Raw genomic sequence first — 62,028 nt, 5'->3', positions numbered from 1 at the left:
TACGTAACTTTATGGTTACAAAACACAGAAGAAAAAATCGGAGTAATAATTCACAAACTACAATTTCACGCTGTGCTCTTGGTGAATCCGAAAAACATCTCTGAACTCTGGAGCAGTGATCTCCTTGAAATGCATGGGTGCGTCCCAAATGTCACCCTATTCACTAAATAGTGCACTACTGTTGGACTGAGAACTATGGGTACCCTGGTCAAAAGTAGTGCACTATTTAGGCAAAAGGGTGCCATTTGATACAGAACCCATGTGTTCCTGCCAGGTATTCAGAACCCCTGGGCCACTGGCAGAGGTAACTCACAATAACAACTTCAAGATCAACAAAACTATTTGGGCACACAGTGGGCATCCAAAATAGAATATTTCTCATATGACATAAGAAACTAGGCCACCATAAAGAGAAAACAACACTGCTGTATTTAGAATGCCCAAAATAGGGCATTCCACACTTCAAGAATTCAGACAAACTTTGAGATTACATTGAATATCTGGGATACAGTCATTTAAAATAATAATAATAATAATACTAATAAAGAAAGAATGTAAACATTACAGGTGAATAGGCCTACGGTGTTTCTAAAAATAGAAACAAAAAAGAGGTGGGGGTAGGCCTAATTGGGCACGGTTTAATCCCAATGTTAACAGATAATTCCATCTTTCTTGACTCACACTGACTCATCTCATCATACATTTGATATAGTGAGTATCCCATCTGTCCGACATGGAAAGTTGGGTTAACTGCCAATAGAACAGGAATAGCCTGAGGGAACATGGACATGGTGTAACAAGGACATGCTGTATCCAAATATATGTGTATATATTTTTTACTTGATCTGATTTGACTTGTATACTGTAACTTATACAAAAACACAACCACAAGGAACCAAGCTTGTCTGCCAAGTTACTGCACATCCACTGTGACGCCTACCTCACATGGACCAACATCCAAGCAGAGATGTCGTCCAAGGTCAAAACAAGGTTATTTTCAGTCTGGGAGGTTGACACAAATGGAGTTGTCAACCATGATGGAGGGGTCTTGGAGCTGGCTGGCCTTCCCAAGGATGGAATAACAATGCTGCTGGACCAACATCCAAGGAGAGATGTCTGCCAGACACACAGAGATCACATGTTTCAGGGGGGTTGGGGGAATAATAGTTTACTTCCATCAGCATAACAGTAATAAGAGAAACCATGTGAAGATGTGACAGAACCAAGTGACTTTGTGTACAGAGAGAACCAACACCAGGGAGGGGATACGGTGCAGACACTGACACTTTCCATAAGAGAGTGCAGAGCCTGAGACGTATTTGGAATAATATGAATATTATAGGTAGAACTTATCTGTGATTCGGCATGTGTTGCATTACCAGCTCTCTCTGCATCGGTCCCATGCCACTCCAGAACTACCAACACAGTGAGGGAGAGCAGAGCAAGGGTTAAAGAGTAGATCATTCTGCCTAAAATTATTCAAACAATCGCCCAGGTCAGGAATCAGCATATGCTTTAACCATTCTTAGTTTGAGGCTAATATATAGGGTTTGTTTACAATAACATTCTTGACAAACAATGGATATTTTGGGTTCTGATGGGGTACGACAGGTGAACTAAGTTCATTAAGTATTTATATATGTTATATTCTTCAAGAATCAATAGGCCTAGCTATATCATAGATTTTAAAATAAAAAAAAGTAATCACAGATTTGACAATTTTTTTATATATATTTTGAATGTCTTAAATTTTACCCCCCTTTTTCCAATTGCGATCTTGTCTCATCGCTGCAACTCCCCAGCGGGCTCGGAAGAGGCAAAGGTCGAGCCATGCGTCCTCTGAAACATGACCCGCCAAGCCGCGCTTCTTAACCCGGAAGCCAGCTGCACCAATGGGTCGGCGGAAACACCGTTCAACTGACGACCGAAGTAAGCTTGCAGGCACCCGGCCCACCACAAGTAGTCACTAGAGCACGATGAGCCAAGTAAAGCCCCCCCCGGCCAAACCCTCCCCTAACCCGGACGACGCTGGGCCAATTGTGTGCCGCCCTTTGGGACTCCCAGTCACGGTCAGTTGTGACACAGCCTGGGATCGAACCCCAGGCTTTAGTGACTCCACAACACTGCGATGCAGTGCCTTAGACCGCTGCGCCACTCGGGAGGCCCTTGTCAGTCTGTTCTAATGGCAACTGAAGAGGAACTATATTGCACTGTAGATGGAAGTTTAAATAACAAGTTATTTTTGCTTGCATGCTGTGTTTAACTGAAAATATGACGTGGATTAAATTATATTATGCTGTACTTCTGCAGATGCTCATTTAGAGCTTTTCCAGGTGCTCACAATGCTTTACATGCTTCGGGTACGAGTCAAAAGACAGGAAGAAACAACAGCGACCGCTGGCAGTCTCTCGAGGCTATGATGTCCACTGACCAGGGGTAGAGTAAGTCTGTTTTGAGGGTAAAGTTGTCACGAATTCAGCCGAGGCTGCCCCTCCTCCTTGCTCGGGCAGGCTTCGGCGTTCGTCGTCACCGGAGTACTAGCTACTACCGATCCATGCGTCTATGTTCGACTTGTTTTGTCTTCATTGGTCACACCTGTTTCCCATCATGTAGTTATGTCTTCCCTATTTAACCCTCTGTCTCACACTGTGTGTTGTGTGTGTTTGTTCATGTTTTGGTTGTCGTTAGTGTGCGGGTTTGTTCCTCCCTGTGTGGAGGTTTTGTTCCTCCCTGCGTGGAGGTTTTGTTCATTCATTAACCATACGAGTAAAGTACGCTTTTTCGATTAGCTCTGTGTCCTGCGCCTGACTTCGTCTACCGCATTACACTGACGCCTTGACAAAAGTAAACAAGACCAAGCAGTAGAAATGAAGCTACTAGCTGTGTCATTCCTACTTACGGTGCCTTTTCTGTCCCCAGGAAATATCACATTTACATTTACATTTTAGTCATTTAGCAGACGCTCTTATCCAGAGCGACTTACAGTTACCTCTTATTTAGTGTAAAATGTGTATTCCAAAGGGCTTTAAATATAAAATTAGGTGTTGTTTACCAGAAAAACACAGAGATATGGATCTCAAAGTGAATTTTATGTATTTTGTTTTTAGTGGATATAAATAATACAATATTTTAAATCTTTCTTCATTATTTTATAATCCTACTTAAAGTCTCTCTTACCAAAATATTTTTTTCATGATTATTGTATTTATTATTATTGTATTAAAATGTTCTGTGTGTCCCTGATTTCACTTTCCACTCTATTGTTTGTAGTAATTCCCCTTTAAAAAAACAGCAACTTCCCACAATGACATCACATTCAGGAAGTGTCATTATTTTTGGGGTGGGAAAACAATGGTGCAAAGCTAAATAAATATAAACACTTCGTTTTATCAATTTTTTAATGTTTCAGTTTTTCATGATGTTAGTGTGTTTGACTCACTCATACATTTCCACCCTGTTGGGCTAAATTATAGAGAAAATGTATAACATTTTAAAATGTTAAAATATGTTTGATATAGAAGTTCAAATCCTCTTCAAGTGTTTACCATTATGCTAGCTCAATCATAATCATCCACAGAGCAATGGTTAATTTAGGGTCTAAATTTCCACCCTGTTAGGTTCCACCCTGTTAGGATTATGCACCTGACAGGGTGGGAAATGCACCTTAAAGGGTGGAAATCTAGTTCAAAAAGATAGTAAATAAATGACTAATGTCAATATTTATTCATATTTGCATAATATATTTATATTTTATGTATATTTAGATACATACAGTATTTGTTGCTAATTACATTACATATTACTAATTACATACATATATATAGAGTGGGGAGAACAAGTATTTGATACACTGCCGATTTTGCAGGTTTTCCTACTTACAAAGCATGTAGAGGTCTGTAATTCTTATCATAGGTACACTTCAACTGTGAGAGACAGAATCTAAAACAAAAATCCAGAAAATCACATTGTATGATTTTTAAGTAATTAATTTGCATTTTATTGCATGACATAAGTATTTGATCAACTACCAACCAGTAAGAATTTCGGCTCTCACAGACCTGTTAGTTTTTCTTTAAGTAGCACTCCTGTTCTCCACTCATTACCTGTATTAACTGCACCTGTTTGAACTCGTACCTGTATAAAAGACACCTGTCCACACACTCAAACATACTCCAACCTCTCCACAATGGCCAAGACCAGAGAGCTGTGTAAGGACATCAGGGATAAAATTGTAGACCTGCACAAGGCTGGGATGGGCTACAGGACAATAGGCAAGCAGCTTGGTGAGAAGGCAACAACTGTTGGCGAAATTATTAGAAAATGGAAGAAGTTCAAGATGACGGTCAATCACCCTCGGTCTGGGGCTCCATGCAAGATCTCACCTTGTGGGGCATCAATGATCATGAGGAAGGTGAGGGATCAGCCCAGAACTACACGGCAGGACCTGGTCAATGACCTGAAGAGAGCTGGGACCACAGTCTCAAAGAAAACCATTAGTAAGACATTACGCCGTCATGGATTAAAATCCTGCAGTGCACGCAAGGTCCCCCTGCTCAATGGGAGAAGGTCATGTGGTCTGATGAGACAAAAATATAGCTTTTTGGTCTAAACTCCACTCGCCGTGTTTGGAGGAAGAAGAAGGATGAGTACAACCCCAAGAACACCATCCCAACCGTGAAGCATGGAGGTGGAAACATCATTCTTTGGGGATGCTTTTCTGCAAAGGGGATGGATGGGGCCATGTATCGCGAAATCTTGGCCAACAACCTCCTTCCCTCAGTAAGAGCATTGAAGATGGGTCGTGGCTGGGTCTTCCAGCATGACAATGACCCGAAACACACAGCCAAGGCAACTAAGGAGTGGCTCCGTAAGAAGCATCTCAAGGTCCTGGAGTGGCCTAGCCAGTCTCCAGACCTGAACCCAATAGAAAATCTTTGGAGGGAGCTGAAAGTCCGTATTGCCCAGCGACAGCCCCGAAACCTGAAGGATCTGGAGAAGGTCTGTATGGAGGAGTGGGCCAAAATCCCTGCTGCAGTGTGTGCAAACCTGGTCAAGACCTACAGGAAACGTGTGATCTCTGTAATTGCAAACAAAGGTTTCTGTACCAAATATTAAGTTCTGCTTTTCTGATGTATCAAATACTTATGTCATGCAATAAAATGCAAATTCATTACTTAGAAATCATACAATGTGATTTTCTGGATTTTTGTTTTAGATTCAGTCTCTCACAGTTGAAGTGTACCTATGATAAAAATTACAGACCTCTACATGCTTTGTAAGTAGGAAAACCTGCAAAATCGGCAGTGTATCAAATACTTGTTCACCCCACTGTAGCCTAATATAAGTAATTGTAATGACATTTATATATAATTGTAATTAGTAATTGTAATGTAATTAGCTAGCAACAACATGTTAGCAACAACATGTATAATTATACAAATAGATTTAATGTTGTTTTACAAACTCAGGTTGACAATATTATTAAAAAGACATAAATAAATATTACAAATGAAATAAATAGAAAGTAATTTAAACTGATGCACAATATTCATTCTTATTATAGGTGTAATATTTTTCTACCATTTCACAGATGTAAAAGTTAATAAAATATATGTCATTGTTTTAATCTTGTATTCATTATTGGTTTTAGTTTCACTCTGCTGTTGCTTCATTCCACCCTGTTAGGTCGGTATTTTAAAATAATTTATCAATACCATCCAATTTTATGCATATTTTTGTGGTAACTTGTAGAGACAGAAGGGGTCAACTAAAGATGTAAAAATGTTGACCAAATTCTATTGGTTTTCACTCTTATTTGGAAAAATAAGGTGCAAATAAAGCGCTGGTTCTGAAAATGACACACATTTCACTCAATAATAATTATTTTATAATAATTTGAAGAAGAAAAATGTATGCAATAGAATACGGGACATCTGATGTCTTACAAAATCTAAATCTAGATATTTACATGCATTGTTAACACTTTCAGATAGTTATGTGTATGTCCCTAACAGGGTGGAAATATGTGTGAACAATCTGCCTATAATTATTAGAATTTAAGTGCCTGAGCTTGACCAGTACAGTGCTTTCAGAAAGTATTCACACGCCTTAATTTTTTCCACATTTTGTTGTGTTACAATGTAGAATTAAAATTGATTTATTTTTTGTCAACGATCTGCACAAAATACTGTGTAATGTCAAAGTGGAAAAAAAATTCTAACATTTGTAAAACAATTATGAAAAATAAAAGACTAATATATCTTGATTACATAAGTATTCAACCCCCTGAGTCAATAAATGTTAGGCAGTGATTACAGCTGTGAGTCTGTAAGAGCTTTGCACACCTGATTTGTACAATATTTGAACATTATTCTTTTTTAAATTCTTCAAGCTCTGTCAAGTTGGTTGTTGATCATTGCTATATCGCCATTTTCAAGTCTTGCCATAGATTTTCAAGCAACTCCAGCGTATATTTGGCCTTATGTTTTAGGTTATTGTCCTGCTGAAAGGATAATTTGTCTCCCAGCGTCTGTTGGAAAGCAGACTGAATCAGGTTTTCCTCTAGGATTTTGCCTGTGCTTATCTTTATTCCGTTTCTTTTTATCCTAAAAGACTCCCTAGTCCTTGCCGATGACAAGCATACCCATAACATGATGCAGCCACCACCATGCTTGAAAATATGAAGAGTGGTACTCAGTGATGTGTTGTGTTGGATTTGCCCTAAGCATAATACTTTGTATTCAGGACATAAAGTTAATTTCTTTGCCACATTCTTAGCAGTTTTACTTTAGTGCCTTATTGCAAACAGGATGCATGTTTTGGAATATTTTTATTCTGTACAGGCTTCCTACTTTTCACTCTGTCATTTAGGTTAGTATTGTGGGGTAACTAAAATGTTGTTGATCCATCCTCACTTTTCTTCTATGACAGCCATTAAATTCTGTAACTGTTTTAAAGTCACCATTGCCCTCATAGTGAAATCCATGAGCGGTTTCCTTCCTCTTCGGCAACTGTAGTGACTGGGTGTATTGATACACCATCCAAAGTGTAATTAATAACTTCACCATGCTCAAAGGGATATTCAATGTCTTCTTTTTTTATTTTTACCCATCTACCAATAGGTGCCCTTCTTTACGAGGCATTGGAAAACCTCCCTGGTCTTTGTGGTTGAATCTGTGTTTGAAATTCACTGATCGACTGAGGGACCTTACAGATAATTGTATGTGTGGGGTACAGAGATGAGGTAGTCATTCAATAATCATGTTAAACACTATAACTGCACACAGAGTGAGTCCATGCAACTTATTATGTGACTTAAGCAATTTGTACTCCTGAACTTACACTACATGACCAAAAATTATGTGGACACCTGCTCGTCGAACATCTCATTCCAAAATCATGGGCATTATTAATATGGAGTTGGTCCCGCCTTTGCTGCTATAAGAGCCTCTACTCTTCTGGGAAGGCTTTCCACTAGAACATTCCTATGGGGACTTGCTTCCATTCAGCCACAAGAGCATTAGGCACTGATGTTGGGCGATTAGGCCTGGCTCGCAGTCCGCGTTCCAATTCATCCCGAAGGTGTTTAATGGGGTTGAGGTCAGGGCTCTGTGCAGGCCAGTCAAGTTCTTCCACACCAATCTCGACAAACCTGTATGGACCTCGCGTTGTGCAGGGGGGCATTGTCATGCTGAAACAGGAAAGGGCCTTCCACAAACTGTTGCCACAAAGTTGGAAGAACAGAATTGCTGTAGTGTTAAGATTTCCACTTCACTGGAACTAAGGGGGCTAGTCCGAACCATGAAAAACAGCCCCAGACCATTATTCCTCCATTATTCCTCCTCCACCACACTTTACAGTTGGCACTATGTAGCGTTCTCCTGGCATCCGCCAAACCCAGATTCGTCCGTCGGACTGCCAGATGGTGAAGTGTGATTCATCACTCCAGAGAATGGCAGTGAGATTTACACCACGCCAGCCAACGCTTGGCATTGCGCATGGTGATCTTAGGCTTGTGTGCGGCTGCTCGGCCATGGAAACCCATTTCATGTAGCTCCTGACGAACAGTTATTGTGCTGACATTGCTTCCAGAGGCAGTTTGGAACTCGGTAGTGAGTGTTGCAACCGAGGACAGACGATTTTTTACGCGCTATGCACTTCAGTATTCGGCGGTCCCGTTCTGTGAGCTTGTGTGGCCTACCACTTTGAGGCTGAAACGTTGTTGCTCCTAGACATTTCCACTTTACAATAACAGCACCTACAATTGACCGGAGCAGCTCTAGCAGGACAGACCTTTCACAAACTGACTTGTTGGAAAGGTGGTATCCTATGAAGGCCATTCTACTGCCAATGTGTCTATGGAGATTGCATGGCTGTGTGCTCGATTTTATATACCTGTCAGCAATGGGTGTGGCTGAAATAGCCGAATCAACTAATTTGAAGAGGTGTCCACATACTTTTGTATATATAGTGTATTTAGGCTTGCCATAACAAAGGGGTTGAATACTTATTGACTCAAGACATTTCAGCTTTTCATTTTTTATTATTTAGTTAAAAAAATAATTCCACTTTGACATTATGGGGTATTGTGCGTAGGCCAGTGACACAAAATCTAAATGTAATCCATTTTAAATTCAGGCTGTAACACAATGTGGAAAAAGTCAAGGGGTGTGAATACTTTCTGAAGGCACTGTATGTTTTTCTGAATGTCAAACATGTCCTTTTCTGATAGAATACAAAAAATATAGACTTTATTTCACAAAACATCCCACTCTTTCAGTCACAGTTCAAATCCCATCCCTAAACAACTTAGGTGCCTGTGAAGTCGGAGCATTCATCGACAAGATTCTTTGTAATGCCTCTGCTGTAAAATCCCTGAGTCACAAAAAACGTTTAGCTGCACTCACAATGATGCCTATTTTCTCAGATTTCCTCTCTGTTTGCACTGTGCAGTTGATAACCAACGCAATAAACGCCACAAAGTCCACCTTTATAACATGCAACATGTCAGGATCCCTCTGTTGACAAGGAATATTCTCTGGTGTCTCTACTCCTACTACCATTACTTCTTCAACTTCACTCCTTTCTTCCACTCTTCTCACCGCCTCCGAATAGGAGACATGCTAGACAGCCCCATATTACTGCCCCCTCCGTCTCCTTCACCCTAACAGGACCCTTCAGAAATTCGGGTGCATGTTCACCACCAAAATTGCAGCATTTAGGCTCAGCTGGCATAGGATACCCCTCCCGTCTTCATACACTTTACAATTGACCAATACATTTGCATTTATCACACTGCATGGGTTTGGGCACGAAGGCTATCACAGGGTATCTCATAAAAGAGAGACTCTTCATCAAAAAACAATAGAATGGATGGAGTGGGCTTCCTCCATGGTCTGTCGGTGTGCACCAACCACTTGATCCAATTCTTCACATACTATATACCCTTTGCATTTACTTCTAGCGCCACCCCAGAGATAACATTCTAGATAGGCACCCTGCTTCGAAGAGCCACACATGACACATTCCAATCCGATATCTTCTTGAGGCGCAGAGCATGCTCCTTCTGTCCCATAGATACACTTAAAAACCTAAATAAGCCCACTTCTCGTTACTCTCATTGATGCCACCTCATCCAACGCTCCACCATTTTTATAGAGACTTCAATCGGATCTCCCAGGTAACAACATCGATCCAAAACACTTACTCTGACCAAAAGATCATCAGAACTAGACTTGGATTGACTAGATTCCACTACCACTTTACTTCTCCTATTTCCTTTTGCATTCACCACTGTAATACCATTCTTCTCACGCTCATCTCCACTTGACACGCCATCTGATTCAAACATAACATCCGCTTCTGCCAGTTTCCTCAGTGTTCACTGACTTGCTTTTCCCTTGACCATTTGTGTCCTGCCATCTTTCTCTTCCCTTTCAAATATCCCGCGATTGATGACGTTTCCCATTTCAACCAATCAAAATATCCAACGTTTATATATATTTTTCCTATCATACATCATTCACATTGGTCGCGTTCCCCTGCTCAGACATTGCATACATCAACAAATGGTTGCATGCCACTTCATTGACTGTGTCATCGACTGACAGATTGGGCTTGTTCGACACTGCAGCCGACAGTGCAGGCGACTGCCGACTGACTGGTCTACAAATCAACTTGCATCATAAATAACGACTCATTATTATTTGTATATCAGTCAGTCAGTCACAATTTACCTATGATGCTCTCGAACACGGCCATAGCTATAGGGGGCACACTCTTTTCACGCCACATCAATATAAAGTGATTTTCGTAGCAGGTTAGGAGAGCATTTTCCCAAACCCTAACCCTTTTCCTAACCTTAATCTCAGTCTCCTAACCTGCTACGTTAATTCTCCTAACCTGCTGCGAGAAAGTCACTTCAGTTTCGAAGTGGTGTGAAAAGCGTGTTTCCCATAGCTATAGAGCTCGCTAGCTTGTAGTCCAAAAACCCGGAATTTAGTTACCTCTGGTTCGTTCGGCCATTCCTAGGGGGCCAAATGAACAGGGAAAGAATGGGGTTAAGGTCTGAGGCTAACACAGGCTTAGGAGATCTTATAGGCTACGTTTTGTTCTATGAGATAATATCAGTCAGTTAAAGCTGCAATTTGTAACTTTTTGGGTGACCAGACAAATTCAAATAGAAATGTGTCTAAGAAGTGGTAGATATGTTCGATGTGTGCTATTTCTATGCTTCCCGTTCTTAAGTTTCATTTTTGTGTCTTTTCCTTTCGGTTTTGTACACCAGCTTCAAACAGCTGAAAATACAATATTTTTGGTTATGAAAAATATATTTCACAGCGGTTTAGATGGTACAATGATTCTCTACACTTTACTTGCTTGTGTTGTCACATAAACTGAAATTAGGGGTTACTAACATGACCTTTATGAATTTTGAAGCCCTTATGTGCTTTATGTACTTGTTTTGATTATGTAAATACCTCAAATTGACAAAAAGTGACATTAGCTGATGAAGATTATTTCATAGAACAAAATATGTAAGATCTCATAAGCCTGTGTTTACCACAGACCTTATTTTCGGCACCAGATTGCTATAACATATGATGTGGTTAGCTGATATGTAAAATACCTATCCAGGAATTGTACGATTTGGCATGCGTCCGCAATGCCTGGGCAGAGGAACGCGCCCAGAGGCTGGAGTCAAAAAGTGGCCATTTTAACCAGTTTGCTAGCTTCTTTGACTGTACCTTTTTTTGGACCATTTGGACAAAGCACCATAATAACGTCCTACATTATTATACCCAATCTCATTATTGTAAGAATCAAATGTAATATTCAGTCAAATGAAAATGTTTTGTTTTCAGTCAATTTACATAAACCCTCATAGCTGATTAATACATTCTGTATCTACTTTTTAAATAAATGACAACCAGCAGCAAGTTGGAATCTGCATTTCAAGGCCGCTTGAAGAACAGTCTCCCTAGGCCAGGGATCATCAACTAGATTCAGCCACTGGACGATTTTTTCTTGAGCGGATGATCAGGGTGGAATAACTCGACCCATTAGAATATGGAGATAGAGTGCTTATAGAGCCCCACAGTGGAGGTGTCATAATACCCATAAAACCTAGCGGTCAAACAGGGAAATTGTTCCAATCGTTTTCCCACCATTCATTTTTCCATTGGAAATTTTAGAAACACTTAAAATAAGGGCTGTGTTTCGTGTAGGCTGACCCTGGCGCGACATTTTGATAACCATGTAAATCTCTCTAGGACAAGGTGACTTTTATGGGTATTATGACTCATCCTGTGGTACTCTATTGCAGTTAATTTCTTTGACTTAATAAGTCAAATATCTTTGAGCAGTAAACAAGAAAACAAAGAGTCCCAGACAGTTTGCAATAAAACATACTAGAGAGGGGTATCATTTGCTAGGCTATCTACATTATTGGGATCATCTGGTTATCACCAGTGTTTGGAATACATTGAGTTCATTGACAAAACAGACCATGGGACGCCTTTTCACACGGAGATGTATTTGTCAAAGGTCCGCAGTGGGTCTGTGTAAACTATGCGATTATATTGGAGACAGGTTTATAACAGTGAATGTCATCTATTAATTTACTGTTATAGTATTTCTAAGTAGCAACGCAGCCATAACAGCCAGGGAAACAAATTGTTCTCATTTTAAGACAGAACATTCAGATTTTTCTGCCTGACTGTGGTGCTCTTTACCTGAATTGTTAGGAGTTTCTTGTTATCACAACAAAACAACTTATTTTGCTCGAATAGAGATATAATTCAACTGTGTTTTCTTTGAACAGAGGGGCATGGCTGAGAATGGAACATTCAGTTTTCTGCCTGAGTGTGGCGCTGTTTACAGCAATTTTCTGGATTCTCTTGTGACCAGAACAAAACTACTTATTTTACTCAACTAGAGATTTAAATAAATTGTGTTTCTTTGAAAAGGTGGGCCTGGCTGACATGAAAAATACATTAAGGGGAAAGGATCCACAGACACAGAGGCTGATTACAGAGGCTCTGATTAACCCTAATCTTTTCTCTTTCTCCCCTTCCAGAGGGCCTGAGGCTCTTGGACCACAGACCTTATTTTCGGCGTTTATCCTAAACCCTACAAAAATGGCATTCATTTCCTCGTAGGCTTTGTCCAACGAACCATGGCAGAGTTAGTGCCTATGTAGCACCTGGGGATGTGTGAAACGTACTCCTCCTCAGCCTGAAGTGTCCCCACTTGTGCCAGCGACTAGCTAGCTTTTGGTGTAGCGCCGACTGGTAAGACACTTCAGGAGTGATGCCGAATCGGGAGGAAGTGGTACTCGTTAAGCAAGAAGCGTGACACCTTTACAGTGGTGCCATGACCCGGATCCACAGTTGTGCTCAGCTGGGGTCGCTGTTGAGTAAGTTTGAAGGGTGACTGTAGAACATGGGGATGTGTGAAACTTCCTCCTCGGCCTTAAGTGTACCACTTGCGTTGCCTCATTAGCTAGCTTTTGAGGTGGCGCGATCGGTTAAGACGCTTGAGGGAGGACGGTCACGTGTGTTTGTGAGACAGAGTTCCCGAGTTCGAGACAGATATGGGCCGAATCGGGAGGAAGTGGTACTCGCTAAGCAAGCAGTCCTTTACACCTACAAAAAGACGGCATTTCTATTTTTTTATATTTACATTTACATCATTTAGCAGACGCTCTTATCCAGAGCGACTTACAAATTGGTGCATTCAACTTATGATAGCAAGTGGGACAACCACTTTTTTTCCCTTTTTTTTTTTTATGGGGGGGTGGGGGGGGGGGGGGGGGTAGAAGGATTGCTTTATACTATTCCAGGTATTCCTTAAAGAGGTAGGGTTTCAAGTGTCTCCGGAAGGTGGTCAGTGACTCCGCTGTCCTGGCGTCGTGGGGGAGCTTGTTCCACCATTGGGGTGCCAGAGCAGCAAATAGCTTTGACTGGGCTGAGCGGGAACTGTGCTTCTGTAGAGGTAGGGGAGCTAGCAGGCCAGAGGTGGATGAACGTAGTGCCCTCATTTGGGTGTAGGGTCTGATCAGAGCCTGAAGGTAAGGAGGTGCCGTTCCCCTCACAGCTCCGTAAGCAAGCACCATGGTCTTGTAGTAGATGCGAGCCTCAACTGGAAGCCAGTGGAGTGTGCGGAGGAGCGGGGTGACATGAGAGAACTTGGGAAGGTCGAACACCAGACGGGCTGCGGCGTTCTGGGTAAGTTATAGGGGTTTAATGGCACAGGCAGGGAGCCCAGCCAACAGCGAGTTGCAGTAATCCAGACGGGAGATGACAAGTGCCTGGATTAGGACCTGTGCCGCTTTCTGTGTAAGGTAGGGTCGTACTCTGCGAATGTTGTAGAGCATGAACCTGCAGGATCGGGTCACCGCTTTGATGTTAGCAGAGAACGGCAAGGCTCTTTGCACTCTGGGAGGAGGACACAATGGAGTTGTCAACCGTGATGGCGAGATCATGGAGCGGGCAGTCCTTCCCAGGGAGGAAGAGCAGCTCCGTCTTGCCGAGGTTAAGCTTGAGGTGGTGATCCGACATCCACACTGATATGTCTGCCAGACATGCAGAGATGCGATTCGCCACCTGGTTATCAGAAGGGGGAAAGGTTGTGTGTCGTCTGCGTAGCAATGATAGGAGAGACCATGTGAGGATATGACAGAGCCAAGTGACTTGGTGTATAGAGAGAATAGGAGAGGGCCTAGAACTGAGCCCTGGGGGACACCAGTGGTGAGAGCACATGGTGCGGAGACAGATTCTCGCCACGCCACCTGGTAGGAGCGACCTGTCAGGTAGGATGCAATCCAAGAGTGAGCAGCGCCGGAGATGCCCAACTCGGAGAGGGTGGAGAGGAGGATCTGATGGTTCACAGTATCAAAGGCAGCGGATAGGTCTAGAAGGATAAGAGCAGAGGAGAGAGATTTAGCTTTAGCAGTGCGGAGAGCCTCCGTGACATAGAGAAGAGCAGTCTCAGTTGAATGACCAGTCTTGAAACCTGACTGGTTTGGATCAAGAAGGTCATTCTGACAGAGATAGCAGGAGAGTTGGCTAGAGACGGCACGCTCAAGAGTTTTGGAGAGAAAAGAAAGAAGAGATACTGGTTTGTAGTTGTTGACATCGGAGGGATCGAGTGTAGGTTTTTTGAGGAGGGGTGCAACTCTCGCTCTCTTGAATACGGAAGGGACATGGCCAGCGGTCAAGGATGAGTTGATGAGCGAGGTGAGGTAAGGGAGAAGATCTCCGGAAATGGTCTGGAGAAGAGAGGAGGGGAAAGGGTCAAGCGGGCAGGTTGTTGGGCGGCCGGCCGTCACAAGTCGCAAGATTTCATCTGGAGAGAGATGGGAGAAAGAAGTCAAAGCATAGGGTAGGGCAGTGTGAGCAGGACCAGCGGTGTCATTTGACTTAATAAATGAGGATCGGATGTCGTCAACCTTCTTTTCAAAATGGTTGACGAAGTCATCCACAGAGAGGGAGGGGGGAGGGGGAGGAGGAGGAGGATTCAGCAGGGAGGATAAGGTGGCAAAGAGCTTCCTAGGGTTAGAGGCAGAGGCTTGAAATTTAGAGTGGTAGAAAGTGGCTTTAGCAGCGGAAACAGAGGAAGAGAATGTAGAGAGGAGGGAGTGAAAAGATGACAGGTCCGCAGGGAGTCTAGTTTTCCTCCATTTCCGCTCGGCTGCCCGGAGCCCTCTTCTGTGAGCTCACAATGAGTCGTCAAGCCACGGAGCAGGAGGGGAGGACCGAGCCGGCCTGGAGGATAGGGGACATAGAGAGTCAAAAGATGCAGAAAGGGAGGAGAGGAGGGTTGAGGAGGCAGAATCAGGAGATCGGAGGGAGAAGGATTTAGCAGAGGGAAGAGATGATAGGATGGAAGAGGAGAGAGTAGCGGGAGAGAGAGAGCGAAGGTTGCGACGGCACATTACCATCTGTGTAGGGGCAGAGTGAGTAGTGTTGGAGGAGAGCGAGAGAGAAAAGGATACAAAGTAGTGGTCGGAGACTTGGAGGGGAGTTGCAGTGAGATTAGTAGAACAGCATCTAGTAAAGATGAGGTCAAGCGTATTGCCTGCCTTGTGAGTAGGGGGGGACGGTGAGAGGGTGAGGTCAAAAGAGGAAAGGAGTGGAAAGAAGGAGGCAGAGAGAAATGAGTCAAAGGCAGACGTAGGGAGGTTAAAGTCACCCAGAACTGTGATGGGTGAGCCATCCTCAGGAAAGGAACTTATCAAGGCGTCAAGCTCATTGATGAACTCTCCAAGGGAACCTGGAGGGCGATAAATGACAAGGATGTTAAGCTTGAATGGGCTAGTGACTGTGACAGCATGGAATTCAAATGAGGAGATAGACAGATGGGTCAGGGGAAACAGAGAGAATGTCCACTTTGGAGAGATGAGGATTCCTGTGCCACCGCCGTGCTGACCAGATGCTCTCGGGGTATGCGAGAACACATGGTTAGACGCTCTATAGTAATGTTGTATTAACTAGGCTCTACTGTATGTCCCTGTTCTGTGTGTGTATGAACCAGTGATGATTTACTCACCCCCTACTGAACAGGAGATGAGCCAAGCCACCCTGCCTCGCTTCCTCCCAGGCTGTCTGGAGGGTAAGATACAGTATATACAGTGGGGAAAAAAAGTATTTAGTCAGCCACCAATTGTGCAAGTTCTCCCACTTAAAAAGATGAGAGAGGCCTGTAATTTTCATCATAGGTACACGTCAACTATGACAGACAAAATGAGAATTTTATTTCCAGAAAATCACATTGTAGGATTTTTAATGAATTTATTAGCAAATTATGGTGGAAAATAAGTATTTGGTCAATAACAAAAGTTTCTCAATACTTTGTAATATACCCTTTGTTGGCAATGACACAGGTCAAACGTTTTCTGTAAGTCTTCACAAGGTTTTCACACACTGTTGCTGGTATTTTGGCCCATTCCTCCATGCAGATCTCCTCTAAAGCAGTGATGTTTTGGGGCTGTCGCTGGGCAACACGGACTTTCAACTCCCTCCGAAGATTTTCTATGGGGTTGAGATCTGGAGACTGGCTAGGCCACTCCAGGACCTTGAAATGCTTCTTACGAAGCCACTCCTTCGTTGCCCGGGCGGTGTGTTTGGGATCATTGTCATGCTGAAAGACCCAGCCACGTTTCATCTTCAATGCCCTTGCTGATGGAAGGAGGTTTTCACTCAAAATCTCACGATACATGGCCCCATTCATTCTTTCCTTTACATGGATCAGTCGTCCTGGTCCCTTTGCAGAAAAACAGCCCCAAAGCATGATGTTTCCACCCCTATGCTTCACAGTAGGTATGGTGTTCTTTGGATGCAGCTCAGCATTCTTTGTCCTCCAAACACGACCAGTTGAGTTTTTACCAAAAAGTTATATTTTGGTTTCATCTGACCATATGACATTCTCCCAATCGTCTTCTGGATCATCCAAATGCACTCTAGCAAACTTCAGACGGGCCTGGACATGTACTGGCTTAAGCAGGGGGACACGTCTTGCACTGCAGGATTTGAGTCCCTGGCGGCGTAGTGTGTTACTGATGGTAGGCTTCGTTACTTTGGTTCCAGCTCTCTGCAGGTCATTCACTAGGTCCCCCTGTGTGGTCCTGGGATTTTTGCTCACCGTTCTTGTGATCATTTTGACCCCACAGGGTGAGATCTTGCGTGGAGCCCCAGATCGAGGGAGATTATCAGTGGTCTTGTACGTCTTCCATTTCTTAATAATTGCTCCCACAGTTGATTTCTTCAAACCAAGCTGCTTACCTATTGCAGATTCAGTCTTCCCAGCCTGGTGCAGGTCTACAATTTTGTTTCTGGTGTCCTTTGACAGCTCTTTGGTCTTGGCCATAGTGGAGTTTGGAGTGTGACTGTTTGAGGTTGTGGACAAGTGTCTTTTATACTGATAACAAGTTCAAACAGGTGCCATTAATACAGGTAACGAGTGGAGGACAGAGGAGCCTCTTAAAGAAGAAGTTACAGGTCTGTGAGAGCCAGAAATCTTGCTTGTTTGTAGGTGACCAAATACTTATTTTCCACCATAATTTGCAAATAAATTCATTAAAAATCCTACAATGTGATTTTCTGGAATTGTTTTTCCTCAATTTGTCTGTCATAGTTGACGTGTACCTATGATGAAAATTACAGGCCTCTCTCATCTTTTTAAGTGGGAGAACTTGCACAATTGGTGGCTGACTAAATACTTTTTTCCCCCACTGTAGGTCTCTCCATGGGTGGGAGATGGACATTTAAGCTTATCAACACTCTCTTTATTTTACTGACTTGTTGAATGATTGATCCATTCATCCCTCCATCTCTCCCCAGCCTTCCTCTCCTCTGAGGACCCAGTGAGGGTGGAGCTCAGTCAGAGAGCTGTTGAGGGACTGGTTAGGAAGAACACTTCTACAGCCAGTGAGGTGAGAGGTCACATGGTTTTGATGGTAAATATTTGTCACACAAGCTAAAGGAAATATGTTACATAATCTATGTTCATTTGCATTAGTGCAAATTGTCCACCGATATTCATGTCATTTCTCACCCCTTTTGGCTGTATGAAAGTTTATTTCCCCTCAGGCACACACATTTGTTTTCGTTATTATAAAAGTAATTTGTGTAGAATGTACTTTTTTTTTAAAGTTAGGGGCGTGAATCAGAAAACCAGTCAGTATCTGGTGTGATCACCTTTTGCCACATGCAGCGCGACACATCTCCTTCGCTTAGAGTTGATCAGGCTGTTGAATGTAGCGTTGGGACTGTTGTCCCACTCCTCTTCAATGGCTCAGCGAAGTTGCTGGATATTGGCGGGAACTGGAACACGCTGTCGGACACATCGATTCAGAGCATCCCAAACATGCTCAATGGGTGACATATCTGGTGAGTATGCAGGCCATGGAAGAACTGTAAAATGTTTAGCTTCCAGGAATTGTGTACAGATCCTTGCGACATGTGGCCGTACATTATCATGCTGAACCATGAGGTGATGGCGGTGGATGCATGGCATGACAATGGGCCTCAGGATCTCGTCACGGTATCTCTGTGCATTCAAATTGCCATCGATAAAATGCAATTGTGTTCGTTGTCTGTAGCTTATTCCTGCCCATACCATAACCCCACCTCCACGATGGGGCACTCTGTTCATAACGTTGACATCAGCAAACCGCTCGCCCACACAACGTCTTACATGCTGTCTGCCATCTGCCCGGTACAGTTGAAACCGGGATTCATCCGTGACAAGCACACTTCTCCAGTGTGCCAGTGACCATCGATGGTGAGCATTTGCCCACTGAAGTTGGTTACAATGCCGAACTGCAGTCAGGTCAAGATCCTGGTCAGGAACGATGAGCACGCAGATGAGCTTCCCTGAGACGGTTTCTGACAGTTTGTGCAGAGACTCTTCTCCTGTGCAAACCAACAGTTTCATCAGCTGTCCGGGTGGCTGGTCTCAGACGATCCTGCAAGTGAAGAAGCCGGATGTGGAGATCCTGGGCTGGCGTGGTTACACATGATCTGCGGTTGTGAGGCCGGTTGGATGTACTGCCAAATTCTCTAAAATGACATTGGAGGTGACTTATGGTGGAGAAATTAACACTCAATTCTCTGGCAAGAGCTCTGGTGGGCATTCCTGCAGTCAGCATGTCAATTGCACACTCCCTCAAAACTTGAGACATCTGTGGCATTGTGTTGTGTGACAAAACTGCACATTTTAGAGTGGCCTTGTATTGTCCCCAGCACAAGGTGCAGCTGTGTAATGATCCTGCTGTTAAATCAGCTTCTTGATGTGCACACCTGTCAGTTGAATGGATTATATTGGCAAAGGACAAATGCTCACTAACAGGGTTGTAAATACATTTGTGCATAAAATATGAGAGAAATAAGCTTTTTGTGCATATGGAACATTTCTGGGATCTTTTAGTTCAGCTCATGAAACAAGGGACCAACACTTTACATGTTGTGTTTATATTTTTTCAGTTCAGTGTAAATGTTACATGAAATGTAAATATCAAATCTGAATGGAAACCAATTTGTTAATATGTATTGGCAATAATTCACTTAATGGTGAGGCATGGAATAAATAAAAATGAATGTTGTAAATAAATACTGTGTGTAAATACTGGAGTGATGTATGATTGTTAATCAAATTGTTCATAGATCAATTTCTGATACTGTGTCCATGTGTATGCAAATACATTGAAATTACCTTGTTTTCAAGTACATATTTTCAACTTCAACTTTCAACCAAAACCGAACGTAGATTGAACGTCGGGCACAGTCGTCTTTTCAACGACATTTTGCTAGGTGGGATATCTCTCTATTATGCGGGGAATACTTTGGAACAGATTTCCAAAATTAAAATCACTTGGAGCTGATATCCTGGTGTTATAGTCTTTCACCGCATGCCCCTTCTTTGCTCAGAAAACTTTGGAGGGGGGGGGCAAATCCAATCAACCGCGGTACGCCAGTTAGGAAGCCTGCCCTAGGCAGACTTGTTGCGTCCTACAATGTATCAATGCTCTTGCCTAGTGTCGGGTTTAGGAGACTATTTGAAGAAAGGTGTCCATGTGCGCGCACGCAATTACATCTTTTTAGTCGCGCGCTGTCTATCGTAAGGTGAGAAAGCAGCAAGTGAAGACATTTACGAAGAGCAATTTGCTGCAACAAAGGTATGTAGGCTTTGTCCAATAATTTCTCAGGAATATAGCTATTAGGCTATATTTTATTTCTTAGGTTCTGCACCGTGTTGTATTTTCATCACGTTTAAATAGCTACAAACCTGCAACAAAGAAGAGTTTTGGACGCATGTCAGTCAACTAGCTACCGTTCGCATAGCTGGCAACATTAGCTAACTAGCTAACTAACATTCGCTAGATAATAAATTAGATGCAATGGCAATTGGATTAGCTAGCAAGTGCTTTGCATGCCCGATCAAGCAATCAAGTGCAAGACTGGCCACACACTTATGTAAATGAGTTTGATAAACCACCAGTCACATTGTTTTGTTTTCCCCTCTGCCCTCATTTACAGTAGCACCACCTTCAGCATCTAGCTATTTGCAGATATGGTAACAGCAGTGCAGTGTGTGATAGCCAAGTTGCTGGCCCCCCTATGGAGAAAGGTAGAGGAGGATGAAGAGGATGGGTTCGATGGGGCAGGTAAGTCTACAAATGAGCTCACCAAGCAGCCTGACAGCTTCTCAATGCACCTGTCCTGTTTCAGTCAACAGCAAATGAATGCTATAAATCCCAGAATGAGATAGATCCAACACTGCCAGTGCCTACGACCCGCCTGTTCTCAGGGGAATTTTAAGTACTTTTGTGTCAAAAACCTCCAAATGATTTGGTGAAAACCCTTAACATTTACGTTTTTCAATGCAATGATCAATGACCAGTCATAATCTTTTGTGTGTCAGCGATGGAGGAGATCCGCAACGTGCGCTGCGGCGTGGTGACCCTACTGTGTCAGGACTACGGCATGATCGACGACGAAGTCTACTTCACCACTGGAGAGGTGCTGGGAGGGGTGCCACTCAGGGTCGGGGATGCAGTCAACGGCCTTGCAGTACGAGACAGTGCCCAAGGAGGGTGGAAAGCACTGAGGGTGAGACACTTTGACCAAGGCTGCACTTTAACCAGTATGTTTTTGTTATGTATGAAGATGAGACCTTGGCTGGGTCTCACTACATTAAATTGGTTCCTTACTCCGTATCCTGGCCTACATTACAATTTCCAGGTGAAATGACTAGAGCCTGACTGATATGGGATTTTTTGGTCCGATTTTAGAGTGGAAATATTCACAGATAATCGATATCTGCTGATATTTTTATTATAGCTGGAATAATAAAATAAAAACGAATGTATGGATTGTGCTTAAAACAGCCCTACAAAGATACTCAAAGCTGATTTCTTAAATTTGAGGAAAGAACATTAATGTGAACTTCGTAAAATACTCTTCCACAGCTAGTTAGCTGGCTAGATAGCTAGCACTCGTCATGGAAACGGGGTTGGCGAAAAGTGAATTTGGACCAGTCCCTGAAAAGTGACAACACATGCATCAAAGCGTAGCTATGAAGCACTACTTTGTAACCTGCTATGTGTCTCTGAAATCATTTGAATGACGGAGCTTGAGGAATACCCTTCGCAAAGAACAAATATAACACACCAGATTTCGTGGGCTTCACTAAAGGGCTGTAACGTTAATGTTACCACAGAGTTGAACATTCTGCTTGCTTTACGTTTGGGCATAGCATCCATTGTTTGTCCCAACACCCTACCATGACACTTCACGTAACAGTATATGGCCAGTGCACATTTTTTGCACTTTATTGAGCTGGCAAGCGTATATCTACTCAGCACTCACTGTAGACGCAGTAACAGTTAGTTCACAGTAGTTCTCTCCTCTCCGACAGGTGTAGTTGGGTGATAGTGTCAAGTCTTGCTGTAGTGCCAAGGCACCATAGGCTTATAGCCATGTAAAGAGTGCCCTCTTCAGGAAGAATAATGAAAAAAAAAAAAAAAGTCAAATTCCATGAGGGGGGGGGGGGGGGGGGTTTGTGTGTGTTTTCTCCGCATGTTATATCGGTCCTTTTCGGTGGATAAAATGCAGATACAAATACATCCGTAAAAGGCTAATGTCAGCCGTTAATATTGGTCAACCGATTAATCGGTTGGGCTCTAGAAATGACTAGGTGTCAAGTCTTTTTTTATTTTATTTTATTTTTTAAATCAGTGGTTGTGAAGGAATGGGACACATCCCCCTTGTTTGTCATGAATGTTACAACCATAGCGATACATACATACATACATACATACATACTATGTTCTGTGGTTACAATTGTGGCCATTCCGTTCCTCAGGTGGAGAAGAACGCTGATGCCTGGGAGGATGGAGGGAGAGGAGCCTCCCTGGAGGCAGACTGCAACCAGCTCCGTCCTCTGATTGGCACCGTGACGTCATGTGACAGGGATGGTGGCTTCATCAATCAGACCACTTTTTTTCCAAGACATGCTCTTTGTGATGGTACTGTCAACGATAGAAATAGATTTACTTCTATTTATGTTCTACTATTCTATTTCTATGCTGCCAACCTGTCCCAGATGCTATACCCGTTTAGCCTTTAATTTCCTATTCTGTGCTTCCTTTTTTCAATTCCTTGCTCCTGTCCATCAGGTTTTGAACCCATGAAAGGGGACTGGGTCCAGGCCCAGTACTTTATTAGTCCCACCCAGTGGAGCAGCCAGGCCCGCTCTGTGTCCCCCTTACGCTACCGCCGCATGGACCAGGTCAGTCCCTCCTCTAGAACCCTGTTCATTTATTCATTAATGAATTCCTTGCAAATGGCATTCCAACTTTGTCTCACAGAAGACATGGCAACATACACTACCTAAATGTTTCCTGCCCATGGACTTTGATCTATAGTCCAATTATCAACCTCAAGTCCACATTAATGTGATGATACAAACTTCTAGACTCACCCCCTTCTCTGCACTCAACCTCCCTTACCCAGGTGCGAGTGTCCAGTGTGTTTGGCAGCAGTGGGGTGGTGGAGGACAGTGTGTTCTTCAGCCTGGACAACCTGCTGCTCCCGGCCGGGTACCGTCCCTCCCCTGGGGACATGGTCAGCCTGGTGGTGGTGGAGAGCAGCCAGTCCTTCTACTGCTGGAGGGCTCTGTGCATGGCTCCCAGCGAACACAGGTAAATAACAACAACAACAACAACAACAAACCCTATTGAGACTTATCAATGAAATGACCCATGATGGTCTCATGGCATTATCAGGAAGCCCACCATGTATGTTGTTGGGTGAAATCTCAGGAAGAATTCTCATGGTATTAAAGGCTGATAATGAATTAGGACTCGGGCCACTAACCTACACCATTACTCTCTGGTCTTTTTCCTCTTACAGTATGAATACTGCCAATACCAGGTCCATCCCAGAGGCGGAGATCAATAGTCTCCTGGAGGGCAAGGGGGGCCTGGTGGTTGGCGACAAGACCCACTTTGGGGCTCTGCTGTTGGGAGAGAGCCGGGAGCTGGTGGTCTGGATACAGTGAGTCAGCCATGGAGTGTCTACTTGTCTTAAATGAGAGAGCTCTACCCTGTACATCTGTAAATACCCTGATGAAGGCTTTTGTAGAAATGTTTATTTTACATTTCATTTACATTTCAGTCATTTAGCAGACGCTCTTATCCAGAGCGACTTACAGGAGCAATTAGGGTTAAGTGCCTTGCTCAAGGGCACATCGACAGATTTTTCACCTAGTCGGCTTGGGGATTAGAACCAGCGACCTTTCGGTTACTGGCACAACGCTCTTAACCACTAAGCTACCTGCTGCCATTTTACAGTGCATTCGGAAAGTATTCAGATCCCTTCCCTTTTCCACATTTTGTTACGCTACAGCCTTATTCTAAAATGTATTTGAAAAATGTTTTTCCTCATCAGTCTACACACAATACCCAATAAAGGTTTTTAGAAATGTTTGCTAATTTATTAAAAATAAAAAACAGAAACACCTTATTTACGTATGTATTCAGACCCTTTGCTATGAGACTCGAAAATGCGCTCAGGTGCATCCTGTTTCCATTGATCATCCTTGAGATGTTTCTACAACTTGATTGGAGTCCACCTGTGGGAAATTCAATTGATTGGACATGATTTGGAAAGGCACACACCTGTCTATATAAGGTTCCACAGTTGACAGTGCATGTCAGAGCAAAAACCAAGCCATGAAGTCGAATGAATTGTCCGTAGAGCTCCGAGACAGGATTGTGTCGCGGCACAGATCTGGGGAAGGGTACCAAAACATTTCTGCAGCATTAAAGGTCCCCAAGAACACAGTTGCCTCCGTCGTTCTTACATGGAAGAAGTTTGGAACCACCAAGACTCTTCCTAGATCTGGCTGCATGGCCAAACTGAGCAATCGGGAGAGAAGGGCCTTGGTCAGGGAGGTGACCTAGAACCCAGAGTTCCTCTGTGGAGATGGGAGAACCTTCCAGAAGGACAACCATCTCTGCAGCACTCCACCAATCAGGCCTTTATGGTAGAGTGGCAAGACGGAAGCCATTCCTCAGTAAAAGGCACATGACAGCCCGCTTGGAGTTTGCCAAAAGGCACCTAAAGGACTCTCAGACTATGAGAAACAAGATTCTCTGGTCTGATGAAACCAAGATTGAACTCTTTGGCCTGAATGCTAAGTGTCACGTCTGGAGGAAACCTGGCACCACCCCTACGGTGAAGCATGGTGGTGGCAGCATCATGCTGTGGGGATGTTTTTTAGCGGCAGGGACAGGGAGACTAGTCAGGATCGAGGGAAGGATGAACAGAGCAAAGTACAGAGAGATCCTTGATGAAAACCTGCCCCAGAGCGCTCAGGACCTCAGACTGGGGCGAAGGTTCACCTTCCAACAGGACAACGACCCTAAGCACACAGCCAAGACAACGCAGGAGAGGCTTCGGGACAAGTCTTTGAATGTCCTTGAGTGGCCCAGCCAGAGCTCGGACTTGAACCCGATCTATCATCTCTGGAGAGACCTGAAAATAGCTGTGCAGCGACGCTCCCCATCCAACCTGACAGAGCTTGAGAGGATCTGCAGAGAAGAATGGGAGAAACTCTCCAAATACAGGTGTGCCAAGCTTGTAGCGTCATGCTCGAGGCTGTAATCGCTGCCAAAGGTGCTTCAACAAAGTACTGAGTAAAGGGTCTGAATACTTATGTAAATGTAATATTTCTGTTTTTATTTTTTTTTATAAATGTGCAAACATTTCTAAAAACTAGTTTTTGCTTTGTCATTATGGAGTATTGTGTGTAGATTGAGGGTGTGGTAAACCATGGGGTGTTGGGTTTGAGTGCACAGAGATTGACAAGGGAGGTTCTAGTCAGAACACGCCTTTACTGGACAACATAAAATAAACGTAACAACAAAAAAACGTAGGGTTGGCTCGGTCCTTCTTCTGGGCCGCCTCCTCGCATTCGGTTCTGTCCCCTGGGAGCTTTGTTCCCGTCTGTAGGCTCACTCCCTGCCTCCCTTTTTCTCTACCACGGTGCTCCATTTATGTGGCCTGCATGGCTGGTTGGCACTCCCCCTAATTGTTGCCGTCGGGGTGCCCAGCCCGGGTACTCCCAGCAGAGGTCGCGGCACGTACCTCCCCTGTATCATTTTACATTTACATTTTTAGTCATTTAGCAGACGCTCTTATCCAGCGACTTACAGTTAGAGTGCATACATTATTTTTATATTTTTTCATACTGGCCCCACGGGGGAATCGAACCCACAACCCTGGCGTTGCAAGCGCCATGCTCTACCAACTGAGCTACACCAACCCCCGGGGTAGACCTCCCGGGATACCACGAGAAAAAAACAATTTAATCAATTTTAGAATAAGGCTATAACGTAACAAAATCTGGAAAAAGTAAAGGGGTCTGAATACTTTCCGAATGCACTGTAATAATATTTAAGCACAATTTTTAGCACCATTGTCCTACCAAGACTTGCTGAATATCATTTTATTGTGAGACTTATTTAACCTTTTATTTCATCAGGTGAGCCCAGAATTACATAAATCACAGAAATAAATGCATCCAAAATGCAAGCAGAAAGAAAACACGGTCATGAAAACAAACGTATTCATCAGTAATAAGGTCCTCAATGAGCTTTCTGAATTGACCTAGAGGCACCAAAACATTTAATTTAATAACATTTTAACGATTGTTCCACAAATACAATGCAAAAAAGCTAAAAGCTGATTTACCGAACTCTGTAGAGACTGAAGGAATTTCCAGAGTTGGCCATCCCTGAGACTGGGTTTGGTAACTCATATGTGTAAAGGTTAGTAATGATGTTAAATATGGTGGGAGTTTTGCTAAAAGGGCTTTATAAATGAAATCATAGCAATGTATCAACCTACGTGACATCAGGGGGCCAACCATGCAGTGATGAGTACTAAACCTGTTGCCCATAATAAAGCGTAGTACGCTGTTATAAACTGCATTTAACGGCTTTAATGAAGTGGCAGCTGCGTTCATATAGATGATGTCGCCATAGTCTAGGACCCGTAGGAACATCGATTGAATAATCTGCTTTCTACTATTTAGCAAGAGGCATGACCTATTTCTATAGAAGAAGCTTCTTAACTAAATCTATCTATACTGAACAACAATATAAATGCAACATGCAACAATTTAATAGATTTTTACTGAGTTGCAGTTCATATGAGGAAATCACTAAATTTAAATAAATAAATTAGACCATAATCTATGGATTTCACATGACTGGGAATACAGATATGCATCTGTTGGTCACAGATACCTTTTAAAAAAAGGACCTCACATTGGGCTTCAGGATCTCGTCACGTTTTTTTTCGCATTCAAATTGCCATCGATAAAATTCTATTGTGTTAGTTGTCCGTAGCTTATGCCTGCCCATACCATAACCCCACCGCCACCATGGGGCACTCTGTTCACAACGTTGACATCAGCAAACCGCTCGCCCACATGACGCCATACATGTGGTCTGTGGCCGGTTGGACGTACTGCTAAATTCTCTGAAACAACGTTGGAGGCGGCTTATGGTAGAGAAATGAACATTAATTTCTCTGGAAACAGCTCTGTTGGACATTCCTGCAGTCAGCATGCCAATTGCACGCTCCTTCAACTTGAGACATCTGTGGTGTTGTGTGACAAAACTGCACATTTTAGAGTGGCCTTTTATTGTCCCCAGCACAAGGTGCACCTGTGTAATGATCATGCTGTTTTCTTGATATTCCACAGCTGTCAGGTGGATGGATTGTCTTGGCAAAGGAGAAATGCTCACTAACAGGGATGTAAACAGATTTGGGCACAACATTTGTGAGAAGCTTTTTGTGCATATGGAACATTTCTTGGATCTTTTATTTCAGCTCATGAAACATGTGACCAACACTTTACATGTTGCGTTTATATTTTTGTATATTTATGCCCAGATATTTGTAAGCAGGGACACGATCAATATGGGCACCATTTAAAGTACATGTGCTTAAATCATCAGTTATTTGTATGCGCTCTAGAGAACAATATATACTTAGTTTTTCCTGCATTCAATACTAATTTCAGGTCAAGAAGGTTTTTCTGTAAAACAGTGAAGGCAGACTGTAGTTCAGATAGAGCCTGGTCAACCGTGGTGGCAATACCATACACAACAGTATCATCGGTATACAAGTGGTTACAATTTTTTCAATATTGCGAATGTAAAAAGTACAGGACTAGGGTTGGGCAATTATGGCCTAAAAATCATATCTAAAAATCATATTTCTTCAAACTTATGGGCGATTCAGGACATATCTCAATTAAAAAAACATAATAATAATGTTCTCTAAATAAGCGACGTTGTACAATTAAAGGTAAATTACACTGCATTTCAAACGGTCAGCAATAATCGAATGAATTCAGGGCTTGTGAAGTTATACCTAGGCTAAATGTAATCCTTCCACAACCAGAAGACCCACTAATAACTTTATTTTATCAAAATAGTTTAACCTGCTTTTTTTTGTTGTTGCTACAAATGGATCTAGAAACATGCAATAATGCACATTCACTAATAATGACTAACTTCTTGTAGCAGGCATTAGGCTATAGAAAATTAACACGGGTCTCATCAACATTCTCTCAAGCCTACATGCTAGTGATTAGCCAGCTAATCTTTATATTTCAAATTTAGCCAACTTGGATTTGTTTGCTAGCTTACAAGGCAGAACAGTTTTTAATTGTTATGAACACACCCTTAGGTCTGTCTCCAACTGTTTGAAAAGCATGTTAGTCTGTCCACTTTGTTCAGATGTTGAATTCAAGTGGCCTACGTTATTTCTCCGAAAAATAACGACTTGCCAATTCCTTATATAATTGTGTTTTTATGCTTATTGTACATTTATAAAACACAGACTAGACGGCTAGTATAAGTCTTTAGCTATAATGCTGCTAGCGGTACGTGGTCCACCAATGGCGCACGCGACAAACTGAGCATTCATTTTCCAGAATCAATGTTAATTGATACTCTCGTTTTAGTAGTGTCTGCTCTGCGTGCAATTGAGTAGTTGAGACATAAAAAGGGTATCGTTATAAAAGTTAACTTCTCCTCTATTACAGTAAAATCTCAGTGTTTTGGTGTCAATATGACTGATTCTGTTGGACCAAACCTCAAATGCAAATAGTGAGTTGAAACCGCTTGTCAGAGAGGAAGATGTGATCTCTCAACTTTATTGGCATGTGAGGCAGGGGGAGAGGCTTGGGGGGGTGTGTGTGTGTGTAAACCATAGAGGAAGAGGCGAAGCGAGAGGTTTCACTCAAGCTAAAATCTGTCCAAAATAAGCCTGACGCGTTTCTATGGGCTTGTTTTGGACCTAAGCTTGTCGCCTGCCTTCTTGCCTTTGTGACAACGACTCCCATTGTTAGGGTGGAGACGTGCATCTCGTCGTTATACAGTACCAGTCAAAAGTTTGGACACCTACTCATTCAAGGATTTTTCTTTATTTTTACTATGTTCTGCATTGTAGAATAATAGGGAAGACATCAAAACTAAGAAATAACACATATAGAATCATGTAGTAACCAGAAAAGTGTTAAACAAATCAAAATATATTTTAGATTCTTCAAAGTAGCCACCCTTTGTCTTTATGACAGCTTTGTTCAGTCTTGGCATTCTCTCAACCAGCTTCACCTGGAATGCTTTTCCAACAGTCTTGAAGGAGTTCCCACATATGCTGAGCACTTGTTGGTTGCTTTTCCTTCACTCTGCGGTCCAACTCATCCCAAACCATCTCAATTGGGTTGAGGTCGGGTGATTGTGGAGGCCAGGCCATCTGATGCAGCACATCACTCTCCTTCTTGGTAAAATAGCCCTTACACAGCCTGGAGGTGTATTGGGTCATTGTCCTGTTGAAAAACAAATGATAGTCCTACTAAGCACAAACCAGATGGGATGGCCTATCGCAGCAGAATGCTGTGGTAGCCATGCTGGTTAAGTGTGCCTTGAATTCTAAATAAATCACAGACCGTGTCACCAGCAAAGCACCATCACACCTCCTCCATGCTTCACGGTGGCAACCACACATGCGGAGATCATCCGTTCACCTACTCTGTGTCTCACAAAGACACAGCAGTTGGAACCAAAAATCATCAGACCAAAGTACAGAATTCCACCGGTCTAATGTCCATTGCTCGTGTTTCTTCTTATTGGTGTCCTTTAGTAGTGGTTTCTTTGCAGCAAAATTGACCATGAAGGCCTGATTCACGCAGTCTCCTCTGAACAGTTGATGTTGAGATGTGTCTGTTACTTGAACTCTGTGAAGCATTTATTTGGGCTGCGATTTCTGAGGCTGGTAACTCTAATGAACTTATCCTCTGCAGTAGAGGTAACTCTGGGACTTCCTTTCCTGTGGCGGTCCTCATGAGAGCCAGTTTCATCATAGCGCTTGATGGTTTTTGCGACTGCACTTGAAAGACCTTCATGTCTTAAAGTAATGATGTACTGTTGTTTCTCTTTGCATATTTGAGCTGTTCTTGCCATAATATAGACTTGGTATTTTACCAAATAGAGCTATCTTCTGTATACCACCCCTACCTTGTCACAACACAACTGATTGGCTCAAATGCATTAAGAAGGAAAGAAATTCCACAAATTAAGTCATACCTGTTAATTGAAATGCATTCCAGGTGACTACCTCATGAAGCTAGTTAAGAGTGTGCAAAGCTGTCATCAAGGCAAAGGGTGGCTACTTTGAAGAATCTCAAATATAAAATATATTTTGATTTGTTTAACACTTTTTTTTTGGTTACTACATGATTCCTAATGTGTTCTTTTATAGTTTTGATGTCTTCACTATTATTCTACAATGTAGACAATAGTAAAAATAAAGAAAAACCCTGTAATGAGTAGGTGTGTCCAAACTTTTGACTGTTACTGTATATACAGTGAGGGAAAAAAGTGTTTGATCCCCTGCTGATTTTGTACGTTTCCCACTGACAAAGACATGATCAGTCTATAATTTTTATGGTAGGTTTATTTGAACAGTGAGAGACAGAATAACAACAACAAAATCCAGAAAAATGCATGTCAAAAATGTTATAAATTGATTTGCATTTTAATGAGGGAAATAAGTATTTGACCCCTCTGCAAAACATGACTTAGTACTTGGTGGCAAAACGCTTGTTGGCAATCACAGAGGTCAGACGTTTCTTGTAGTTGGCCACCAGGTTTGCACACATCTCAGGAGGGATTTTGTCCCACTCTTCTTTGCAGATCTTCTCCAAGTCATTAAGGTTTCGAGGCTGACGTTTGGCAACTCGAACCTTCAGCTCCCTCCACAGATTTTCTATGGGATTAAGGTCTGGAGACTGGCTAGGCCACTCCAGGACCTTAATGTGCTTCTTCTTGAGCCACTCCTTTGTTGCCTTGGCCGTGTATTTTGGGTCATTGTCATGCTGGAATACCCATCCACGACCCATTTTCAATGCCCTGGCTGAGGGAAGGAGGTTCTCACCCAAGATTTGACGGTACATGGCCCCGTCCATAGTCCCGTTGATGCGGTGAAGTTGTCCTGTCCCCTTAGCCGAAAAACACCCCCAAAGCATAATGTTTCCACTTCCATGTTTGACGGTGGGGATGGTGTTCTTGGGGTCATAGGCAGCATTCCTCCTTCTCCAAACACACCCAGTTCTCCTCTGAATCATTCAGATGGTCATTGGCAAACTTCAGACGGACCTGTATATGTGATTTCTTGAGCAGGGGGACCTTGCGGGCGCTGCATGATTTCAGTCCTTCACGGCGTAGTGTGTTACCAATTGTTTTCTTGGTGACTATGGTCCCAGCTGCCTTGAGATCATTGACAAGATCCTCCCGTGTAGTACAAAATCAGCAGGGGATCAAATACTTGTTTTCCCTCACTGTATATACAGTTGAAGTCGGAAGTTTACATACACCTTAGCCAAATACATTTAAACTCAGTTTTTCACAATTCCTGACATTTAATCATAGTAAAAATTTACTGTCTTAGGTCAGGTAGGATCACCACTTTATTTTAAGAATGTGAAATGTCGGAATAATAATAGAGAGAATGATTGATTTATTTCATTTGGTAGCATTGCCTTTAAATTGTTTAACTTGGGTCAAACGTTTTGGGTAGCCTTCCACAAGCTTCCCACAATAAGTTGGGTGAATTTTGGCCCATTCCTCCTGACATAGCTGGTGTAACTGAGTCAGGTTTGTAGGCCTCCACGCTTTTTCAGTTCTGCCCACACTAGGAGACAGAACGCGTCTCCTTCCTGAGCGGTATGACGGCTGCGTGGTCGCATGGTGTTTATACTTGCGTACTATTGTTTGTACAGATGAACGTGGTACCTTCAGGTGTTTGGAAATTGCTCCCAAGGATGAACCAGACTTGTGGAGGTCTACAGTTTGGCTGATTTCTTTTGATTTCCCCATGATATCAAGCAAAGAGGCACTGAGTTTGAAGGTAGGCCTTGAAATACATCCACAGGTACACCTCCAATGGACTCAAATGATGACAATTAGCCTATCAGAAGCTAAAGCCATGACATCATTTTCTGGAATTGTCCAAGCAGTTTAAAGGCACAGTCAACTTAGTTTATGTAAACTTCTGACCCACTGGAATTGTGATACAGTGAAATAATCTGTCTGTAAACAATTGTTGGAACAATGACTTGTGTCATGCACAAAGTAGATGTCCTAACCAACTTGCCAAAACTATAGTTTGTTAACAAGACATTTGTGGAGTGGTTGAAAAATGATTTTTAATGACTAACCTAGTGTACGTAAACATCCAACTTCAACTGTGTATGTGTGTGTGTGTATATATATATATATATATATATATATATATATATATATATATATATATATATATATATATACACACACACACAGTGGGGAGAACAAGTATTTGATACACTGCCTGTTTTGCAGGTTTTCCTACTTACAAAGCATGTAGAGGTCTGTAATTTTTATCATAGGTACACTTCAACTGTGAGAGACGGAATCTAAAGCAAAAATCCAGAAAATCACATTGTATGATTTCTAAGTAATTAATTTGCATTTTATTGCATGACATAAGTATTTGATACATCAGAAAAGCAGAACTTAATATTTGGTACAGAAACCTTTGTTTGCAATTACAGAGATCATATGTTTCCTGTAGGTCTTGACCAGGTTTGCACACACTGCAGCAGGGATTCTGGCCCACTCCTCCATACAGACCTTCTCCAGATCCTTCAGGTTTCGGGGCTGTCGCTGGGCAATACAGACTTTTAGCTCCCTCCAAATATTTTCTATTGGGTTCAGGTCTGGAGACTGGCTAGGCCGCTCCAGGACCTTGAGATGCTTCTTACGGAGCCACTCCTTAGTTGCCCTGGCTGTGTGTTTCGGGTCGTTGTCATGCTGGAAGACCCAGCCACGACCCATCTTCAATGCTCTTACTGAGGGAAGGAGGTTGTTGGCCAAGATCTTGCGATACATGGCCCCATCCATCCTCCCCTCAATACGGTGCAGTCGTCCTGTCCCTTTTGCAGAAAAGCATCCCCAGAGAATGATGTTTCCACCTCCATGCTTCACGGTTGGGATGGTGTTCTTGGGGTTGTACTCATCCTTCTTCTTCCTCCAAACACGGCGAGTGGAGTTTAGACCAAAAAGCTCTATTTTTGTCTCATCAGACCACATGACCTTCTCCCATTCCTCCTCTGGATCATCCAGATGGTCATTGGCAAACTTCAGACGGGCCTGGACATACGCTGGCTTGAGCAGGGGGACCTTGCGTGCGCTGCAGGATTTTTATCCATGACGGCGTAGTGTGTTACTAATGGTTTTCTTTGAGACTGTGGTCCCAGCTCTCTTCAGGTCATTGACCAGGTCCTGCCGCACCTTCCTCATGATCATTGATGCCCCACAAGGTGAGATCCTGCATGGAGCCCCAGACCGAGGTTGATTGACCGTCATGTTGAACTTCTTCCATTTTTTCTAATAATTGTGCCAACAGTTGTTGCCTTCTCACCAAGCTGCTTGCCTATTGTCCTGTAGCCCATCCCAGCCTTGTGCAGGTCTACAATTTTATCCCTGATGTCCTTACACAGCTCTCTGGTCTTGGCCATTGTGGAGAGGTTGGAGTCTGTTTGAGTGTGTGGACAGGTGTCTTTTATACAGGTAACGAGTTCAAACAGGTGCAGTTAATACAGGTAATGAGTGGAGAACAGGAGGGCTTCTTAAAGAAAAACTAACAGGTCTGTGAGAGCTGGAATTCTTACTGGTTGGTAGTTGATCAAATACTTATGTCATGCAATAAAATGCAAATTAATTACCTAAAAATCATACAATGTGATTTTCTGGATTTTTGTTTTAGATTCTGTCTCTCACAGTTGAAGTGTACCTATGATAAAAATTACAGACCTCTACATGCTTTGTAAGTAGGAAAACCTGCAAAATCGGCAGTGTATCAAATACTTGTTCTCCCCACTGTGTGTGTGTGTGTAAATGGGGAGGTGCATGCAGCACAGAAGGAGTGAAAGAGACAAGACCAAAAATACATCACGAGAACAAGCGGACATAAACGCTCATTAAAAACAAAAAATAACAAACCTTGATTCTTGCGATACAGGCATTTCACCATGATTACTACACATTTAGATAGCTGGCTGCTGGACTAACTTACCAATCTATAAAATGTTAGCTGACATGGGCTAATTGAGTTACTGTCAGTGACTGACATGACAAGATAGAAACTGCTGATGCACAGCCAAATTTCGAAATTGCACCTTGTGCAATTGCCCATCCTTGAGCTGTAGATACTTGCAGCCTGGTCTAGGACAATTGAGGAAAGCCTATGAATTAGCAGTATGTGATCAACAGTATCAAAGGCCTTTGAAGAGGGCAGCACAATGTTACTTTTTATCCATTCAATTAACCACATTTATAACTAGGGATGCAGTTCAATGACCTGGTCTAAAACCTAACTGATGTACATTTAGAACACATTTCATAGCTAAGAAAGATCTGAGAATTAATCAAGAATTCTAATATTTTAGCTAGACAAGGAAGTTTTGAAATAGGGCGATTTTAGTTATTTAGGTTACAAGGGTCACCGCCTTTGTGAAAGGGGAGTACATGAGCCGCCTTCCAAACCTTGGGGATAGTACCAGACAGTGGAGGCTGCTGACGGGAGGACGACTCATAATAATGGCTGGAACTAAGCGAATGGAATGGCATCAAACACATGGAAACGATGTGTTTGATGTTGTTGATACCTTTCCTCCTGTGGTACCAGGAATAGTCATCAGGTTAAAAATATGGGTTAATGATTCTGCAATCGGGGGGCAGAGAGCTGCAGAAAAAATTGATCAAGCAAATACATATATTTTAAACAAGGCATCTAGCACATCACAGGTAGTAAATTGTTTAAATACATGTTTTAAAAACAACACTTAGTTGACAGGTTAAGCGCCAAGTCAGGTAGAGGTTGGGAGAGGGAAGAGCAGTCGATAAAATGCTTGAGTCAGACAGAACTTGCTCCAAAATTTAGAAGGATCACCAGCAGTAATAGAGAGGGCTTAAAATTGTGCTTGAATGGGCCTCCCGAGTGGCGCAGCGGTCTAAGACCCGTGTTCGGGTCACTACAGACCCGTGTTCGATCCCAGGCTGTGTCGCAGCCGGGCGCGACCTGCCGTTGTCTTGGCTGTGTGTTAGGGTCATTGTCCTGAGCGCTCTGGAGCAGGTTTTCATCAAGGATATCTCTGTACTTCGACTCCGTTCATCTTTCCCTCGATCCTGACTAGTCTCCCAGTACCTGCCACTGAAAAATATCCCCACAGCATGATGCTTCACCGTAGGGATGGTGCCAGGTTTTCTCCAGACGTGACGCTTGGCATTCAGGCCAAAGAGTTCCATCTTGGTTTCATCAGACCAGAGAATCTTGAGAGTCCTTTAGGTGCCTTTTGGCAAACTCCAAGCCGGCTGTTATGTGCCTTTTACTGAGGAGTGGCTTCCGTCTGGCCACTCTACTATAAAGGCCTGATTGGTGGAGTGCTGCAGAGATTGTGGCCCTTCGGAAGGTTCTCCCATCTCCACAGAAGAACTCTGGAGCTCTGTCAGAGTGACCATCGGGTTCTTGGTCACCTCCCTGACCAAGGCCCTTCTCCCATGATTACTCATTTTGGCCGGGTGGCCAGCTCTAGGAAGAGTCTTGGTGGTTCCAAACTTCTTCCATGTAAGAATGATGGAGGCCACTGTGTTCTTGGGGACCTTCAATGCTGCAGAAATGTGTTGGTACCCTTCCCCAGATCTGTGCCTCGACACAATCCTGTCTCGGAGCTCTACGGACAATTCCTTTGACCTCATGGCTTGGTTTTTGCTCTGACTTGCACTGTCAACTGTGGGACCTTGTATAGACATTTCCAATCAATTGAGTTAACCACAGGTGGACTCCAAGTTGTAGAAACATCTCAAGGATGAACAATGGAAACAGGATGCACCTGAGCTCAATTTCGAGTCTCATAGCAGTCTCTGAATACTTACACTACCGTTCAAAAGTTTTGGGTCACTTAGAAATGTCCTTGTTTTCGAAAGAAAAGCAATTTTTTTTGTCCCTTTTTAAAATAAAATAAAATAGATTAGAAATACAGTGTAGACACTGTTAATGTTGTAAATGGCTATTGTAGCTGGAAACGGCTGATTAAAAAAAAAAATGGAATATCTACATAGGCGTACATAGGCCCATTATCAGCAACCATCATCAGTCCTGTGTTCAAATGGCACGTTGTGTTTGCTAATCCAAGTTTATCATTTTAAAAGGCTAATTGATCATTAGACAACCCTTTTGCAATTATTTTAGCACAGCTGAAAACTGTTGTGCTGATTTAAAGAAGCAATAAAACTGGCCTTCTTGAGACTAGTTGAGTATCTGGAACATCAGCAATTGTGTGTTCGATTACAGGCTCACAATGGCCAGAAACAAATAACTTTCTTCTGAAACTTGTCAGTCTATTCTTGTTCTGAGAAATGAAGGCTATTCCATGCGAGAAATTGCCAAGAAACTGAAGATCTCGTACAACGCTGTGTACTACTCCCTTCACAGAACAGCGCAAACTGGCTCTAACCAGAATAGAAAGAGGAGTGGGAGGCTCCGGTGCACAACTGAGCAAGAGGACAAATACATTAGTGTCTAGTTTGAGAAACAGACGCCTCACAGGTCCTCAACTGGCAGCTTCATTAAATAGTACCCACAAAACACCAGTCTCAACATCAACAGTGAAGAGGCGACTCCGGGATGCTGACCTTCTAGGCAGAGTTGCAAAGAAAAAGCCATATCTCAGACTGGCCAATAAAAAGAAAAGATTAAGATGGGCAAAAGAACACAGACACTGGACAGAGGAAGATTGGAAAAAAGTGTTATGGACAGACAAATCGAAGTTTGAGGTGTTTGGATCACAAAGAAGAACATTTGTGAGACACAGACCAAATGAAAAGATGCTGGAGGAGTGCTTGATGCCATCTGTCAAGCATGGTGGAGGCAATGTGATGTCTGGGGGTGCTTTGGTGGTGGTAAAGTGGGAGATTTGTACAGGGTAAAAGGGACGGCGCTTGATTGGAGCCAATTGTGGACGGCGCTTTATTGGAGCCAATTTCCTCCTATAACAGGACAATGACCCAAAGCACGGCTCCAAACTATGCAATAACAATTTAGGGAAGAAGCAGTCAGCTGGTATTCTGTCTATAATGGAGTGGCCAGCACAGTCACCGGATCTCAACCCTATTGAACTGTTGTGGGAGCAGCTTGACCGTATGGTATGTAAAAAGTGCCCATCAAGCCAATCCAACTTGTGGGAGGTGCTTCAGGAAGCATGGGGTGAAATCTCTTCAGATTACCTCAACAAATTGACAACTAGAATGCCAAAGGTCTGCAAGGCTGTAATTGCTGCAAATGGAGGATTCTTTGACAAAAGCAAAGTTTGAAGGGGACAATTATTTCAATAAAAAAATCATTATTTCTGATCTTGTCAATGACTACATTTCCTATTCATTTTGCTATATTTCCTATTCAAACTCATTTTCATGTACAGTGGGGGGAAAAAAGTATTTAGTCAGCCACCAATTGTGCAAGTTCTCCCACTTAAAAAGATGAGAGAGGCCTGTAATTTTCATCATAGGTACACGTCAACTATGACAGACAAATGGAGAAAAAAATTCCAGAAAATCACATTGTAGGATTTTTTATGAATTTATTTGCAAATTATGGTGGAAAATAAGTATTTGGTCACCTACAAACAAGCAAGATTTCTGGCTCTCACAGACCTGTAACTTCTTCTTTAAGAGGCTCCTCTGTCCTCCACTCGTTACCTGTATTAATGGCACCTGTTTGAACTTGTTATCAGTATAAAAGACACCTGTCCACAACCTCAAACAGTCACACTCCAAACTCCACTATGGCCAAGACCAAAGAGCTGTCAAAGGACACCAGAAACAAAATTGTAGACCTGCACCAGGCTGGGAAGACTGAATCTGCAATAGGTAAGCAGCTTGGTTTGAAGAAATCAACTGTGGGAGCAATTATTAGGAAATGGAAGACACACAAGACCACTGATAATCTCCCTCGATCTGGGGCTCCACGCAAGATCTCACCCCATGGGGTCAAAATGATCACAAGAACGGTGAGCAAAAATCCCAGAACCACACGGGGTGACCTAGTGAATGACCTGCAGAGAGCTGGGACCAAAGTAACAAAGCCTACCATCAGTAACACACTACGCCGGCAGGGACTCAAATCCTGCAGTGCCAGACGTGTCACCCTGCTTAAGCCAGTACATGTCCAGGCCCGTCTGAAGTTTGCTAGAGTGCATTTGGATGATCCAGAAGAGGATTGGGAGAATGTCATATGGTCAGATGAAACCAAAATAGAACTTTTTGGTAAAAACTCAACTCGTCGTGTTTGGAGGACAAAGAATGCTGAGTTGCATCCAAAGAACACCATACCTACTGTGAAGCATGGGGGTGGAAACATCATGCTTTGGGGCTTTCTGCAAAGGGACAAGGACGACTGATCCGTGTAAAGGAAAGAATGAATGGGACCATGTATCGTGAGATTTTGAGTGAAAACCTCCTTCCATCAGCAAGGGCATTGAAGATGAAACGTGGCTGGGTCTTTCAGCATGACAATGATCCCAAACACACCACCCGGGCAACGAAGGAGTGGCTTCGTAAGAAGCATTTCAAGGTCCTGGAGTGGCCTAGCCAGTCTCCAGATCTCAACCCCATAGGAAATCTTTGGAGGGAGTTGAAAGTCCGTGTTGCCCAGCGACAGCCCCAAAACATCACTGCTCTAGAGGAGATCTGCATGGAGGAATGGGCCAAAATACCAGCAACAGTGTGTGAAAACCTTGTGAAGACTTACAGAAAACGTTTGACCTGTGTCATTGCCAACAAAGGGTATATAACAAAGTATTGAGAAACTTTTGTTATTGACCAAATACTTATTTTCCACCATCATTTGCAAATAAATTCATTAAAAATCCTACAATGTGGTTTTCTGGATTTTTTTTCTCATTTTGTCTGTCATAGTTGACGTGTACCTATGATGAAAATTACAGGCCTCTCATCTTTTTAAGTGGGAGAACTTGCACAATTGGTGGCTGACTAAATACTTTTTTTTCCCACTGTATGTTTTCATGGAAAACAAGGACATTTCTAAGTGACCCCAAACCTTTGAATGGTAGTGTATGTAAATAAGGTATTTCGTAACAAAGTGGAAAAAGGGAAGGCGTCTGAATACTTTACGAATGCACAGTATTCTCTTTTCTCTTGACAGGAACCAAGGCTCTGAGACCCATAGACTGAAGTGCTGTGAGTTTGCTGGCTGGGACTCAGAGGAGCAGTTCACCCTAGGGACTGTGACAGACCCACCGGGACAGAAAAAGGGGGTTGTACAGCTTCCTGCTCTAACACAGATCCTCTATCGGGGTATTCAGGGCCTATCCGGCAAGCGCTCCCCTATGGTGGGTCCCACTCTCTACCCGCGGTCCGGGTCTGCTTGGCCTACTGCACTGCTCAATGGTGATGGGAAGGAGATGAGTGAGATAGATGGAGATGTGGTTGGAGAAAATGGTGAGGCTCATCAGGACACTGTTCACAAGTCTGCCATACGGACAGAGGAGCGAGACGTGGAGATCGCACCAGGGGAGAAGGTATCTGTGAAAGTGGGCTGCCGAGCCAAGTAAGTCATGCTTAGCTAGCTGCTACAACATAAGTCTGATATAGTCATCTATTTCTGGTGGTATCACTATTATCTGACTGAATCCATTTCTTCTGAAGATTCAGGTTTTTAAAACAATGATTTATGTATCCCTCCATCCTACCCTAGGAACTTGGGGCGTTGTGCAGAGCTGCTGCTCCTGCACTTCCCCTCTTTCACCATCGGGAGGCGTCTGGAGGTCACAGTAGGCAGTAAAGAGGAGAGTATTCTCCAGCCCTATGCTCCCTACTGCCCGGCAGCCCCACTGCCCCTTCCTCAGGCTACCCAGGTGGTCACTGTGATGGCTGCACATCCACCTAAACGGTAAACTACACCCTGATAGTGTCTCGGTTCTGTATTGTGAAGTATGTTTGGCCTACCTGCTAACCACATTTCCCTATAGAATAATGAAGATCACCTTGACTTGTTGGTGACGCTGTCCACCAACGTTCTCTCTATAATCAGAAACGTTTTTCACCTAACCTAGTTACTCTACCCATGTCAGACATGTTGAATGATGACAGTTTGTTCCACATTGTTGAATTACACCTCTCCTGTGTAGCTAGATAGTCACTAGCCTATGACTTTCTATTCTTGTTTTTTATTTCACAGGCTAACTAAGCGCCACCTGCCTAACTTCCTGAGTAACTACCCAGTGCCCCAGGCTCTACGGGACTGTATGGAGGCCGACAGTGATGTTTTGGTGGCCCAGCCATGTCTAGGAGAGGTAAGGGAACCACAAGTTAACTCAGAATCAAGTCTTCTATCATCAATGGAATGCTTTGTTCCCTCCAAATCAAATCAAATTGTATTGGTCACATGCGCCGAATACAACAGGTGCAGACATTACAGTGAAATGCTTACTTACAGCCCTTAACCAACAGTGCATTTATTCCTATAGGAATTTGGCTCCAATTGGTTTTGATGGGAAAGTCTTATAAAGAGGCTCTGGATTTTGATATGGGGGCCTTTGCGCTTCCACTGTAAAATAATGGATTAGCTTCTCTCTCTCCCTCGCTGTCTGCCAGACTCTGTCGGCGGCCAACATGCATCTCCGTTTCTCGTCCCTGCTGTGGCTGGAGGAGCTACAGGCTGAGAGGGAGCTCAGGGAGTTCAGCATCTGTGGAGCCCTCCTCAGGAGAGGTGCTATCTATCTGCACCTAGAGGTGCTGGGCCTGGCTGAGGGCAGGCCCAGTCTCTTCATAGGTAGGTGTTGACTCTTAATTATGGCTTGGCTGCTACACATATGACATACCCTATTGTAACATGAGACATGTAATAATAATAATAAGATGTTTGATTGTCACACACACAAGATAGGTGCAGTGAAATGTGGTGTTTTACAGAGTCAACCATACTTGAATTGAGATGTTAGATATAGCGTTTTGTCTTCTCTACAGGTGACAGAGTGGCACTGAAGAAGCCAATCAGTGGAGGCGTGGTGATGGAGTACATCGGTTATGTCACAGAGGTACTCAGAGGTTTCGATCTTCTTAGAGTTTTGCTTGTAGCTCTGATGTTTCTCCTTGTGCTTTGTTCACATTGACCTGAACACTGTTTGTGGACCATATCCACAGATCAGTGACGAGGACGTGAGTCTGAGGGTGAACACTGAGTTTCAGCATGGCTACCTGGGAGAGCCTCTAGATGTTGAGTTCACCTTCAACAGGTACCTGTCTTGTCCTGGTTCTGGGAAGGATCCTTTCTGTGTCACTACCAAAGTGTTGATCTCTGTTCCTTCAGCTCAGATAAAGTGTGACAGTTTGACAGTAAATGGATTATGCATGATGATGTTTGTGTTGACAGTATATGGATTATGCATGAGGATGTTTGTGTTGACAGTATATGGATTATGCATGAGGCTGTTTTTGTTGACAGTATATGGATTATGCATGAGGATGTTTGTGTTGGCAGGTTGACAGTATATGGATTATGCATGAGGATGTTTGTGTTGACAGGTTGACCATGAGGAGATGCCATTTAGCACTGGACCAGAGCAAGCACTTTCAAGAGAATGGTGATCTTGGCTTTTTTTTCTCAATCCCACTTCCAATATATTTTGTATTTAGTCAACTATTTCTTCTTCTCTTCTCTCTCCCTATCCCCAACCCCTGATACGTTTATTTCCTGTCTGGTCTGGTCCACCCCTGATTGTGCGTCCTCTCCTCTCTTCCCAGTGTTCTTCCCCAAAGCCGTGATGCTTCAGGCCCCTCTATGGACGGGAGAGTGGGGTCCAGAGGTGGTGAAAGAGGGGACCCCCACAACCGATGGGGTGAAGCTGTCAAGCGTCTCCGTTGACATGGTCTCAAAGTCCACACAAACCAAACCAGGTGATATAAGCATTGGGACTCCTTCATTCCGACAGCACAGAGATTCTCTATATACTACAGCAGCTGAAGTGTCATAAACCTAAATGGCATTAGAACTCATGTCCTAACTACGACAGTTCAGTACATTTGTGAGACAGAATGAATGATGAAGGATGGAGGGGAATGAGTATTAAGCCTCTTTCATTCTCTCAGATTCCAGGCTGCCATCTAAACCCATCCCTAACCCAGGCCAGTTATTCAATCAGCAGCTGAACCCGTGTCAGAGGGAGGCAGTGAAGCGTATCCTGGCAGGGGAGTGTCGGCCCACTCCGTACATCCTGTTTGGACCGCCAGGGACAGGAAAGACGATCACCCTCATAGAGTCCATATTACAGGTAGACACCCCTCAACCTGGGAGGTAGCCTAGCGGTTAAGAGCGTTGGGCCAGTAACCAAAAGGTCGCTGGTATGAATCCCCGAGCCGACTAAGTGAAAAATCTGTCGATGTGCCCTTGAGGAAGGCACTTAACCCTAATTGCTCCTATAAGTCACTCTGGATAAAAGCGGCTGAATGTCAACGTAAACCCAATGGATATCAAATTGTATTTGTCCCATGCTTTATAAACAACAGGTGTAGACTAACATTGAAATGCTTACTTACGGCCCCTTCCCAACAATGCAGAGAAAAATTAACAACCAGTTTTGTTCAGCGTGCCTGATGAGCAGGGTTTGCACTTTTAGTATGTTCCATTAATTCCATTGCATCTGGCAAGCTCGATCAAGGTTCTTGCATTTGGTTATTTACAACAGTCTCCCTAATTTTAGTACCCTGAATAAATAATAGTGGCCTCCTCCCATAGGTGTATCACCGCTTGCCCAGTAGTCGTGTGCTGGTGTGCACTCCCTCCAACAGTGCTGCAGACCTCGTCTGTATCCGGCTCCATGAAAGTGGGTACCTGAACGCTTCCAGCCTGGCCCGCGTCAATGCCTCCTGTCGACAGGAAGAGGTACTGCACCCATTGCCGCCTCAGGAATTTCATCAGTCCTATTTATTTCTACCAGTTAGTGCCTCTGTCTGTATCGCATTGCCCTCTGTATCTCCATAGGCCATCCCAGAGGTTCTAAGGCAGTACTCTCAGGCTGGGGAGGACATCCGACACGCCTCCTTTCACAGGATTGTGGTCAGCACCTGTTCCAGCGCCGGCATGTTCTACCAGATTGGACTGCGGTGAGGGAGGGAGGGTAATAGGGCTCAATGTGAACCTCCCTCACCAGAGCTCTAAGATCATTGTCTCTTTGCTTTGTTTCTGCAGGGTGGGTCATTTCACCCATGTGTTTCTGGATGAGGCTGGCCAAGCCACGGAGCCAGAGGCACTGGTACCCCTGGGGCTTCTGTCAGAGCGAGACGGACAGGTTAGATTGAACACCGAGTGCATCTACAACCACAATACAACCCTGCTAAATGACTTAAACGTTAAATGTTACTTCAGAAAAAAAAACATTGCACATACAGTGAGGGGAAAAAAGTATTTGATCCCCTACTGATTTTGTACGTTTGCCCACTGACAAAGAAATGATCAGTCTATAATTTTAATGGTAGGTTTATTTGAACAGTGAGAGACAGAATAACAACAAAAAAATCCAGAAAAACGCATGTCAAAAATGTTATAAATTGATTTACATTTTAATGAGGGAAATAAGTGTTTGACCCCCTCTCAATCAGAAGGATTTCTGGCTCCCAGGTGTCTTTTATACAGGTAACGAGCTGAGATTAGGAGCACACTCTTAAAGGGAGTGCTCCTAATCTCAGTTTGTTACCTGTATAAAAGACACCTGTCCACAGAAGCAATCAATCAATCAGATTCCAAACTCTCCACCATGGCCAAGACCAAAGAGCTCTCCAAGGATGTCAGGGACAAGATTGTAGACCTACACAAGGCTGGAATGGGCTACATACCATCGCCAAGCAGCTTGGTGAGAAGGTGACAACAGTTGGTGCGATTATTCGCAAATGGAAGAAACACAAAAGAACTGTCAATCTCCCTCGGCCTGGGGCTCCATGCAAGATCTCACCTCGTGGAGTTGCAATGATCATGAGAACGGTGAGGAGTCAGCCCAGAACTACACGGGAGGATCATTAGCCCAGAACTACACGGGAGGATCTTGTCAATGATCAGGCAGCTGGGACCATAGTCTGGGACCATAGTCACCAAGAAAATAATTGGTAACACACTACGCTGTGAAGGACTGAAATCCTGCAGCGCCTGCAAGGTCCCCCTGCTCAAGAAAGCACATATACAGGGCCGTCTGAAGTTTGCCAATGAACATCTGAATGATTCAGAGGAGAACTGGGTGAAAGTGTTGTGGTCAGATGAGACCAAAATCGAGCTCTTTGGTATCAACTCAACTCGCCGTGTTTGGAGGAGGAGGAATGCTGCCTATGACCACAAGAACACCATCCCCACCATCAAACATGGAGGTGGAAACATTATACTTGGGGGGTGTTTTTCTGCTAAGGGGACAGGACAACTTCACCGCATCAAAGGGACGATGGACGGGGCCATGTACCGTCAAATATTGGGTGAGAACCTCCTTCCCTCAGCCAGGGCATTGAAAATCGGTCATGGATGAGTATTCCAGCATGACAATGACCCAAAACACACGGCCAAGGCAACAAAGGAGTGGCTCAAGAAGAAGCACATTAAGGTCCTGGAGTGGCCTAGCCAGTCTCCAGACCTTAATCCCATAGAAAATCTGTGGAGGGAGCTGAAGGTTCGAGTTGCCAAACGTCAGGCTCGAAACCTTAATGACTTGGAGAAAATCTGCAAAGAAGAGTGGGACAAAATCCCTCCTGAGATGTGTGCAAACCTGGTGGCCAACTACAAGAAACGTCTGACCTCTGTGATTGCCAACAAGGGTTTTGCCACCAAGTACTAATTCATGTTTTGCAGAGGGGTCAAATACTTATTTCCCTCATTAAAATGCAAATCAATTTATATATAAAATTTTTGACATGCGTTTTTCTGGATTTTGTTGTTGTTATTCTGTCTCTCACTGTTCAAATAAACCTACCATTAAAATTATAGACTGATCAGTTCTTTGTCAGTGGGCAAATGTACAAAATCAGCAGGGGATCAAATACTTTTTTCCCTCACTGTAACTGACAGAAGACACTGCATTTTGTAGCCTCCTGATCAAGAAGTGAGTAATATTTTATGTTGCTCCCGCCACTTTTTAGATAGTTTTGGCCGGAGACCCCCGGCAGCTGGGACCAATTGTGAAGTCCAAGCTTGCGCAGGCGTTCGGCCTGGGGGTGTCCCTGCTGGAGAGACTGATGGCTAACCCTCTGTACTCCAGAGTGAATGGAGGATACAACCCAGTGCTGGTGAGTGTACATACACACACTCCCTGTCAGTGCCATGATCACTGAAATCCTGCATAGTGAATCCACCAACTATGAATACAAATTCTGCATATTTTTCGACATAATGTTTTGTCTTGCATTGTAATATTATAGAATAATATATGCCATTTAGCAGACTGTTTTATAACTTAGTCGTATGTGCAAACATTTTCTGCATGGATAGCCCCAGCGGAAATCAAGCCCACGACCCTTGGTGTTGCAAGCACCAAGCTCTACCTACTGAGCCACACAGGACTGCATGGTAAATGGATGCTATCACAGTTGATGCATTCTCCTGGTGTCCTTTCTTCTTCCTCTTCCAGGTGACCAAGCTGGTGTATAACTACCGTTCCCACGAGGCCATCCTGGCCCTGACCTCTAGACTGTTCTACAATGGGGAACTTTGTGTCAGGGCCCAGAGGTCCGTAGTGGACTCCCTCTGTCACTGGAGCCGTCTGCCAACCAAGGGATTCCCCCTAATCTTCCACGGAGTCAGGGTAAGGATTCCATCTCTTGCTCTCTATCTCTCCAATCAATCAGTCAAATGAATTTATAAAGAGGAAGCCGACAAAGCAGGTCCGGGACAAGGTAGCATGACCGGTGAACAGGTCAGGGTCCCATAGTCGCAGGCAGAACAGCAGAAACTGTCCAAAATGAACTTTCTCAGTAGTCTCATCTTTACATACTCGTGTCCTCTCCTCCTGTCCTCTTCCAGCCTCTTTCTCAAACAATCAGCGTTTCCTCTCCTTGCTTACCTCTGACATTGAGAACATTTTGAGAAATATGGGTTTTCCTCTTTGGTCGGCACAGAACTTAGACGTCAAACACCAATAATGCCAGTCATCATTCCCCCTCTCAGGGCACAGAGATGAGGGAGGGCAACAACCCGTCGTGGTTCAACCCTGGAGAGGCGGTACAGGTGATGCTGTACTGCTGCCAGCTGGCCAAGAAGCTCTACAATCCTGTAGCTGCTAGTGATATTGGCATCATCGCCCCCTACAGGAAACAGGTTAGTAGTGCACATGTTGGCCATCAACGGTTGGTCCTATCCTGTTTTGTAACTCTGCTAGTTTTGCTGTTAACCCCCCCGTAGAGTCTAAGCCTCTAGATGGTGATATCTACTAAGCTAACATTTTAAAAGGCCACAAAAACATAAAAAGTGAATAATTCTGTCACAAGTAGTACAGTGCTCCCTTTTCCTTAACACTGAACATCGGTCTGGACACCTGAACCATGAACCTACTCTCCTCTCCAGTCGGAGAAGATCCGTGTGCTGCTCCACAGGGTGGGCCTGTCTGACATCAAGGTGGGATCTGTGGAGGAGTTCCAGGGACAGGAGTTTCTGGTTATCATCTTGTCCACGGTAACGTTCCAATCCTTCCTCTGTCCTACTCATTATTGAACTCTTTGACTCATTTCTCCCTTTACAGGGTTTACTCTGTTCCATTCACTTTTCATTTCAGGGAATCAATTCTGAAATGGAAAAATTTGAAATAATGTGTCACTTTTGTATGAGTTGAATATCACTTTGCTGAATTGAGGTTTTTAATTCACCCCTATCCTAAAACATCTAAATAAATTACCTCTTGTTCCAGGTGAGGGCGAATGAGTCGGTGCAGGGCAACGACCTGCAAAGCATACTGGGATTCCTGTCCAACCCTAAGCGCTTCAACGTGGCCATCACGCGGCCCAAAGCCCTGCTCATCGTCGTGGGCAACCCGCACGTCCTCGTCAAGGACCCATGCTTCAACGCTTTCCTCCAGTACTGTTTTGAGAACGGGGCCTACCTGGGCTGTGACCCCCCAACCTGTCTCAGGGCTGCACACCGGTGTGTTTATTGTATTATGTACCACACACACACCATATCATTTGAGTAAAAGCAAGACACTTTAATTTGTCAGTAATAACACACATTCATCTCTTACTTTCTACTCAGAGCGGCCAGTGAGAAAGAGGAGTGAGAGTTCACCGCCCCCAACTACTGCCCAGCTGTCCAACAGTCCAATACTACCAGTACTATTATGTTCAAATAGAAGTTTCTTCTTTCATTCTTTACATTACGATGACGTAGCTCTCTACATTTGTTCTTCTACACAGTCGGCTGCCTATGTCTTAATCGATAAATGGAGAATTGGTTTGTAAAGATGTCTTTCTTAAAAGAGCATGCACTCAATTTCTTAACTGCTGTATGAGCAAAGTTTAGTTGCAGTTATCATGCAGTCCACTGGGTGGTAGTAATAAATATGATGACACAAACCTTGGGTGTTGATTTTTCTTATTGGGTTATTGTACTTGTATTGATGATCAGTGTTGTAGTGATGATGTATTATACCTGTATGTGTGCATAAGACGCATACGGGTATAATATATAAGGACTGGTGCCAGTGACTACCTGTGAGTAACCTATCAACAATTAGAGAGGGACTGGGACAGCACCATGGCATCTGAGTCCCACATCAAAGAGCTCCTCATGTAGAAGGGGGGGTTTGAGTGAGGCTCCTTGGCAGCGCAGCACACTCAAATAAAACGGATTGAGCCCCCCACCCCCCTTCTCTCCATCTCCCCCTACACTCGCTGGGCTCCACCAGGGCTGACTGTCACTGGAGATTCAGACTGTCAATTTCCACATCCAGTCTCCATGTGGACCTGTTGGTAGACAGACAGACGCTGCCCGTCTGCCACACAGAGGTGTTTAGACACAGTTACCTGCAGCCCAGTGTATCCCATTCCTCACATAGCTATAAAATGTCTGAGATGCTTAAAAATAGTAGTCACTCAATAGAAAGGTTATGGTTGTCTACATCCAATGGTTGGCATATCTGCTAGGGCCCTGGGTTTTGCGCAATCATGTGACATGCTTGGATTTTTAACCTTTTTATTTAAAGCTTTTTCATCAAACTGCCCCTTTTTCAAGTCTGGTAGTCCACCATCCTCAGACAATTGCTTTCATTTTTGGTGTAATTCTTATTTCTGGATAAGCCTTAAAAAACAGGATAAAATCTTGCTATGTCACATGATTGCGGTTCCCACGGGGGGCCAGTATAAAAAAATATGTATTCACTAACTGTAAGTCGCTCTGGATAAGAGCGTCTGCTAAATGACTAAAATGTAAATGTAAATTGCGCAAAACACAGGGCCCTAGCCTATGCTAAGTCAACTCTCTCCTTCACTGTCAGATTATGCTGTGTTGACTACTTGCAAGTATCCTAGTTAAGAGCATTGGGTCAGTAACCGAAAGGTTGCTGGTTCGACTCCCCGAGCCCACAAGGTAAAACATCTGTCTGTGCCCTTGAGCAAGGCACTTAACCCTAATTGCTCCTGTAAATCGCTCTGGATTAGAGCGTCTGCTAAATGACTAAAATGAAGAGCAAAGATGTACAAAAAGACATTTCAGTTCCTTACTCCCACAGTTTAGGAATGTTGTATGGTAGGGGCAACATGACTGACTACTCTCATGATAGCCAAGCTAACAGACCTACAATGATCTACAGCTCCAAATACTATTAATTAGTATCTAAATATAAACAATGGAGTCTTAAGCGAGAACTTGCTGACGTGGACGGGTTTAATTGTAGAGAAGTGGTTGGTAGTGTACAGAGCTCTCTCTGCTATTGCGGTACTGATTCAATGACCAGTTTGTCTGGACCCCTATTGTACACTGAAACCAGGTGTTAACACACTACAATTATGGTATAGGTAGATGCACCTAGAGTACGATGACCATAAACACAAAGACTAGTACGCTAGCTAGTCCGATTGGTTTTACAGTGAACGTACTGTATCAGTGTGGGTGTGCTGCTCCTGTGCATCTCCACTAGACTTTGATAGACAGGTGCCCAACAGAACAGTAGTCTCCATTATTAGCAGGCAGCTTAGGGCAGGCCACACATTACCAACACAAACACAGCGTCTACAGATGGGCAGGGGAGCTGTTAGGAAGAAAAACAGCTCCCTGCCGGGATAATGGCAGAGGGAGCTTGTTAAACGTGTGGCCCCATTGTTCTGACAAATTGGTCTGTGGCTCTAATTGCCCCTCAGTAGCGCTCCTCGTCTGAACCCAGGGCCCCGGCTCAGATCAGACTGGGGCAAGCAGTAATCCTTTAGAAGGGGGCTGCAGAGCTGGGGCCGGTGGAGCTCTGACTGGAGACTGAAGGCTGTGGGAGAGTAAGGGGCCAGACCGACTGGGTCTGTATTCATAAATCGTCTCAGAGTAAGAGTACTGCTCTAGGATCAGTTTTGCCTTTAACATCATAAGGAATAAGACTACATGGACAGGGGGGACCTGATCCTAGATCAGCACTCCTACCCTGAGACGCTTTATGAATACGGACCCTGGGGCTTAGCTTGGCTAGCCTGGCAGGTCTTCAGCCTCGGCCACTATTCCTTGTGTGTGGGACAGCAAGACCCAGCCTTATTACTGACTTTAAGCCTTCTGGGCACAAACCCATAGAAGATACACATCTGAACGTGGTTTTGGAGACAGACATAATCCACACAATTGCGTTGAGTTGCTTAACTGTACTTTCATTTCCTGCTGCCATTAGAAGCTAGAGTCCTGAGAAACGGAGGGAGGGAGAATGCCAGACCGTCATTAGAAGCGGAGCCTGGACCACCAGTCTGCATCGCAGTGTGAGATCTCTTCTAATTGCTGAGAGGGTAGGAGCATCCTGTGGCTGTCTGACGATAATAGGACAGTGTTTCTCCAAAACTGCATTGAAATACTTTTTCTGTTATAATCAATATAATCCATCTCTTGTCTCTTTTCCCAGGAATTTCTGGAATTTGTTGGTACTCTTAATGTGCAATATAAAGCAGAAAAAGTCTAATTTGCATAATTACTTTTTGCACAAGCTTTAAAAGAAGGGAAGTTGGTTCTATGATTTGAAAGTGTAAATAATTGCCAACAGAAATCCCACTGGGCACAAACTGGTTGAAGTTGTTTCATCATAATTTGTCAACATATTGTGACGTGGAATCAAGGTGGAAAATACACTGTATTTGAAATAAAATCATAAACGTAAAAAAAAAAAATGGGGGAGGGGAGTGAATTTTAAACCACAGGATTGTCATCAGTAGCTAGGTTTCCATCCAATTTGTGAGAGATTTCCATGCGAATATTCTAAAATCTGCATAAATGAATTTGCGCATGTTCCTACCAGAGATGTTTCCATCAAACTGACGTATTGCGGATAAAGGTCTGTGCGTGATGACGTACTGCACATTAAAAATTACGTTTGCGGTTAATTTCCCATGTACGGAATGAAAAATACAAGTTAAATGGGTTTCCATCGCATTTTCAACTTTACTGATGGTTTTGTCACAAAAACTGTTGCGTAATATAGGAAATGTGCCCACTCTGCTCTTCGAACGTGCACTCTAGCCAACAACTCGCAGAGACAGTGGGGGTAGGCTACCTACATTATGAGATTATGGATAAGACCTATATTATTTTTATTTGATAAATGGCAGTCAAGCATCGATCATCATGTCACCAGAATAACACCCTCGATATTTATTGGAAAGGAGCATCAACCTCATCACGTGCACTTTCACCACTCTGTGAAGTTATCATCATTAATTTCATCTGCGAGTCGTAGTTGGAGGAGCACACAACATATTATCGCGTGACTCCCAAGTTTACTTCGATATGATAGTTATTATATCAATATTTGCGTATAAAGGTGTTTCCACCGCAATTTGTCGCATTATTCATTCTACCGGAACAACATGTAGAATGAACAAATTGTCTTTCGCATTTATAAAATTGTACCTATATATCCCGTTTCCATCAGCCCAGTCTTGACTTTTTTCATGTGTGAGGTAATTCATCTGCATGACATGGTTGGATGGAAACCTGGTTAGTGTAACCAATTTTCAACATAGACAAACCTTGTATAAAAGATGTTGAATTTGTACCTTTGAAACAAAGACAGGTCTTTAACGTTATATCCATTATCAGAAAAACAAAACAATAGGCTGGGCAGCACCTTCTACTGGCAAGTGGCTCTATCTACAGTTGTGGTCATTTTGAGAATGACACAAATATTAATTTTGTCTGCTGCCTCAGTTTTTATGATGGCTGCCTCAGTTTTTATGATGGCAATTTGCATATACTCCAGAATGTTATGAAGAGTGATCAGATGAATTGCAATTAATTGCAAAGTCTCTCTTTGCCATGAAAATGAACTTAGAAAAAAAACATTTCCACTGCATTTCAGCCCTGCCACAAAAGGACCAGCTGACAACATGTCAGTGATTCTCTCGTTAACACAGGTGAGAGTGTTGACCAGGACAAGGCTGGAGATCACTCTGTCATGCTGATTGAGTTAGAATAACAGACTGGAAGCTTTAAAAGGAGGGTGGTGCTTGAAATCATTGTTCTTCCTCTGTTAACCATGGTTACCTGCAAGGAAACACGTGCCGTCATCATTGCTTTGCACAAAAAGGGCTTCACAGGCAAGGATATTGCTGCTAGTAAGATTGCACCTAAATCAACCATTTATCGGATCATCAAGAACTTCAAGGAGAGAGGTTCAATTGTTGTGAAGTAGGCTTCAGGGCGCCCAAGAAAGTCCAGCAAGCGCCAGGACCGTCTCCTAAAGTTGATTCAGGAAAAACATCAGGGACAGACTGATATTCTGCAAAAGGTACAGGGATTGGACTGCTGAGGACTGGGGTAAAGTCATTTTCTCTGATGAATCCCCTTTCCGATTGTTTGGGGCATCCGGAAAAAAGCTTGTCCGGAGAAGACAAGGTGAGCGCTACCATCAGTCCTAAGCCAGACTAAGTCAGTGGCTTCAAATGTTGATATTTGGTTGCGTTGACAACCAAACACAATTCAGTATCACTTTTGCAATACAGTAAATAGCCTATTAACTTGTTAATAGAAGTTAACAAATGATCATTTATGTTGGATTTACATCTCCAACTAAACCAAAAATAAAAGTTAAAGAATAGGATTAAGCCAGTGGCTCAGATGAAACTATCCAAGCATGAGATATCCTTTAAATGTTGATATTTGGTTGCGTTGTCAATAATACTTTTGTTATACAATAAATAGCCTAAAGTTAAGGCTATCTTACAAACGAATGTAACAGTATTTATTCAACCTTAAAATGAGTAACACTTCCATGGCCACATTTAGAGGTTAGCCTACCGTAACTACAGAGCCTTCAGAAAGTATTCACACCCCTTTACATTTTCCAAATTGTTTTGTGTTACTGCCTGAATTTAAAATGGATTAAGTTTATATTTTGTGTCACTGATCTACACACAATGCCCCATAATGTCAAAGTGGAATTTTGTTTGTAGAACATTTTCTAAATTAATAAAGAATGAAAAGCTGAAATATCATAAGTCAATAAGTATTCAACCCCTTTGTTATGGCAAGCATAAATAAGTTCAGGAGTAAAAATGTGCTTAACAAATCACACAATAAGCTGCATGGACTCATTCTGTGTTCAATAATAGTGATATATATATTTGTTAAATAACTACACCATCTCTGTACCCCACACATACATACAGTGGGGAAAAAAAGTATTTAGTCAGCCACCAATTGTGCAAGTTCTCCCACTTAAAAAGATGAGAGAGGCCTGTAATTTTCATCATAGGTACACGTCAACTATGACAGACAAATTGAGGAAAAAAAATCCAGAAAATCACATTGTAGGATTTTTTATGAATTTATTTGCAAATTATGGTGGAAAATAAGTATTTGGTCACCTACAAACAAGCAAGATTTCTGGCTCTCACAGACCTGTAACTTCTTCTTTATAATATATAATAATAATATGCCATTTAGCAGACGCTTTTATCCAAAGCGACTTACAGTCATGCGTGCATACATTTTTGTGTATGGGTGGTCCCGGGGATCGAACCGACTACCTTGGCGTTACAAGCGCCGTGCTCTACCAGCTGAGCTACAGAGGACTGAGCTAAGAGGCTCCTCTGTCCTCCACTCGTTACCTGTATTAATGGCACCTGTTTGAACTTGTTATCAGTATAAAAGACACCTGTCCACAACCTCAAACAGTCACACTCCAAACTCCACTATGGCCAAGACCAAAGAGCTGTCAAAGGACACCAGAAACAAAATTGTAGACCTGCACCAGGCTGGGAAGACTGAATCTGCAATAGGTAAGCAGCTTGGTTTGAAGAAATCAACTGTGGGAGCAATTATTAGGAAATGGAAGACACACAAGACCACTGATAATCTCCCTCGATAATCACGCAAGATCTCACCCCGTGGGGTCAAAATGATCACAAGAACGGTGAGCAAAAATCCCAGAACCACACGGGGGGACCTAGTGAATGACCTGCAGAGAGCTGGGACCAAAGTAACAAAGCCTACCATCAGTAACACACTACGCCGCCAGGGACTCAAATCCTGCAGTGCCAGACGTGTCCCCCTGCTTAAGCCAGTACATGTCCAGGCCCGTCTGAAGTTTGCTAGAGTGCATTTGGATGATCCAGAAGAGGATTGGGAGAATGTCATATGGTCAGATGAAACCAAAATATAACTTTTTGGTAAAAAGTCAACTCGTCGTGTTTGGAGGACAAAGAATGCTGAGTTGCATCCAAAGAACACCATACCTACTGTGAAGCATGGGGGTGGAAACATCATGCTTTGGGGCTGTTTTTCTGCAAAGGGACCAGGACGACTGATCCGTGTAAAGGAAAGAATGAATGGGGCCATGTATCGTGAGATTTTGAGTGAAAACCTCCTTTCTTCAGCAAGGGCATTGAAGATGAAACGTGGCTGGGTCTTTCAGCATGACAATGATCCCAAACACACCGCCCGGGCAACGAAGGAGTGGCTTCGTAAGAAACATTTCAAGGTCCTGGAGTGGCCTAGCCAGTCTCCAGATCTCAACCCCATAGAAAATCTTTGGAGGGAGTTGAAAGTCCGTGTTGCCCAGCGACAGCCCCAAAACATCACTGCTCTAGAGGAGATCTGCATGGAGGAATGGGCCAAAATACCAGCAACAGTGTGTGAAAACCTTGTGAAAACTTACAGAAAACGTTTGACCTGTGTCATTGCCAACAAAGGGTATATAACAAAGTATTGAGAAACTTTTGTTATTGACCAAATACTTATTTTCCACCATAATTTGCAAATGAATTCATAAAAAATCCTACAATGTGATTTTCTGGAATAGTTTTTCTCATTTTGTCTGTCATAGTTGACGTGTACCTATGATGAAAATTACAGGCCTCTCTCATCTTTTTAAGTGGGAGAACTTGCACAATTGGTGGCTGACTAAATACTTTTTTTCCCCACTGTACATCATTATCTGTAAAGGCCCTCAATCCAGTAGTGAATTTTAAGCACAGATTCAACCACAATGATCAGGGAGGTTTTTCAATGCCTCGCAAAGAAGAGCACCGAAATGTAAAAAAAAAAAAAAAAAAGCAGACCCTGAATATCCCTTTGAGCATAGTGAAGTTCTTAACTTTGGATGGTGTATCAATACACCCAGTCACTACAAAGATACAGGCGTCCTTCCTAACTCAGTTGCCGGAGAGGAAGGAAACTACTCAGAGATTTCACCATGAGGCCAATGGTGATTTTAAAACAGTTTAATGGTTGTGATATGAGAAAACTGAGGATGGATCAACAATATTGTATTTACTCCACAATACTAACCTAAATGACAAGAAGGAAGCCTGTACAGGATAAACATATTCCAAAACACGCATCATGTTTGCAACAAGGGACTTAGGTCATACTGCAAAAATGTGGCAAAGAAATGACGTTTTTGTCCTGAATACAAACATTATGTTTGGGGCAAATCCAACACAACACATCAATCACTGAGTACCACTCTTCATATTTTCAAGCATGGTGGTGGCTGCATCATGTTATGGGTATGCTTGTCATCGGCAAGGACTAGGGTGTTTTTTTTAGGATAAAAATAAACAGAATACAGTTAAGCACAGGCAAAATCCTAGAGGAAAACTTGTTTCAGTCTTCTTTCTAACAGACACTGGGAGAAAAAACTTACCTTTCAGGAGGACAATAACCTAAAACTCAAGGCCAAGTATACATTGGAGTTGCTTATCAAGACAACATTGAATGTTCCTAAGTGGCATAGTTACAGTTTTTACTTAAATCGGCTTGAAAATCTATGGCAAGACTAGAAAATGGCTGTCTAGCAATGATCAACAACCAACTTGACAGAGCTTGAAGAATTTTGTAAAGAATAATGGGCAAATATTGCAGAGACTTACCCAGAAAGACTCACAGCTATAATCGCTACCAAAGGTGATTCTAACATGTATTGACTCAGGGGTGTGAATACTTATGTAAATGTGATATTTCTGTATTTCATTTTCAATAAAAATATAAATAATTTCACTTTGTCATTATGGGATATTGTGTGTAGATGGGTGAGATTTTTTAAAATAATTTAATCCATTTTGAATTCAGGTTGTAACACATCAAAATGTGGAATAAGTCAAGGGGTATCAATACTTTCTGAAGGCACTGTATGAATGAAAGTGTGCATGTTCAAGAAACATGCAAAGGTCGCAGGTCTGTGGAGATCTTGACAATTGCTATAATAATCTGTGCAGAATCTTGAACAGCATTGATCACTTACGCTATGTATTTTTTTGTAATCTCAACTGCAATCCAGGTCATTTGGTTGTGCTATTAGATGAAGCACATTGGTAATACATTAAATTATTGTATAAATACTAAATATCTGACATTGTATTCCCATTTGAACTTTGTTGTGCCTAAAAATGGTTGAAATTATCACCTTGAAATGACATGGTGTGACCAGTGGATTGCATGTTTTTATGCAACATAGAGACTCATAGCTTCGTATGACTGTTTGTGTCTGTCTATGTGGCAGTCAAGTATGATCAGATAGCTACAGTAGGTAGACAGCTGTAGCTTGCTGTTGTTTAGCATTTGAATTAGACTGTAATCTAGTGTCACATCAAAGCCACATGAGACAGCCGGAAACACTGCTGCTAATGGGAGTGTGATCAGGGCTGCGCTCTTCTTCTCAGGAAACCCTTTATATTAGTAAAGGAGGAGACATGAAAGAGGCTCAATATTAAGGAGACTGTCTGTCTGTCTACACAACCCTCTAAAAGGAAATACACTTTTACTCCTGTGTAGAATATGAACTGTAAACATTCTTCATCAAATAGTTTTTAGAATAATATACATTTGAGAGTCTGTCATTGCACTAGTGTATTTGCCTCTCAAAACAATAGCTCATAAGATAAAAGTCCAAAGTACATGAATACATAATGTCCCGCAAAGCAGCCTGTGTGAACTAAACAGTACAGTAGCCATGTCTAGTGTAAAAGTCATACATTTTCAGTGGTGAAATGGACTGGGTAGAGCCAAATCTAATATTTTGCATTGCAATGCTTTGGCTGTGATTGCTCTCATAATGTCGTCGTCCCCCCCCCAACCCCCTCCCTCCTTCCATTCACCTATTACCCCCCTCTCTGTCTGCATTCATCACAAAACAAGCCATTGTCTCCTCTCACATGCCGTCTCAGCCCCTTTGATCGGTAGTTGATAACAGTCTGATTGGGCTGGGCTGACTGCATATATAGAGGAGACCACTGGTACAGAGAGACATTACCTCTCCTACAGAAACAAGCAACAGCAGCACCCGTCTTCTCCTTTGGATTCTCAGTCAGGACTTTGTTTCTCTTCGCTATGGATCTCCTCACTGTCACCCTGGCTCTCCTGGTTCTCCTGACCCCAGCCTGGGGCTTCGACCTGGGCCAGTCGACCCGGTGCGTGCCCATCCCCCACCAGATGAGTGTGTGCCAGGACGTGGGCTACTCGGAGATGAGGCTGCCTAACTTCCTGGGCCACAGCAGCCTGGAGGGCGAAGTGGTTCCCCGCTCGGAGGACTGGAGACCCCTGCTGCAGACTGGCTGCCATCCCCAGGCCCAAGCCTTCCTCTGCTCCCTCATCGCCCCCGTCTGCCTCGACACGTACGTATATAGCTTCTGTTTGCCTTTTACCTATTCATGTCCTCTTCTACCTTTGTATGTCCTTGCTGTGCCCGTGTCTGTCTGTCTGTCTGTATGTCTGTCTGTATGTCTGTCTGTGTCTCTATCTCCATACTATGCCACTCTTTTCCTTCTCTGTCAATCTGGCTGTTCTTTCTCCCGTGTTTGAGTCTGTCTGCCTAGTTCCTTCCCACTTTCTCTTGCTAACTCCTTCTTAAGAGGAATCTATCCACTACTCACTTTTCACCCTATCCACACCAGTGTGTGTCTACAGTGTAACATTCCTGTAATTTCCAGCGAGTACCCACTGCGTTCTTAAACCTAACCCTGTGTCTCTCTTTCCATCTCCAGGTTTATCCAGCCATGCCATAGCCTGTGCGTGGCCGTCAGGGACAGCTGTGCCCCAGTACTGGCCTGTCAGAGCCACGTCTGGCCAGAGGCGCTGGACTGTGACCGTTTCCCTGCCCAAGAGGACATGTGCCTGACCCCCCACCCCAAACACAGCAACAGTCACCTCGCCAAAGCATTACCTAAGCCTGCATGCCAAGCCTGTCCTTCTGTGGAGGAGCACCCTTCACTGAAGACAGTTCTGGACGCTCTGTGCCAGGATGACTTTGGTAAGCATGTGCAATAATGAACTGCATGTCTGTGCATGTTTCTATTGATTAGTGTGTTACGCAAGTGTATTAGTGTTCATTTGTGTGTGTATTGGTGTGTATATTTGTGTGTGTTTGTACCATACATATGTGTGTAGTTCTGTCTAAGCTAGCATACTCACCCTCTCTCCTCTCTCTCTTCCCCCAGCTGTAACAGCCAAACTGTCTCGCCGGCGCCTGCCCTCAGGGGAGCCAGAGTTTGAGGTGGAGGGCAGGGTAGAGTTTATCCGCCAGGGCCCCCTCCTGCCCTACGACACCCAGCACCTCCTCCAGCAGTGGCTGCTCATTAACCTGCGCTGTGCCAACGCCCTAGTCCGGCCCGGCCGCACCCAGCTCTACCTGCTGACTGGGGCGGTGCAGCCAGATGGCACCCTGGCTCTCACCCGCCTCTTCCCCTGGCACAAGAAGGACCACAGCATCGCAGTGGCCACGCGGAAGTGGAAGCACCACAAGTGTTGAGTGCCTGGACGATGTATAGGAATAATAGAATGAAAAACATGAGCTCTGATGAATCTGTGTCGCTTAGAACTGCGTCCTTACTCACACAAGCCAGGACTGGACTCACGATAATAATAGTTTTCTCAGAATGGAAAGATTTGGTATAAGGCCTAAGTATATGACGTTTTCTGATGTTACTGAATTGATGCAGGAGGGCAGAGGAGCATAGTTAGAGCTGGACTCTCTCACCGACACGACCCTCTGCTGCCCTCTACTGATCCTTCACAGTAGCTCAGCTCCCTCTGATAGCACACAGCAATAGAATGCACTCTAAAAACTGTACATAGGAATAGCTAAATGTAAATGATTTCTAAAGAGTATTATTTTCTATTTAGATAATGCCGTATTTATGTGTTTTGTATGTTGGATTTGTCTGTTAAGTCAGTGAAAATGATATAATAAAATGCCAATATTTACCGACCATATTTCCACTGAATTAGTGTTGGTTATTCTACTGTCTATAATTCATACATTTTATAAAAATTGCCGAATACGGCTAAGGTGAGTGCAGAATGTTTTTTTTTTACAAGTGCAGGATGTCCGTATAGTGCAAGATGTCCAATGGATGACGAAAAGACTATAATACACTGTATTATTATGTACAACAAAACCCAAAAAGGAAATTGACTTACAAACAATATAATACAATCAATCAATCAAATGTATTTATAGAGCCCTTTTTACAACAGCAGTTGTCACAAAGTGCTCATACAGAAACCGAGACTAAAACCCCAGAGAGCAAGCAATGCAGATGTAGAAGCACGGTGGCTAGGAAACACGCAGGAACAAGGCAGGAACCTAGGAAGAAACCTAGAGAGGAACCAGGCTCTGAGGGGTGGCCAGTCCTCTTCTGGCTGTGCCGTGTGGAGATTATAAGAGTACACGGCCATTAAGGCCAGATCGTTCTTCAAGATGTTCAAAAGTTCATAGAAGACCAGCAGGGTCAAATAATAATCACAGTGGTTGTAGAGGGTGCAAGAGGTCAGCACCTCGGGAGTTAATGTCATTTGGCTTTTCATAGCTGAGCATTTAGAGGTTGAGACAGCATGTGTGGGGGGGGGTGAACAGGTCAGCAGGCAGAACAGCAGAAACTGGGTCAGCAGCACGCCCAGGTGGACTAGGGACAGGGACAGTCAGGAGTCATCAGCTAGGTAGTCCTGAGGAAATTGCCTATCTCTTCCCTAGACAATACCTTTCGGTCCAATAAGACGGGTGCATTTCCTTTAACCCCTGCATTGACTCGGTACCGGTACTCCTTGAATATAGCCTCGTTGTTATTTTATTGTGTTACTATTTAAAAAAAATTCCTCTGTAGCTCAATTGGTAGAGCATGGCGCTTGTAACGCCAGGGTAGTGGGTTCGATCCCCGGGACCACTCATACGTAAAAAAATGTATGCACACATGACTGTAAGTCGCTTTGAATAAAAGCGTCTGCAAAATGGCATATTATATACAGTGGGGGGAAAAAGTATTTAGTCAGCCACCAATTGTGCAAGTTCTCCCACTTAAAAAGATGAGAGAGGCCTGTAATTTTCATCATAGGTACACGTCAACTATGACAGACAAATTGAGGAAATAAAATCCAGAAAATCACATGGTAGGATTTTTTATGAATTTATTTGCAAATTATGGTGGAAAATAAGTATTTGGTCACCTACAAACAAGCAAGATTTCTGTCTCTCACAGACCTGTAACTTCTTCTTTAAGAGGCTCCTCTGTCCTCCACTCGTTACCTGTATTAATGGCACCTGTTTGAACTTGTTATCAGTATAAAAGACATCTGTCCACAGCCTCAAACAGTCACACTCCAAACTCCACTATGGCCAAGACCAAAGAGCTGTCAAAGGACACCAGAAACAAAATTGTAGACCTGCACCAGGCTGGGAAGACTGAATCTGCAATAGGTAAGCAGCTTGGTTTGAAGAAATCAACTGTGGGAGCAATTATTAGGAAATGGAAGACATACAAGACCACTGATAATCTCCCTCGATCTGGGGCTCCACGCAAGATCTCACCCCGTGGGGTCAAAATGATCACAAGAACGGTGAGCAAAAATCCCAGAACCACACGGGGGGACCTAGTGAATGACCTGCAGAGAGCTGGGACCAAAGTAACAAAGCCTACCATCAGTAACACACTACGCCGCCAGGGACTCAAATCCTGCAGTGCCAGACGTGTCCCCCTGCTTAAGCCAGTACATGTCCAGGCCCGTCTGAAGTTTGCTAGAGTGCATTTGGATGATCCAGAAGAGGATTGGGAGAATGTCATATGGTCAGATGAAACCAAAATATAACTTTTTGGTAAAAACTCAACTCGTCGTGTTTGGAGGACAAAGAATGCTGAGTTGCATCCAAAGAACACCATACCTACTGTGAAGCATGGGGGTGGAAACATCATGCTTTGGGGCTGTTTTTCTGCAAAGGGACCAGGACGACTGATCCGTGTAAAGGAAAGAATGAATGGGGCCATGTATCGTGAGATTTTGAGTGAAAACCTCCTTCCATCAGCAAGGGCATTGAAGATGAAACGTGGCTGGGTCTTTCAGCATGACAATGATCCCAAACACACCGCCCGGGCAACGAAGGAGTGGCTTCGTAAGAAGCATTTCAAGGTCCTGGAGTGGCCTAGCCAGTCTCCAGATCTCAACCCCATAGAAAATCTTTGGAGGGAGTTGAAAGTCCGTGTTGCCCAGCGACAGCCCCAAAACATCACTGCTCTAGAGGAGATCTGCATGGAGGAATGGGCCAAAATACCAGCAACAGTGTGTGAAAACCTTGTGAAGACTTACAGAAAACGTTTGACCTGTGTCATTGCCAACAAAGGGTATATAACAAAGTATTGAGAAACTTTTGTTATTGACCAAATACTTATTTTCCACCATAATTTGCAAATAAATTCATTAAAAGTCCTACAATGTGATTTTCTGGAGAGAAAAAAATCTCATTTTGTCTGTCATAGTTGACGTGTACCTATGATGAAAATTACAGGCCTCTCTCATCTTTTTAAGTGGGAGAACTTGCACAATTGGTGGCTGACTGAATACTTTTTTTCCCCACTGTATATTATATTATTACTTGTAATTTTTTTATACAGTGTATATATATATATATATATATATATATATATATATATATATATATATATATATATATATATATATATATATGTATATGTATATACACTACCAGTCAAAAGTTTGGACACACCTACTCATTCAAAGGTTTTACTTTATTTGTACTATTTTTTACATTGTAGAATGATAGTGAAGGCATCAAAACTATGAAATAACACATATGGAATGATGTAGTAACCACAAAAGTGTTAAACAAATCAAATAGCCACCCTTTGCCTTGACGACAGCTTTGCACACTCTTGGCATTCTCTCAACCAGCTTTCACCTGGAATGC

The 62,028-nt window shown here is 43.3% G+C and overlaps 2 protein-coding genes across 2 annotated transcripts; both read left to right on the top strand.

Annotated features, from left to right (window-relative positions):
* Positions 1 to 20,571: 20,571 nt before the first annotated feature.
* mov10l1 (Mov10 like RNA helicase 1) lies at positions 20,572 to 49,571 on the top strand (the record flags this gene model as incomplete). Its single annotated transcript, XM_084169298.1, has 24 exons — positions 20,572 to 20,665; positions 20,923 to 21,110; positions 22,366 to 22,465; positions 22,679 to 22,791; positions 23,016 to 23,203; positions 23,415 to 23,558; positions 39,342 to 39,746; positions 39,894 to 40,088; positions 40,377 to 40,491; positions 40,793 to 40,970; positions 41,165 to 41,235; positions 41,342 to 41,433; positions 41,723 to 41,781; positions 41,942 to 42,094; positions 42,287 to 42,468; positions 42,933 to 43,079; positions 43,179 to 43,300; positions 43,386 to 43,485; positions 45,311 to 45,457; positions 45,799 to 45,972; positions 46,335 to 46,484; positions 46,731 to 46,838; positions 47,071 to 47,303; positions 49,514 to 49,571. The coding sequence occupies 24 exons, from the start codon at positions 20,572 to 20,574 to the stop codon at positions 49,569 to 49,571; spliced, it is 3,516 nt and encodes a 1,171-aa protein (XP_084025424.1).
* A 7,593-nt stretch (positions 49,572 to 57,164) lies between these two features.
* On the top strand, positions 57,165 to 58,581 carry LOC311135351 (secreted frizzled-related protein 2-like; the record flags this gene model as incomplete). Its single annotated transcript, XM_084169297.1, has 3 exons — positions 57,165 to 57,448; positions 57,818 to 58,083; positions 58,271 to 58,581. The coding sequence occupies 3 exons, from the start codon at positions 57,165 to 57,167 to the stop codon at positions 58,579 to 58,581; spliced, it is 861 nt and encodes a 286-aa protein (XP_084025423.1).
* Between the last annotated feature and the right edge of the window lie 3,447 nt (positions 58,582 to 62,028).

Source organism: Coregonus lavaretus (assembly GCF_964263955.1).
Source record: "Coregonus lavaretus genome assembly, chromosome: 9".
NCBI lineage: Eukaryota > Metazoa > Chordata > Actinopteri > Salmoniformes > Salmonidae > Coregonus > Coregonus lavaretus.
Note: the sequence above shows the minus strand (reverse complement) of the source record. Positions and strands in the feature narration are given on the sequence as shown.